Genomic DNA, 68,687 nt, shown 5'->3' on the forward strand with positions numbered 1-68,687 from the left:
ATCTGGTGGTGGCATTAGACTTTCAGTATAGGTCCAGCAATGTGCAAATTCTTCAGCCGGTAATAACTCCTCATATTTATCTTGATCCGTTTCTGTTGTTGATGACAAAACAGGTGGGAGATCTGTTTTTCTCATGGATCCTTCAGGACTCATTGGGACACACGGTCCTCTCTCCAGATCATCATGTTGAGAACTAGTATCGGACTCTTCGTGAAAAGCCTCATGTTTCTCATCACCATGCGCCATTATTTCCAGTGTTTTATCTTTTTCAAAGATGTGGCTTTGTGGTTGACCACCTTTTATCAAAAGCTCATCCACTCCTTCTTTGGAACCCTGGGCATCCATTTCTAAACACTTACTTTCTTCTAGTTTATCTAATATGATGAAAGAGTGATCGTCTTCCGTCAAGAGAACTGACTCCCTGGAAGATTCTGATTCTAAAGTAGACAGAATTGGTGATCTTGAACCAGAAGGAATCAGCTCCCCTTCCAATGACATATCCCCTAATGGCTCGTCTACTTCACTGAAGGCTTTTCCTACGTCAACTGGAGGGATATCTATTAGTCCCTCTTGGGGTCTGGTTGGATTCTCTTCCAAGCTTAATGACCATTCATTCTTCTCAATGTCTTCTTGAATTTGAGGAGATTGCACCACAGGGAGTATTTCGCACTGGTTAATGTCTTCCATTCTTTCTGGTTGACTGATGTGTTCCCTGTCTTCTGACTGACCTGCCAGATAATGGTCACCTTCATTCTGGGCTATACGCTTGTCCACTCTAGAAATGTTCATTAGATTCCAACCTTCCTCAACATCGTCATCGAGTATGATAACTTTTGATGCCAATTCTACTGCACCCAAATTAGTTACTTCCGGGTCGGGGTTATCTTCAGGTCGCAGTGTGACCGCTGTATAACTTTCTGAAAGGCTCATGTTCGCGCAACTTTCTGGTGCCAATACATTTTCCTGTAGTTGATTTTCCGATATCGTCTTCTTGGTAAGTTCATCATCAGTCGCAGTTCTCGACTGCACATCACTTGGATGCTGCACTCTCTCCTCTGTTGTTATACATTCCCAACTGAGGGTTTTGCCCTCACACACACTATGTTCATGCCCCTCGTAACCCAACCATGCTTCTTTTTCCTCTTTACTGTTGAACGGTTGATTACGAGATACGTTGCTCTTTTCGGTATCAGTCTGTTCTAGATCACCCATCGTTTCATATTGACATTTCTGAGTTGAGGTCTCGTCATCACCTGAATTTTCCTTTAGAATGCTACAATCTTCTATGCATACATGTTCTAGATCACCCATAAGACCTTCTTCACATGCTGAGTTATCTTGATGTCCTGATGTATCAGGATGTTCTAGAGCACCTATCATGCTATATTTGCATTCTTCAGTTCTGGTTTCTTGATCACCTGAGTTCATAAGACCTTCATGGGCTGAGTTCTCTTGATGGTTTGATTTATCAGGATGTTCTAGATCATCCATCATGCCATATGTGAATGTCTCGGTTGTGGACTCTTGATCACCTGATTTTTCTATTATAATATTTGACTCTTCTATGCATACATGTTCTAGGTCACCTATAAGACCTTCTTCACATGCCAAGAGATGTTTTGATGGATCAGGATGTTCTAGAGCCCCTGCCACTCTATCCTTTTCTGTTAGAATATTCAGGTCCCTCAGCAGCATTTCATCCTCGTTAATGACAGGATATTCTAGATCACTTCTAGTCCTGTCTTTGCTCTTTCTGTTTCTAAGATCTGTCTCTTGATTTTCGTGCTGTGGTTTTCCTCTAATACAAAATACCTGGTCTATTAAAAGAAAACAAAAAAACAAACAAAAAACATTACAAAGGGATGCTGACATTGCAAATTACCGTAAATCCTCTTTTGGACTTCCCTACCCAGCCCGTGTGAGATGTCGACATAAACACATTAGTCACCTAGTGGCAGATTAGTTAAAACGTGAGGTTTCTGCCTCCCCACGAAGTTCAATTACAATTTATCATATGCAAAAAAGTTTTTTTTTAAAATACATTATTATTATTATTATTATTATTATTATTTATTGGTTTATATAGCGCCATCAAATTCTGTAGCGCTGTACAATGGGCGGACAGGACATAACAAGTAGTATATAACATACCAATTTGACTTACAGAGACAGCAGGTGAGGAGGAGCCCTGCGCACAGGAGCTTACAATCTAGTATAGATTCTTTAGCACAGGTGGGTTTTAAAACCTGTGCACAATTATAACTAATAGTGACCTAACCTCAAACTAACTCTGAATTTAGGCTAAATAGTGACTCTATTGATCATTGATCAAAAACGTTACTCTTGGTAGAGGTCCCAGAAAGGAGACTCCTACTTACCCGTTGGTCCTCCGCATTTCATTGGGTGATCCCCAGCAGGTGACGGCTCGTTCGGCCCCAGACTCCCCTCTGTGGCCTCCACAGCCTCCTCGGATAGGATCCGGCGTCCATCTCCCTGGAACAGAAGACATGATTTGGAGATCTGCTCTGACACTAAATGTGATATTAATCCAGTACATTTTAATAATTGGGCAAAATAACTAATAATTAATAAATTATAATAATAATAATTAATACAAATAATACTAATATATACAGTTTTCATAAAGGCAAAGTATATACATTTATATTATTATTAATTTTTATTGATTTACATAGCACCATCATATGCCACAGCGCTGTACAATGGGTAAACCGGACATGACAAACCCAGAAGGGTAGAATTTGCCGGTAGATCAGCCCCATTTGGCGCGTCGTTTGTCCCCAAGGTGAGGCAGAACCACCTTCCTCGTTACTAATGCCGAGTGGAGGGCTGGCAAAGCCAAGTGTCAGCCCCTTGTGCCCCCCTCGGTAACATACACATTGGCACACATTTTATACACTCTGACACTAACACACATACATACACACTCATGCTACAAACACACATACACTAAAACACACCTGTGCACACTAACACACACATATTTACACATATACACCAACGCTAACACACACTCATGCTAATACACACACATACTAACATACACACACATATACACTCATGCTAACACACACATATACACTCATGCTAACACACACATATACACTCATGCTAGTATACACACTCTTATACATTAACACTCATGCTAACGCACACATATACACAATCATGCAAACACATGCACATTCACTGTAACATACATGCATACATACTCACTCCCTCTCTAACCCTCTTATCCTCTCTCTTATTCACTCTCTCCCTTCCGTCCTTACTCTCTTCCCTCACTCTCTCATCATCTCAGTGTCTCCCACCGCTAAACCCCTCACCTTTCTTCTCACCTTTGCGTGACCCTGTTGCCTTCCCGCTTCTGTGAGAGATTTGGAGTCTGCCCCTGCTAATGCCCCTTGCTATACACCAACCACCCTGCTGCTTTGTCTGCAGGCAATTTCATGCATTGTCTGCTTACCTTTAATAATAATTACCCCCATGCACCTCTCTTGTGCTGTCCCCAATGACATATTCCGCGGTTGGATTTTTACCTCCCAAGTGCGTTATTTTACATTTATCAACATTAAACTGCAGCTGCCGCACTCATAATCCATTTCTTTAATTTTCATAAAATACTTGCTACTTCTTATCTTCAGCAAAATATATATATAATTATTTTGATTCCATGCAGCAATTAACTCAATAATTGCCCCTTTCGTAGTTAGAATGTAACATTTTGTTGTCTGCATAGAGGGTCCCTTTAACTGGCGCTGGTTCTAAAGGTGACCATGAGAGATCTGTTGTGTTTTTGGTTTCCTGATCTGTAATTTCTTTTTAACCACGACTTCCGATGTTGCAAGAAGCAGCTTCGACTTATGTGACGAGCGGACCTGTGAAGCCTGCGAGATAACGCTGATAAAATGCATATAAAGATTCTGATCGATTGACGTTTATTTGCACTTTATCAGTTATTTTATGATGAAGAAGCTTTACTTTTTATTGGTAATTAACGTGTCGCCGTATCTTCCCAGATGCCTCTTTAATTCGGTTACTTTGTGGAACTTCCCTTTTTTCACTTTTATTACAGAATAAAGCCTGCGGCCGGGGGTGGTTATACATTTATATTTTATATTCTTATCAGAGAGTCCGGCTGGGTGATTAAGACCGAGCCATTCTATTGTTCCCCACAGGCAGTATGATAAGGAGTCGGGGGGGTTAGTAGATTGGGGATCAGATAACAGAGCGAGAATCATACAAACGGCTGATATGCAGCTGCCTGAAAACTTTATATTATGGGGGCAAAAACTGCAACTGGGGTAAAAAAAGAAAACAGCAATATTTTTGAAAAATAATTTTAGTAAAAGCTAAAAAGAAAGGCTCTGGGAAGGAAAAGGGGTAAGGGGAGTGAAGGAGCGAGAGAGAGAGGGTGGGGAGTGAGAAAGAGGGTAAGGTGGTTAGGATGGAGTGAGTATGTATGTGTGTTATAGAGTGTATGTGTTAGCATGAGCGTGTTAGCATGAATGAATATGTGTGAGCGTGTTAGCATGATTATGTGTTAGTATGAGTGTGTATGTGTGTTTCAGAGTGTATGTGTTAGCATGAGCGTGTTAGCATGAATATGTGTGATTATGTGTTAGTATGAGTGTGTATGTGTTAATGTGTGTATACCTGTGTGTAGCATGAATGTGTGTGTAAATATGTGCTCCAGTGCATATGTTAATTACCTGGGGAACAAGAGGCTGATGAGGCCACTTGGCCTTACCTGCCCCCCCTGGGCAAGAAGTTGCCAGCCCTCCCCTCTTTACAATGATGTGTCCAATACCTGAGTGCCGACGGTCACAGACCGGGAAGACTCCGAGATCTCTGGGCTCTCACTTGCTTCGACTCCAAGGGCAACATTACTACTGGGGTGCGAAGGATGAGGGGCATTCGGTGGGGGGCTGAAAATCTGTGCTGTGACGGTGCTCAGGTATTCCTGGGACACAGAGAGAACGGGGGTCAGCGGGCACCAGAGTATCAGAGTTTATATATTCAGACATCTCGCACGGCTGGGCAGCCAAACCCCGTATGGATGAGTATTATTTATTGTTTTATATAGCGCCATCATATTCCGTGGCGCTGTACAATGATCCTGCTGGAGCTCTATTTTCCCTCCATGCGTCGCCTCCTCTGCTCGCCCCAGGGCTCTCCGCTATTAACCCCCTCACATCCTGATCCCCACCCCCTCTATCCCCCCCGTCACCCACCCACCGACTCGGGTACACGGAGTTCTCACCAGAGCGTTCTGCACGGCCTGGTAGACTCGGGGGAGATGTCTCTGCAGGAACTCCATGCTGCTGTCCCGATGCGATCGTCTCAGCAGTCGTCCAGCGCTGTCTGTCTCGCCGCTTCTGCTTTTATTTCAGATCCTCTCAGTGGGAAGTGGCAATAAAAGCGCCATCGGTGAGAAGCGATAGATCAGTACCGAGTATCGTCCTGCGTGAAACCTCCCAGCTTCCTCTTCTCCTGTGTAACCCTCTCACTGCCGGAAGCCCACGCTAAATTCGGGGCGCTTTTCTATGCAAATCTGCATAAAATAAATTAATATTTTGCTAAATATTTTCTCGGCTCTCAGAAAACTGAACAGATGCGAGTATCCGACAGAATATAGCCTTCTGAGCCACGCCTGTAAGTGAAGCAGTAGGTGGTCTGAGAGGGTGGTAGATAAGTGGAACAGCCTCCTTGCAGAAGTGGTAGAGGCTCCAAACACGTTACGTGCTAAAGTACAGAGGGGAACTTTCTTTTAAAGAAGGAAAGAATTAGAGGATCAGAGGCTGAGATGGAATGGAAGGAAATTTTACTTTACTGAGAGGGTGGTAGAGAAGTGGAACAGTCTCCCAGCAGAAGTGGTAGAGGGTAATACAGTGAGGGAATTTAAATATGCATGGGATAGACATACGGTTCCTGAATCTAAGACGAGATTGGATCAGTGGAGGGTTTTATTTGGGCTTTATCTGCTTAGTTAGAAGGATTCTCAGGGGTCGCTCTTCCCCATTGGCCATCCATTCATTAAATCGAAGACGGGAGAATCTGGATTCAGAAAAGGCAACAAATAAGAATTTTGGTGAATTCACAGGATGCCCAGAGTGCCTCTGAGACACAACTACAGCGCTGCCCTCTAGTGGCTGCCAGGCTCAGTGCAACATCACACACATCGTGTAAATATACCGTATTTGCTCGATTATAAGACGACCCCCCAAAATCTGAATATTAATTTAGGAAAAAAAGAAAAAGCCTGAATATAAGACGACCCTAAAGGAAAAAAGTTTTACCAGTAAATGTTAATTCATGTAAACTATTACATTTTTTAATAAAAGCTATGATTGAGAAAAATATTTTTTTGTTTTTATTTCCTTGTATTTTCCAACCTGCCCCCCAGTTACGCACATCTGCCCCCAGGCTTGCCACACCAATATGGCACTGTGGCCCATGATATGCCTTTTAACCCTCTATATGCCACTGTGCCCCATGATATGCCTTTTAACCCCCTATGTGCCACTCTGCCTCCAGAAATGCCTTATACCCCTATATGCCACCCATATTATGGGGCAGAGTGGCATATAGGGAGGTATAAGGCATTTCAGGAGGCAGAGTGGCGTTCAGGGGGTTAAAAGGCATTTCATAGAGCACTCTGCCTCCAGAAATGCCCTATGCCCCCATTTAACACTCCCCCCCACACACACACTTACCGGGGCTTCCAATTTCCTGCTGTATGTCAGGGGGGGTACCGGTGCCGGGAACTCTGATCTCTGACAGTCGGGGAAGGTCTGCGCGATGGACGCAGACAACCCCCGCTGCTAGCCACACCTCCATCCGGCTGCAGCGTAAATTGTCTACGCGGATCGCGTGGACGTCAACCCGCTGCCCCGGTATACAGCAGGAAATTGGAAGCACCGGTAAGTGTGTGTGGGGGGGGAGTGTTAAATGGGGGGGGAGACAGAAGGATCCAGGTCTCCTGCAGCGGTGCGGGGGATCTGGATCTTAGTCTCATAGTCAGACCTCTATTGGAGGTCTGATTATAAGACGACCCCGATTAGAAGACGAGGGGTATTTGCTCTGAAAAAAACCTTGTCTTATAATCGAGCAAATACAGTATAATGTAACGCGGCAACGAGAGATTCTGGATCAACAAACATCACCGAGGATTAAACATTTATTGTTTAATAATCCAAATGCTTGATTCCGCAGATTAAAATACCCTCTTATGAATATTATTTTATCAGCCGTTTGTATGATTCTCGCTCTGTTATCTGATCCCCGATCTACTAAACACCCCGACTCCTTATCATACTGCCTGTGGGGAACAATAGAATGGCTCAGTCTTAATCACACAGCTGGAGACTCTGACTAATGAAAGTCTATGAAGGAATGGACTTCATTAGCATTGCCATAAAACAATATATATATACACTAGGGGGTTATATACAGCGCTGGGGGAGTTATATTACTGTATACAGCGCTGGGGGTTATATTTCTGTATACAGTGCTGGGGGGGTTATATTACTGTATACAGTGCTGGGGGGGTTATATTACTGTATACAGCGCTGGGGGGTTATATTACCGTATACAGCGCTGGGGGTTATATTACCGTATACAGCGCTGGGGGTTATATTACCGTATACAGCGCTGGGGGTTATATTACTGTATACAGCGCTGGGGGTTATATTACTGTATACAGCGCTGGGGGTTATATTACTGTATACAGCGCTGGGGGTTATATTACTGTATACAGTGCTGGGGGGTTATATTACTGTATACAGCGCTGGAGGGTTATATTACTGTATACAGTGCTGGGGGGTTATATTACTGTATACAGCGCTGGGGGTTATATTACTGTATACAGCGCTGGGGGGTTATATTACTGTATACAGCGCTGGGGGTTATATTACTGTATACAGCGCTGGGTGTTATATTACTGTATACAGCGCTGGGGGTTATATTACTGTATACAGCGCTGGGGGTTATATTACTGTATACAGCGCTGGGGGTTATATTACTGTATACAGGGCTGGGGGTTATATTACTGTATACAGCGCTGGGGGTTATATTACTGTATACAGCGCTGGGGGGTTATATTACTGTATACAGGGCTGGGGGTTATATTACTGTATACAGCGCTGGGGGTTAAATTACTGTATACGGCGCTGGGGGGTTATATTACTGTATACAGCGCTGGGGGTTAAATTACTGTATACAGTGCTGGGGGTTATATTACTGTATACAGTGCTGGGGGTTATATTACTGTATACAGCGCTGGGGGTTATATTACTGTATACAGCGCTGGGGGTTATATTACTGTATACAGCGCGGGGGGTTATATTACTGTATACAGCGCTGGGGGTTATATTACTGTATACAGTGCTGGGGGGGTTATATTACTGTATACAGCGCTGGGGGGTTATATTACTGTATACAGCGCTGGGGGTTATATTGTGTGTAATATCACGATGTATTTTTAATTAGCTTTATTATTTTATAAATGAACCGGCACAGCCAAGCGATTGGATGACGCGGCGAGGCACACCGCCACTTTAAGAGTTCACATCCTTGGTAACAGTAGCTATGGAGGGGGCGTAGTCTGGGAGAACCAGGAAGTTTATTCAGGAAGCTGCATGCCGTACCGCTGATCGGATACACCGAGTGATGATCGCAGATGGAGAATAGACCGAGCGACAACACCAGCTATGGCTCCGACTGGGAAGGTAACGCAGCTCCCTGCCTGATCTGGAGGCCGGAAGGCTGTATTTGGGGTAAATTATATTAGTTCCTGGGGTTGGACAGGAGAATCTGACTGACCCATATAGTAAATGAGTGCCACCTAGTGACGCGTTCAGCCGGACGATTTAGCCAATCCATTTATATCAGATTGTAAGTAATCCCGGTTACAGGGCATCTGATTATTGATGGATCAGGGAGAGCGTCCTGTTTGTGTAATTCCAGGTGTCTACCCCCCCCAGCCTCGCTCCATCCAACTCCCCCCCCCAGCCTCGCTCCATCCAACTCCCCCCCAGCCTCGCTCCATCCAACTCCCCCCCCAGCCTCGCTCCATCCAACTCCCCCCCAGCCTCGCTCCATCCAACTCCCCCCCCAGCCTCGCTCCATCCAACTCCCCCCCCCCAGCCTCGCTCCATCCAACTCCCCCCCCCAGCCTCGCTCCATCCAACTCCCCCCCCCAGCCTCACTCCATCCAACCCCCCCCCAGCCTCGCTCCATCCAACTCCCCCCCCCAGCCTCACTCCATCCAACCCCCCCCCCCCAGCCTCACTCCATCCAACCCCCCCCCAGCCTCGCGCCATCCAACTCTACCCCCCAGCTGTTCTCGGGGTGATATATTTTACTTTATTTAATAGATAACGCATTCTGCTCCCCTTTATTATAGATGAGGAGGAAGAAGTCCTCCCCGTCCCACCGCCTCGGAAGGACGAGCGCTCCCACTGGAGGAATTTATCAGCGTTTTGGTAATTTGTGATGTCACATAATGTGGCTGGGGAGACCCATCAAACTACCCCCCCCCATGGGTATGCGGAGGATGTGACTTGGTGTAAAGGGTATCTCTGTGTTCATCTCTCTCAGGTTACTGGGCCTGTGTAATAATTTTGCGTACGTCGTGATGCTCAGTGCAGCTCACGACATCCTCAGGACAGAGACTAATGAGACCTCCACGGTGAGTTCTTTTCACGGTATCAGTGAGTGACGCGCGTTCCGTGGCAGGGCTGAGTGGTCATGTCGTTGCGCACCATGTGAAGCGCGTTCCGTGGCAGGGCAGGGTACAGTCGTGTCGTTGCGCACCATGTGACGCGCGTTCCGTGGCAGGGCAGGGTACAGTCGTGTCGTTGCGCACCATGTGACGCGCGTTCCGTGGCAGGGCAGGGTACAGTCGTGTCGTTGCGCACCATGTGACGCGCGTTCCGTGGCAGGGCTGGGTGGTCGTGTCGTTGCGCACCATGTGACGCGCGTTCCGTGGCAGGGTACAGTCGTGTCGTTGCGCACCATGTGACGCGCGTTCCGTGGCAGGGTACAGTCGTGTCGTTGCGCACCATGTGACGCGCGTTCCGTGGCAGGGTACAGTCGTGTCGTTGCGCACCATGTGACGCGCGTTCCGTGGCAGGGTACAGTCGTGTCGTTGCGCGCCATGTGACGCGCGTTCCGTGGTTAATGAGTTTGGTGGCTGACGAGTTTCTTTCTCTCTTCTCTCAGCTCAACGTCTCCAGCCCCAATAACAGCCGCTATGATTGTAACCGGATCTCCACCGCGGTACGTGGCGCCGTCTCCCGCTGACTCTCGCTTCTCGCCTCTCTGGGTTGTTTTATACGTTTATTCCGGGGGGGGGGGTCTGACCCGGGCAAGAACCCTTTTTTTTCTGGACCTGCAAAAAATTGACAAGATGGGGTCTTCAGTGGAAGGCAATACATTTTACTGGGCCAGCATTCAAAAAGATGTCAAATCGGCTTCTGAGACCTCACTAGTCCCAAAAACACATGAACAAGAGACCTCTGAGGTTCTGAAAGCTTATGTGTTGGCCCAATAAGTGGTTTGATTCTTGACTAAAGACCCATATCTGATCTCTCCTCCATCTGTCTCTTAGTTTTAGGTTCCTGACCCGTCTCTTGTTCAGTCTCGCCCCTTTCTGGTGACGCCTCGGTGCCTCTCATCGCTCTTTGTGCTGTATTTCAGGCCGTGCTCCTCGCAGACATCCTCCCCACGCTGGTTATCAAGTTCACGGCTCCTTTCTACATCCACCTGATCCCCTACAAGTGAGAGACGACCGGCCGCCATCTGTAATTCCTCCCTGTCGGGGTATCTGTGTCAGTGACCAGGGCTCCTCGTGTTGTGTAGTAACGGGGCGTCTCTCGCTCTTTCGGTCACGGGCTGTCTTTTCTCTCTCTCAGTTACAGGGTGTCTCTCTGCATCCTCACGGCGGCCGCCAGCTTTTTGATCGTGTCGTATTCCGCCGAGGTGGCGGTGAGTCTGCTCGGTGAGTGTGATTGCCGGTTGGGTGGACATGCGCGGCGTGTCCGTCTGGTAACCTGTATCGTTAACAATCCCTGTTGATGCCCCCAGGTGTGGTGTTTGCCAGCATCTCGTCGGGACTTGGAGAAGTAACGTTCCTCAGTCTCACCGCTTTCTTCCAAAGGTACTTCTAGAATCTGACCATGCGTTGGGGGGGCTGTTCCGGGTAACCTTCATATAGAAGTTCTCATGATCTTCATGGGGAGAGGACACAGATCCACCATATCTTCCATCCGGTGCCGGTACTGCTCACTCCCCTATCGCCTTGATACGCGTCCTGTGCACACAGGAAACGAGCCAGGATGCAGGACTGTGCCAGACGGTTCTGGACTGTTGGCAACTATGAGGGTACCATTATATTTAGAAAGGTTCTGCCAATTAGACTCCACTCATTTTTTACCCTGTTGCCTTTGTTAGTAGCGCTGTAGGCGCTCGATGTCAGATAAGGCGATTAAAGGCTCCGGCTTAATTATTAAAATTCTAACGACCGGTTTCTATGTCTTTCTCACCCGGATCTTGTGTTTCCGTTGCATCTGCATCCCGCTCTTCAATGCCCTCTTTTCATACCCCTCTTCACCCAGCGACGTGGTTTCGTATTGGTCCTCTGGAACCGGAGGAGCCGGAATCCTGGGTTCCCTGTCGTATTTGGGGCTGACGGAGGTCGGACTCTCCCCGCGGAACTCCCTCCTTGTCATGCTGGTCATCCCAGTTCTTCTTCTCTTAAGGTGAGCGGGGGGGGGGGGGGGATTCAGTGGCGAAAGCTTGAAGGGAAAGGGGATTTATACCCCTGGTGCCCATAGACCCAAACACAACTACCAACCATCTGCACACCCATCTGGGCAAATGGAGAGGCTTCGACAAAGCCACACCCACAAGCCTCCCCCAAGCACCTATAAAAGTGTCAGGTGGTGAATGGGGAGGAAAAAAGTACAATTGTTTGTCTCGTGTTAGTAATGAAAGGCATTTCCTCTGCCCCCATCTTTCTTTTTTTCCCCCTCCCAGTTATTTTTTCCTGCTGAAGCCCCCCACGTCGCTCCCTCGATGGGTGTTTCCAAAAACCCTGGATACCTGTTTGAGTGACCAACAGCCCCTAATACAGGACTCCGGGTCCCGAGAGACAGGTAGGGCCCCTGTGCTGACCTCACCGACTGAGAACTTTTTAATTAAAAAAACAAATTTATTCAGAATTTTAGTATAGTGTTTGGATTATTTTTCCTTCCTTTTCTTCTGTCCCAGAATATAAACTATTAAAAAAAAAACTATATAGTTATAAAAAAAAAAATTCCCTCACGTGAACCAACGTCCTCATATTTTGATTCTCTCGCTCAGATACGAGATCTCATCTAACGCTCTCGCAGAAGTGGGAGATTATCCAGGTCAGACAGGGAACCTCTGTTGTTGTCTTATTGTCTGTCTGTATCGCCTTGTCTCGCTCGCCCCGTTCACTGCGGCTGTCTCATGCTGTCTCGCTTGCCCCCGTTCACTGCGGCTGTCTCGCTCGCCCCCGTTCACTGCGGCTGTCTCATGCTGTCTCGCTCGCCCCCGTTCACTGCGGCTGTCTCATGCTGTCTCGCTCGCCCCCGTTCACTGCGGCTGTCTCATGCTGTCTCGCTCGCCCCCGTCTCGCTGCTCTCTCACGAAGCTTTATTTTCATTACGTCTCCTCCACTTCTTCTCTCCAGGTTTATTGCCAGTATTTTTGACGATTGTTTCTCTCTCTCTTCGCCACAGACTCTGCTTAAATACATGATCCCGCTGTCCACGGTCTACTTTGCTGAGTATTTTATTAACCAGGGCCTGGTAAGAATCTAGTTGTGGTCGAACGGAGGGGGTTGGACGCGGTGGTAGAAATGGTGGTGCTTTGGGTGCTGGGATGGGTCTAATGGAGGTGGACATGGCGTTGGTGGTGCTATGAGTTTCGGGATGGGACTAATTCAGGTGAACACAGGAACGGCGGTGCGTGAGCACGGGAAGCGTGTAATTGTGGTACACGTGAGTATGGAAGTGACTGACACATGCTTGGGGTGCTGAGAGTCTTGGGGGTTGGTGACGATTGAGCTGTCGGCGCTATGCATCAATGCGGCCACTGAAGTCGTCTTTCAAAGGCACGATGACTCTGCGTTGGAGAGCTGGGGTCTTGTTACAGAGGCAGAGGGGTAGTTCTGCTACGTGAGGGGGTAATAATATTCTTTTTCTTTATTTTTCCAGTATGAATTAATCTATTTTCCAAACATCTCCATGGGCCACTCGGAGCAGTACCGATGGTAAAGATATTCCTTCGCCCCAACAGCTTCTGTGATTGCCCCATCTCCAGGTTAAACAGCCCACAATTAACACATTACTTGCCTCCATCCTGAAGTCCTAGCCCTTTAAGTCCTCTTTGCCCTTCCGTCTCCCCATCATTCCTGTTGTACGTTTTTCCCTCTCCCTTCTCAGGTACCAGATGCTGTACCAGGCGGGAGTATTCGTGTCCCGTTCCTCCCTTCGCTGTGTAAGAATCCGGAGGATTTGGGTCCTCTCTGTACTCCAGGTGCGGCCGCTCACACTCTTCCGTCTTTCTTTTTATCACATAAATCCAGGCTTTTCTCCCTCGTCACTTTTCTCCATCTGTACCCTAGTGTATTGTCGCCACGTTCCTTCTCGTCGGGATTTATCGCCTCTTCCTCCCTCATCTCGGAATTCCGGTTATTTTCCTGATAATCGTATTTGAGGGTTTGCTCGGCGGAGCGGCCTACGTGAACACGTTCAACAACATCGCCGAGGAGGTGAGCGGTCGTCGTCTTTGGCCTTGTTCGGCCATGTTGTGCGCAGCAATAACTCTCCTGCGGAACCTTCGCAAAGACGGAGGCGGAACGTTAGAACGTCGCGCTCCTTACCGAGAAAGTCTGTGATTAAATCTTTATATATATATAAAAAAAAATTCAGGCAAAGACAAAATTTATAATAAAAAAAAATGGTTACAAAAAAAAATATATATTTTAGGGGAAAATCTCCATCTTCTAAATAAATATGACTAATTTGGTGCTTTAACCCCTTTTTTGCCGCAGAGTAAGCCGGAGCACAAGGAGTTTGCCATGGGAGCCGCCTGCGTGTCGGACACCCTGGGGATTTCTATATCCGGGGCGATCGCAATTCCGGTCCACAACTACTTCTGCAGCCTGGGATGACCCTCCGGAGGCGAAACCGCGTGCAAAACTCCACCACGCACTTTCAGGTCCGAATAGACCGCTAGGCATTACCGCGTTCTGGAAAGTTTTGGACCGACCAAATTAGGCATTTTATTTTTTTTGCCTAAATCTGCCCTCCTCCTCCCATTTCTGGATTCGGATTGAGAAAATCATAAGGACGCCGTTTTTTATTTTTTTTTTAGTTTCCATGCTGAGACTGATAAATTATTCAAAATATTTTTATGCTTTAAAAATAGTTTTTTTTAATCAACGTATGACGCTTTTCCTCTTAGTTCTTAGGTTTTATTCATCGTTCCAACATAAAAATTGTCTGGTTGTAAAACTGGAGCCCAGGCGGCAGATGCCAGGGGTAGCTGAATAAAATACTGGTACAAAGCCATAGTTTCCATGATGAATCGTTGCTTTTTTTTTTTTTTTTCCTCCTCCCCGGTACTTGTTTTTGTTTATTTTTAACACCTTACACACTTTGGGGTTACTGTTGCTTTCAGTGCGCGTCTCACAGGACAAAAATACCGCAGTCTATGAGCGAGCAGAGGAGACGCAGTCCGATACAACGATGTTCAGGCCCCAAAACGTGATACTCGGGGCTATAACACCCGCGGCCTCCGTTCTGCAGCGAGAGAGTACGTCTGTACGCCGAGCAAGGGCCGTGAGGAGAAAATGATCAGGTAACCTCGCCGCAAAGGATACTGGGTAGCGTCACGTGCCCTGAAACCGCTGACTTGCCGCAGTAGCAATGAAAAGGGTTTGGTCGCGGTGCATTTCGGATAATGTAGTCCATTACCCCCGCAGTGAGTGCCTACACATCCCGTCTTGCCATGCGGATCAATAATCATGGTACGCGGGGCATTTTGGGTAATGTAGTCCTCACTGGATTAAATAGCGGAAGCGAGGCGAGCTTCCGGTTTGGGTGACTGTGCCGGCGCAGCGCATGCGCATTGACCCGGTGGCCATTCTTTTCTGCGCTTTTTCCAGCCGGGCCTGCCGCGTGTGTGTGTCGCCAGAGGTGAGACAGGGACTGCGGTTAGGAGGGGAGCTCCATTCCGGGGCGCTGGGCTCTGTGCGTAGCCGTACAGTGCCCGGGGGACCTGCGGGGCTGAAAGGAGAAGGCCTCGAATCTAACAGGGAGGAGAGGCGCTGTATGGCAGCATCATGGAGGGAAAGCAGGCAATATGGAGGAGCCAGATAGTGATCAGGGCTCGGGATAGATCTTCCCTGGAGCTTCTGTGTACCCGAGTGGCAGGAAGGGGGGTATCTGTCAGCATTAAACACACAGAGAATGGGCCCGAGAGCTGGCACTCTAGAGGCTGATGGGTCTGCCCGGCTGTGTCTGAGATCTCCCATACTGCCCCGCTAGTGGGGTATTTTTCATTTCTGTGTCTTTCCGGTCATGGTGATTGGTGGGTTCTGTGTAACAGCAATGAGAGGGGTTACCTGAAAGGGTTAACCCAAAATACCCCAACCAATATAAGCAAAGCCCTTTAGCGCACTGACCAGCAGAGCTTGCAGTCCGTGTCCTGTTACTGCAGCTCCCCAGTAGCCGGTTTCCAGAGGTGGTCACAAAAAATAGTAACTGGGTAGCATCCGGCCCCTGGCTGCCCGACCGCTGCGTATCTGCTCTGCCGGTGCCGGGGCCCCTTCTTTAATTTATTTTTTTATTTGTGAATATGGATAGAGCGCAGTGCATGTTTTATCCCGTCTGTGAGTGATGAGAGTTGCTGGAGAGCCAAGACTTTGTAAACTAAGGAAAGCAGAACCTGCCGGCAGATCGGCCCCATCCGGCCCCCGTCTAGTCGCCTGTTTCTCCTGCTGTAACGACGCAAACCTTAATCGGTCGTTGGTGTCGTCTTAGATTCAGGAGCCGTATGTCTATCCCATGCATGTTTAATCCCCTCGCTGTATTACCCTCTGCTGGGAGGCTGTTCCACTTATCCACCACCCTCTCTTGGTTATGCTTTTATTTTTATAAATGTGTTTTTTAGGATCTGGTGTTAAATTCTTTGTTTCTCTCCCTGTTGGACAGGATCGTGTGACACGCAAAAGACGCCAAGATGTCGCGTTTCTTCGCCACCGGCTCCGACAGCGAGTCGGAATCATCGGTCTCTGGAGATGAGATCCTCCCTAAGCCAGTCGGAGGCACCTACGGCAAGCAGTGAGTGACTCCTCCGGCTTTATGCCCCTTGGGGGGGGATGCTGTTGGGTGGGGGGTCCTCAATGGAAAAGTTAGATGCGTCCACCCACCAATAAAAGGCAGCTCCAGCGGCTGAGGGTTCCCCCTGATTATGTAGGAAAATGTGTTTTAATGATTAAAATGTATAAAGATGGCGGCTTTGTTAGGGGGGGCTGGTTGTGATGTCCGCACAGCGTCCCACTCTGGTTCCTTCTCTCCGCAGGCCGATGCTTCTCAGTGACGATGAGGAGGACACCAAGCGCGTGGTCCGCAGTGCCAAGGATAAAAGGTGAGACTTTGGGGGGCATTTACCAGGCTTTCTGCATTCTGATTGGCTGTTGGAGATCGCCGGTGCCTCTAATGATCCCAGTGTTTATTTTAACTCATTTTGTGTGTTTTTGCTGTTTTTTTTCTTTGCCCCCCCCCACCTCTTTTGATACCCGTGACCCGCCGTTCACAGATTCGAGGAGCTGACCAACTTCATTAAGACCATCCGGAACGCCATGAAGATCCGGGACGTCACCAAATGCCTGGAGGAGTTTGAGCAGCTGGGCAAAGCCTACATCAAGGCCAAGAACATCGTGGACAAGGAGGGGGTTCCCCGATTCTACATCCGCCTCCTGTCCGACCTGGAGGACTACTTGAATGAGGCGAGTCCCTGGTATTGGGGGAGGGGGTGGCGCAGCAGGTTGGCTGCAGAAGACTTCCTCGGTCTCGCGGTTCTTCTCCTGCCGTTTAAGGAGTTTTTGTTACCGTGGGTTACGGGGCAAGGAATGAGAATGTTGTTGTTTTTATTGTTCTGCAGCTCTGGGAGGACAAAGAGGGCAAGAAGAAGATGAACAAGAATAACGCCAAAGCGCTGAGTACCCTCCGGCAGAAGCTGCGAAAGTACAACCGCGACTTCGAAGGGGCGATCAGCGCGTACAAGCAGGTGGGAGCCTGGGTTACTCCGGGGCGGCGCTCGTTACGTTTTGGGTTTTATTACCTCGTTTTACTTATTTCCGTTCTGTGGGTGTTCGGAGCGGTGGCTTTACTCTGAAATGGGAATCGTTTGTGGCGTCCGCTCAGTAAAGAATCTGTTTTCCCCGCCAGAATCCGGAAGAGTCGGCCGATGAAGACCGAGAGAGGGATGACGACGACTCGGACGGTGAGAATCAGACTTTACCAGACGCAGTCGGCGGTTTCTCGCTTTGGGGGTCAGACGGGAACCGATGTCATTCAGTGCTTCGCATTATTAATTTTTTTTTTTTTTTTTAAATAAAGCCCTAATTTACCCAATTCCTGTTTCCAGCTTCGTCTTCCAGCGATGACGAAAAGGAGGAAGGCATGAGCGCCAGCAAGTTCCTGAAGAAGGTCGAGTCGGCCCCGGCGGACTCCCGGAACAAGTTCCTGAAGAAAGCAGAGGTGAGGAGGATTATGGGTGCCAGGCGGATGTTCTGATCCGTTTAAAATACTTGTGATTACTATTCTTTTGCCCCTGCGTGGAAGCGGCCCCCGGTGTGCCGAGAGGTTTAACCTGGTTCTGTTTCCCGCAGGAGTTGGATGATGATGACGAGGAATCCTCTGATGATGAAGATTGGGGCTCAGACTCTGAAGACTCCGACTCCGAGTCGGATGATAACGAGGGAAAGCACACCTCCCTGGCCTACAAGTTCCTTAAAAAGTAAGTAAAGGGGTACGAGGCGGGGGAATCGGGGGTTCCGGTCGCACCTTCTCAGGTTGCTGCCAACATCCGAGTAACTTACAGCTGGTGCCGTGAATCGGCCCCCAAGTGTCTGTGTGTTGCAGTCAGATGAGTGTTTTTACAGTAACATCTTATTCTGCTGTCAGGGCGGCCCCCGACGGAGTCCAGACCATGGAGAAGAAAAGCGACGAGAAATCCAAGAAGAAGCAGCATCGGAAAGAAAAGAAGAGAGATGACGAGGGAGAAGGAGAGGAAGATGAGAACGATGGCGCCGGAGAGTGGGAGAAGGTTAAGGGAGGCGCTCCCATGGTTAAGGTGAGTAAGGGGCTGGAGGGTCACTCAGACTCACCCCCTGCCTCGGCTCTGCTCGTTATCCTCACATCTTCCCCGTCCGACCTGTACAGGAAAAACCCAAGATGTTCGCTAAAGGCACGGAGATCACCCCGGCCATCGTCGTCAAGAAACTCAACGAAATCCTCCAGGCCAGAGGAAAGAAGGGCACAGACAGGTGAGTGCGGCCCGATACTCGCTTAGATCCGTGCGAATCACTGTGTCCCCCCCCCCCCCTACTTTCTGACCCTTCTCTCTTAGCCCTCTTATCTGACCCTTCTCTCTTCCTGCAGGGCGGCCCAAATCGATCTTCTTCACCTGTTGGTTGGAATCGCAGAGGAGCACAACCTCGGACAGGGCATCGGCGTCAAGATAAAGTTCAACATCGTGGCGTCTCTGTACGATTATAATCCCAACCTGGCCGCGTACATGAAGGTAATGGCGGTGCTGGCGTGGGGTCCGCGCGGGGGCTGTGTACCCGCCGACGTGCCCAGCCGTGTCTCGCCCCACGCGTCCCCCTCAATGATGTTATTTCTCGTTCTCAGGCGGATATGTGGAAGAAATGCTTGGATTGTATCCACGATCTCCTGGACATCCTGTTTGCCAATCCCAACATGTTCATCGGGGAGAATATTGCCGAGGACTCGGAAAACCTTGTGAACTCGGACCAGGTACCGATACCCATCCACTGCTCTGTCACCATGCGAAATGCGTTGGTTTATTACCTCTAGGACTGTATCTAGTGTACAGGTCATTGTTACCGTTGAAGCTGTTATAGATGGCAGCCGACGCATTTCGCTTGTAGATCGGGTTTCTGATGCAGTCAATGGCCGTTTCTCTGCATTGTGTTAATCGGGCCTTTCCCTGTTGCCCCCCCAGCCCATCCGTGTGCGCGGATGCATCCTCACGCTGGTCGAAAGAATGGACGAGGAGTTTACCAAAATCATGCAGAACACAGACCCGCACTCCCAAGGTGGGCACCGACCTGCTGCTTCTGTCTGCGTCTGTCGCGGGACCACCCGTCACAAACCCCCTCTAACCGTCTGTCTCCCGCAGAGTATGTGGATAACCTGAAGGACGAGGCTCGCGTGTGCGAGGTGATCGAGCGTCTGCAGAAGTACCTACAGGAGAAAGGCAGCACGGAGGAGATCTGCAGGGTGTACCTGCGCAGGATCATGCACACCTACTACAAGTTCGATTACAAAGCCCACCAACGGCAGCTCAGCACAGAGCAGGAGTCCAAGGTAATCTATCTCCCGTAGTGCTCCGGGTTCACAAATTAACTCGTAAATCTAGGGTTGATTTGTGTCCGTACGTTCTAAAGATGGCCGTCCAAAACGTCAATAGAAGGGAAATGGTTAAACGTTTTTCTCCATAATTTTGCGTTGCTGTTTTTTTATATTTTTATTTAATGTATTTATACTTTTATTTCAGTCGGAGCAGGACCAGGCGGAGAACGAAGCAGAAGACAGCGCTGTTTTGATGGACAGATTGTGCAAATATATCTACGCCAAGGACCGAACGGACCGCATTCGCACCTGCGCAATCCTCTGCCACATCTACCACCACGCTCTTCACAACCGCTGGTTCCAAGCCCGGGACCTCATGCTCATGTCCCACCTGCAGGACAACATCCAACACGCGGACCCCCCAGTACAGGTAAAGGAGGCAGGGGACACTCACTGGCTGCAGGGCATAGAGACGGGACAACCTCGGACGTCGATGACGTGATTCACGTGATTTCTAGGAATTATTTGACATTTTTATTCTTTTTTTTTTTTAGATTTTGTATAACAGAACCATGGTCCAGCTGGGCATCTGTGCTTTCCGCCAGGGCATGATCCGCGATGCCCACAACGCGCTGCTCGACATCCAGTCCAGTGGCCGAGCCAAGGAGCTTCTGGGCCAGGGGTTATTAATGAGGACCATGCAGGAGAGGAACCAGGAGCAGGAGAAGATAGAGAAGCGGCGACAGATCCCATTCCACATGCACATCAACCTGGAGCTGCTCGAATGCGTGTACCTCGTGTCCGCCATGCTGCTGGAGATCCCGTACATGGCTGCGCATGAATTCGATGCCCGCAGGAGGATGATCAGCAAGCAGTTCCACCACCAGCTCCGCGTAGGAGAAAGGCAGCCATTGCTAGGTGAGCGGAGGGTCGTGGAGCGGGGTTTAAAGCCAGGTTATTTTAAAGATAGATGCGAGTAAGTTTTACCAGGCTTAGAGGGTGGTAGGTACGTGGAGCAGCCTCCAAGCAAAAGCTATCGATACAACGTCAAGGACCGAGTACGGTTACGTACGATGCGACTTGGTCTCACCGTAAAGCTTGTGACCCACAGGTCCCCCGGAGAGCATGAGGGAGCACGTGGTGGCCGCCTCGAAGGCCATGAAGATGGGCGACTGGAAGACGTGCAAGAACTTCATCATCAATGAGAAGATGAACGGGAAAGTGTGGGACCTGTTCCCGGAGGCCGACCGAGTGCGAAACATGCTCATCAGGTGGGTGACGGCTACGCCGGCCGGGTGTGAGAATTACCCCTGCAGCGATCGCTGGGTCAGCAGCCCCGGACGTTCATGGTTTACTCGCTGTTGCCCCGTGGAGAGTCTCACATTATGCCTGTAATTCCCTCCGCAGGAAGATCCAGGAGGAGTCTCTGCGGACGTACCTGTTCACATACAGCAGCGTCTACGACTCCATCAGGTGAGACCTTTGTGCTGATCGTCTCTCCGCGTGAGGATGTTTTATGGACTCGGGTTACATTTTTTATTTGTTTTTCAGGATGGGTATTTTGGCCGACATGTTCCAGCTGGATATTCCCATGGTGCACAGCATCATCAGCAAGATGATTATTAGCGAGGAGCTCATGGTGAGTTGGACCCCGGTACACGGTTTTAGCTTCTGAAATCTGTCTCGAAAGCCCGGTATGACAGGCCACATCGGTCCCCGTCTCAGTTGACTTATCCGCACCGTTCCCTTTGCAGGCGTCCCTGGATCAGCCGACCCAGACGGTGGTGATGCACGGCACCGAGCCCAGCTCCCTTCAGAATACCGCGCTGCAGTTGGCCGAGAAGCTGGGAAATCTGGTGGAGAACAACGAGAGGATATTCGACCATAAGCAAGGCAGCTATGGCGGATACTTTAACCGAGGTGAGAAGGGCTGCAGGGGGGTCCTTTAACCTGCTGTGCGTATGGCGGCCAGCGTGAGACTCGGGTGTCCTGCTGTTGGCAGGGGCTCGAGCCGAAGCTTCCTGCGCCTGCCCATTGGGCTGTTGGTGTGGAAGAGCATCTGCCTCTCTGCCATGGTGGTAATGAGGTGATTAGTAAGCTCATGTTTTGTTCCCCAGATCAAAAAGACTCGTACCAGAGGAAAGAAGGTGGCGGCGGCGGCGGCGGGTACATGAGGCGAGGGTACCGACGCGACCAGCAGAACCAGAGCAACTACTGAGCGCCGCTCCTGGACTGTTACTTCTCAGACACAATTTGCAGCCGTTTGTTCCGCGCATCCGGAAAATCTCCTGATTAATAAACTTCTATCCCAGCGACTTCCAGAACTTTCTGTGCCTTTTCTTGGTTTTGTCCGTTTAAAGAATCTTTTTTGCCGCCTCTATAAACGATTCCTCTGCGTGCAGCAGCCGATGTGTGACTTTTCCGAGCCGGTGTGTATAGATCGTGTTATTTTTATGGCGTGGACGTACGTCTGTCTCTCCATTGGTAGAGAGCTGGGGCGTGGGCAGCGTTTCTGGACCCTCCTATCCGGTTTGAGGGTATAATGGACGTGATTGCGTTCGTATTGGTAGATGTGACTGGCTGAGGGTTGTAGGAGTTGAGTCAGGAGCGGCCGCCTCGGCGGGTGGACGGCGTTAAAGGCGTTCTCACGTGTGGCACGTCGGCTGCTATTTAGCTCTCTCTCCCGTTTTCTCTCCTTGTGGCTTCGCTCCCCACTCTCTATGATAACTGCTTTTTGTTTTCTCCACTTCTGCCTCCAAATAAAACGCCCTCCTGTGTGACCTTTGGCTGCGTTCCTTTTCTCCGCTGTGTCCTCTTCCCTTCTAGTTCCTCGCCTGCCTCTCCTCCTCTGTCCTAATACCCCCTACCCCCGGGCGGCTCTCCCTCCGCTTCCCTTTCCTATTTTTAACCCTGAATATCTGACTTTTGAGGCCGCAGATGATGGGAAACGTGCGATGTCTGCAGGCGCCAGAAACTGCTTTATTCGGTTACAATTCACATGACATTTAACTAATGAGGACCCCCTAATTGCCCTCTATAGCATACTTACCCCTTAAGTTTGCAAACTCTCCTGTGCTCCTGAACCCAGTCCTGTTACCACCCCTACCCCACATGATCGGGTCCTTAAATCCCAGGAAAGTCTTGCCACGTAGTAAAAGCTGCCTCCGTGCTGAGGAGTTCTATGGATGTTTCTGTACCTCGCTACAGCCAACGACGGCCACAGGGGAGCAGCGTAGTACCCTGGGGTGTGGAGTATTACTGCCTCTGGGGAACAGCTAGTTAACCCCTCTGTGATCTGATAACCGGGGGAAAGGTTTTGCTGACATCATGCACCGTATTGTGCAAAGAAAGATAAAACTCCGGAGCTCTTGGACTCTGTCCACTCGACAAACAGCAAAAGGGATCAAAATCTTCCACCGGTCGCACTTTAATAAAAACGTGAAATATCCCCGCCTGTAATGTCACCGGATACTTTTGTTGATGTTTATGGGAGGAGAGCCATTTATTCCTCCCCGTGATACGGCCCCTGGATTCTGGTGTGTGGTTAACCTCTGCCTCAGTCTCCCCGGGGGACCCCTCCTCTGACGTGCGTTATCAGGACGTATATATTTTATTTGGGCCAAAGGGTGGAGAGAGGCGACCAGAAAGCGCACCGTCCGAGAAGGTGAGTCGTGGGGAGAGGGGGGTCTTTATAATGCCTCTGGGTATCAGTGCTTGAACAGGAAGATCAGGGGTACTGGGGCACGGGGTATCAGTCAGTGGGTGCAAAGCTTATCAGTGCCGCAGAAGGTCAGACCTCGCCTAGAGTAGTGGGTACAGTTCTGGAGAACCCATCTACAGCAGGATATTGACACATTGGAGAGAGCTCATAGGAGACGACTAACATGGTGAGGAAAGACTGAGGGGTCTCGCTATGTCTGGCTTGGGGAAGAGAAGAGGGAGAGAGACATTTAAATACATAAAGGGATTTAATAAAGGATGGGAGAGAAGTTTATGTCATAGGAGGAGTTACAATAAGAGACCGAAAGGGAGTTTTACTTTACTGAGAGGGTGGTAGATAAGTGGAGCAGCCTCCCAGCAGAAGTGGTAGAGGGTAATACAGTGAGGGTATAAAACATGAGGGGATAGACATACGGCTCCTGAATCTAAGACGAGACCAACGACTGATTAAGGTTTGAGTCGTTACAGCAGGAGAAACGGGCGACTAGACGGGGGCCGGATGGGGCCAATCCGCCGGCGGGTTCTGGGTTTCTATGTTTGCTCTGGGAGTGACAGCACTTGCTATTCAGGGGAGCAGGAAAAGCCAGAAGTGCAGCCAAAAGGTCTGTTTGTATAACGAGGAGCAGATAATGTTCAATTGTTTGAATTCCTTGAATTATAATAATAAAACTTCGCTGACCTCACCGCCCCAGGCCGTTATATCAGAAGGGGGCGTCATTGGTTTGAAAGCCCCCTGGGAGGGGGGCTTCCAGGGGGTATGTTTAACGTGTGTCCCGTTCACAGATGGAAAAGGATTATAACGAGATGCTGCTGAACATCCCCGATGGGGTCTTCTACCGGTTCCCCTTACGCCTGGTCCACGGGGTCCCCCTCATGGAGCCCATTGCAAGTAGTTGGGAGAGGATTGAGAATTTCCAGGCCCTTCCAGATGACCTCCTAATATCAACGTATCCCAAAGCAGGTGAGAGGTCGGCTCCGGACCCCACGGAGACATCTTCACGGAGACATCTTCACTGAGGAGATCTGTGACCGGCCCAGGGATCTGCAAAATGAATGGAGGTCTCTACATGGCCACCCTGACACACTCTGTAACTTGACGTCTCTTTTCATGTATGGACTTGATGTGTGGACAGGTGGTCCCATCCCCAAATATGCCCCCCCAATGAAGCTAGCTATTCCTTCTTGGGCCCTCCACAGGTGTGCAGATCTGGACACCTTAGATGCAGTGCGTTTGCATTTGCATTCCTCAAGATATATCGATGACGTTTCCCCCCTTTAGTCGTTTTCTCTTCAGTTATTGGTATCGTTTTATTGACTAATTTCTGGTTTTATACCTGTCCCCCCCCCCATCTCGTAGGCACCACGTGGACACAGGAGATAGTGGACTTAATTGTGAACGAAGGAGATGTGGAAAAAGCTAAACGTGCCCCGACTCATGTCCGCTTCCCCTTCCTGGAGATCTGCTCCCCTCCTCCCATTCCATCGGGTGAGTGAGTGTCCGCACTCCAATGTCCCAGTACTCGATATTTAGAGTGTTAATGGGGCGGTATCTCTTATTCATCTGACAGGGGTGGATATATTGGAAGTGACACCTCCCCCGCGCATGATCAAAACCCATCTGCCGTACGAACTGGTCCCAAAATCCTTCTGGGATCAAAACTGCAAGGTAAGAGGCGTCGGCAGGAACCTTAATTGTGAAAGATGGCCTCGTCCCCACACGTTTTTGAAATTGGCCGGTCAATGGTTGACGGTGGGGGGGGGGGGGCTTGGTCATTGGAAGCTCAGGTCCAGATTGCTGCTTCCTCTAGGTGATCTACATCGCTCGGAATGCCAAAGACAACGCCGTATCCTACTATCACTTCGACCGAATGAACAAAACACAGCCCGATCCTGGCCTATGGGAGACGTACGCAGAGAAATTTCTGGAAGGAAACGGTGAGTGTCCGTCTCGTTGACCCACCGAGCTATACGGGAAAGGAGGCCTACACAGGAACGGGATGGTTCAAGAGTTCTATGTTCCTATATTCCCTGTGTCTGGAGGGTTTGGGTGAATTTCCAGATCCGTTCCTTGAGACTATAAACTATTCCTTGTTTTTGTTGGCGCCTTGGGGGGCGGCAGATTATATCACATGGAAAAGTGCTTTTTAGCTTTAGGCTCCGCTGACCCTTAATGGTCCTTTCCCTCCACAGTGGGCTGGGGCAACTGGTTTGACCATGTCATCGGCTGGTGGAAAGCTAAGGAGAAGCATCAGATCCTGTACTTGCTCTACGAGGATATGAAGGAGGTAAGACAAAGGAAGAAGTGGTGAGGGAGACGTCTCGCTCCGTGGCATTTCACAGCACATTCCTTTCTGGACAGGACCCAAAACGTGAGATCAGGAAAATCATGAAGTTCATTGGAAAGGATCTTCCGGAGGATGTTCTGGAGAAGATAGTTCAGCACACCTCGTTCCAGGCCATGAAAGACAACCCTATGGCCAACTACACCTCCTTGCCTGCTTCTGTGCTAGACCATTCCTGCTCACCTTTCATGAGAAAAGGTAAGAAAAGCAGACCTTCGAGTCCACGTCTGAATACGGCCCAGGTTGTCCTCCCCTTCCTGCCGGTAATTTTGCCCAACATTTTTTTTTTTGCCCAACATTTTTTTTTCTCTTGTAGGAGAAGTTGGCGATTGGATGAATCACTTTACGGTATCTCAGTCAGAGAAATTTGATGCTGAATATGAGAAGAAGATGACGGGGACGGACCTTAAATTCCGATTCAGTATTTAAAGTCTCTGTCCCACTGCTAGAGCATTGAGGGCCGTTCCATCATTTAGGCCGACAACGCGCCCAATGGCTGAGACAGACCTTGCATGGTCCAGACTGGTCTTTCTGGAATATGGCCTCTGTGATCATGGAGGTTTCCTTTCCCTTTCTCCCAAATAAACATAAAGCGATCTCTGAAAGACCTCTCGAGAAGATGCATCAAGTGACCCAATGAAGCCAAAGACAGCTAACCAAAGGACAAAGTGGTGTCCTACTGAGCAGAACAGATGGATGCAGCCAAACCAAATCCACCCATTAAACGAGCTCCGTAAAGCTCCACACCAGTAATGGTAGAATAGACTGGACCAAAGACGTTTCTGTTTGATACCTGACCATCTAAATAGACTTATGGGCGGGAGTCAGGAGGGGCAGCAGGTGAAAACTTAGTCCTCATGGCCACCAACATTGTGGGTTTCAGGATCTCCTTACTTCGAAGTTCAAGATATCAGTTTCTCAGTCTTCCCAAAAGAGCCTTCAGGGCTATTGACTGAGCTACCCTTGGCGAAGCAGGAGATCCCACAAAGCTTTGTTTTAGGGACACTAATGATTGGCTTTAAATGCGCAAAATTTCTCATTTGGTTCCAATAAACTCCCTTTTTCTGCAGACCCGAATGCGCCATTGTTGTCAGTCATGTGATATGTTGGGTTATTTTCCCAGCTCAAACACCACACTGAGCTGATGCTTTCTGACGATGCTAATGAAGTCCCTTCCTACATAGACTTCCATTATTCAGAGAGTCCGACTGGGATAATAAGACTAAGTCATTTTATTGTTCCCCACAGGCAGTATGATAAGGAGTCGGGGGGTTTAGTAGATCGGGGATCAGATAACAGAACGAGAATCATACAAACGGCTGATATGCAGCTGCCTGAAAACTTTATATTATGGGGCAAAAACTACAACTGGGGCAAAAAAGGAGAAAAATAATAAGTCCTGTTTAATATTCTTATTTATAACTTCAGAAGCCACTGTCTATAAAATGAAGAAAGGCCTCAAGTTCCCACAAGGGTTACCCTGTGGCAAAGTGTTGGGCGTCTGCCATCGATACTCCAGCAAAATGTTTACCTTTAGTTTTATTGGGCAGAACTCCCGGCATCCTGCGTGGCAAAGAGCTGCCGGTGCGAGCGTCATCCGATGTGACGCAATAAAAGGAGTTTAATCCCTGATTACACCTATCCAGCATATATATATATATATATCTACACACACAGCATATATACAGCATATATATACAGCCCATCCGGTGAATAATATACGTTACACGTATAGCGCCAGCTGAATCCATAGGGCTGTTATAATGGGGGGGCAGTGAAAGTATTTCACAATGACAGGAACATCGACAATAAGATAAGACAGACCAGTACAAGAGGGGGACCGAGTCTACGCCCCCGGGAGAGTCTGGGGAGGAATAAAATGGAAGGAGGACAGGATAACTCTAGAAGTGGAGTTCCTAAATTATTCAGTATCTGGAGGTGAAGGTTCATCATACCTGAGACTCACTCCATCTGCCTCAGGTTTGCCCTCAGCTGGGGCAATTCCCACGGACCGGGCTGTGACAGAAATACACCGCCAGGGGCCCAAATAGTGACTTATAATGTGAGGAGTGTAGGTGCGGAGAGCCACGTCTATATCCTGAAAGATGGACTTTTGATACTTCTTCTCTGTCTTAATCAGTCGTTGATCTCGTCTTAGATTCAGGAGCCGTATGTCTATCCCATGCATGTTTAATACCCTCACTGTATTACCCTCTACCACCTCTGCTGGGAGGCTGTTCCACTTATCTACCGCCCTCTAACATTCTGCCACCAATGTCCCGTGTCTCCCATCCCAGGACGAGTTAACAGATCCTGGTTAATAAAAGACCATCGTTGATGGGTCCACACAGAGCGCTCGTCCCGTAGACTATTAACTTTTGGCGAGCACCCTCTGTGTGTGGACTACAGATCAATGGTCCATTAACCCCTTCTCTGCAGGTTCTCCCTGCTTATCCCTTTGGCTTAACGGTTAGGGGGTTAGTGATCTAGATCGAGTCCAAACAGCTGGTCACTTCCCGCCGCTCCTATTGGCCCCCGGCTGCCCTCCTTCTCTACCTGTTGTTCGTGGAATGTTATCTGACATTGCTGTCAGGCGGCGGTGGCAGCGTGACATGTGGCTCCTGTACAGGTGCGCGCGTTTCGGATGTCCCCGTCCTCCCTCCAGAGCCTGGGCCCCGGGACTGTCCCATAGACGGGCCGCGACTCGGACGGCATCAGACCAGGAGCCGAAAGTCGCCCTCAGCTTTTCTGATGGGAAGGCGTTCAGGCTGAAGAGCGGATGGGAGGTGGTACGGGGTCTCCTCATATTTAGAATGTGTTCCGTGCCGAGTCTGGTGAGGAACTCCGAGAAGGTGAGTCCAGGGGGGCCGTGGGATTTTAACAAGCTTATCATTCTATCATTCCTTTATAAACCTCCAATGTATCCAAAAGGTCTTTTCGTCTGTTGATCCATTAGAATTAAAAAAATTCTAAATTCTAGAATTATTTTTTCCACTTAGACATCAAAAAGAGGAATAATTTTTTCCTGGTTGCCATGGTGAGAGTTGGTTTTGAAAGACTCAGATGGTTTTAAACGAACTCCTGTAGCCTCGTATCTCCTGCTTTGTTGATTTTGGTGTCCTGTCCGTATCTGAAGACGCTCCTTGGCCAGGTTCTTCTGAGAAATGCACCAACGGATGAAGCTAATCCACTAAGACTTTTTCACATTTCAACGTATGGCCCATTTTTGGGAGCCTCTTTGGTGATCGCTGGTGAACTTGCATGAGTTACGAGAATGCGCAAGTTTTGTTAATGGTCAATTTTTCGATCTTCACTGTGACCTTCATCAGAAGATCTGAGGCTTCTGAGCCTCTAATTTTCTTAGCTCTGTAATCTGGTCATCTCAGTTAGATCCGACTTCATTTTCATCACGTTTCATCACATTTTCATCAGATGTCCATCTTTTTGCTCTGTCCCCCCCTCCCCACCAGCTGATGTCTGTGTCTCGAAGACTGCTGGGCCGCCGTCTCTTTGAATGGGGGATGAGAGGCTCGGTTTACGGGCAGTTCGTTGCTGGAGAGACTCTTCCTGAGATCCAAGAGTGTGTCGGAAGACTCAGAAAGCTGGGCATCCGGCCCATGTTGGCAGTGCCCATCGAGGAGGATCTCGGAGAAAGCAAAAGCGGGTGAGACGTATATGTCCGCATCCATAGCCTGACTGCCCTCAGGTCGTTACATGTGGTATTTCACAGGTATCAAACACTTGACCGGTCATTCTGGATTCCTTAATAGCCTCCCCTGCTGTACCCCAGTGTCTGTTCGTTGACCCTTAAATTGTGACTCCTCTCTGTCTCTTCTTGCAGCGAACGCTGGTACAAGCAGAACGAGAAGATCATGATGGAATGCGTGGACCTGTCCTCTAGTGGCGGAGACTGGCCCATGATGCAGCTGAAGATCACAGCTCTGATGAGCGCTGACCTGTGTGTAAGTGAGACATGGCACGATCCTCTGACCACAAACAAATCAGGGGTTGTCCAAACAGGGGCATAATGGTATGGTCCATGACAGATATTATTTACCCTGCCCTACAACATCCACAGGTCCCATTACATCACAGCATGATTTTTATACCATCTGACTCCTCCCAATAAAATATGGCCCCGCCCATTGAAACCCCCATTGGGCACATTGTTCCCAACATATTCTAATTAAAGGGGCTGTTCCACTTGGACAAAACATTAATTGCACTCCATAGTATGTTAAGAAAATGAACCTTAGTAGATTTGTATAAAGGTTTTGAGTTTCTATGGCAACAACCTATCAGTGCCTGCTTTTGTGTCACATGGCAATTAAGTGTCCCTGACAAAAAAATGTATGAATGAGTCAAATTAGATTTTATACTTATAACTTATATGTGATTTGTCACCCATTCTCCTCGGTTGCGGCCGTTAGAAGCGTTTGTCTCTTTGCCTGGCCGACCCGTCGCTGGGAAAGCAGCTCAGCCTCCAAAGGCTTGTGGCGGTCATGGAAGGGGAGGTGAGTGCGGGAGACGGCAGCAATATTAACCTGGGGGCCGGGATTTATACTGATGGGTTCCTTCCCAGAAAGCATTTTCTGTACCCCTAAACCCCCCCAATACCCCCTGCCCCCCAGTCTTTACCTGTTTGCCCCCTCGGCCCGACTCGTGTGACATCCTTTGCAGGACTCTGCGTTCCCCTTCCTGACCGAGGAGCAGAACCTGCACTTGGAGAACTCAGTGCGGCGGCTGAGCCGGATCGGGAAGGTAAAGGCGGTTTGTGGAACATAAAATAACACTGGTAACGGGTTATATCTCGAGTTACACCCGGTTAATATTGTAGGCATATGGTTATCCCGGGAAGTCGATGCCCGTTGTACAGCGCTGCATAGTATGTTGGCTCTATATAAATATAAAAAAATAATAGAAATGGCCAGAGGGCCACTGGGTTACTGGGATATATTTACATTGTTACTGGTTTACCAGTATACATTTATCTCTCCGCCAGCATGCCTGCGCCAGCCGTGTGCGTGTTCTGGTGGATGCCGAATACACATACATGAACCCAGCACTTGGTTTGGTTACTATGGCGATGATGGCCCAGTGCAACCAATCAGAGCCCTGGATTTGGAATACTTACCAATGTTACCTAAAGGTAGGTTCTCCATTTCATCTGCTCAACGGTACCAACCATCTGTCCTAATGCTTCGGTCTCACAAAGGCCGCAAAGGCATTTTGAAAGCCGCTGGGTTTGGCCCCATCCAGGGCCCGAATGGCCATGTACGATACGTACGATGTGCCGGTCAAAATGGTGGCAGTTATTGCAGTCGGTCGGCCCTCGTTTCAGCCCCGATTACCCGTTTTGTTTCCACCCTTTCCATGATTGATTCAGGAGACCTTCTCAAATCTCACCCGGGATCTGGACACGGCGCAGGGTCTGGGTCTGTGTTTTGGGGTCAAGCTTGTGCGCGGCGCTTATATGGACAAAGAGCGCAAGCTGGCGAGAGAGAAGGGTTACGGCGACCCCGTACAACCTGACTGGGAGGCCACCAATAGAAGGTAGAGTCTGGCGTCAGTTGAGAACATCCTATTCCAGGCTGAGGGACCCCAAGGAGGTCCAAACAGCCCCCTTTACCAAAGTTCTTCTTATCTCTGATCATCCTAGTTACCAGCAATCTCTGGATAAAATGCTGGATCTGATTGGACAAGACGAGAAGCGGTATAACATCATCATAGCGAGTCACAACGAGGAATCTGTCCTCCACGCCGTAAGCCGGTGAGTTCTGCGTGGCTACGATGTTCTCGGTCATAAAATAGAACGTGATCAAAGGAAGCCGCGCTCCAGGGTTTGATACTCTGCTGAGTAGATACTCTGCTGAGTAGATACTCGGAGTCTTCGGAAGTCGTTGAGTATCGAGAGTTCTTCTCTTTGCAGGGTGGCAAAACTTGGCATCGACAAGCAGAGCGGGGCCGTGTGTTTTGGGCAGCTGCTTGGCATGTGCGATCACGTGTCCCTCACCCTCGGTATGTTCTCCAGAAGGTTCTCACTTGTTCCCCTCCTTCTGTGATTCACTTGGTAACATGGCCACCATGTTCTTCGCTTGTCTCTGTTCCAGGTCAGGCTGGGTACCTGGTTTATAAATCAATTCCTTACGGTTCTGTTGGCTCGGTTCTGCCCTATTTGGTCCGTAGGGCCCAGGAAAACCAAAGCGTCCTACAGGGGATCAGGAAAGAGAGGGATCTCCTACACCGAGAACTTTGGAGGAGATTACTTCGCGGGAATTAGGACAATCTCCAGTCTGCATAAAAAAAAAGCAGGGGAAGGCGGCAGGGAGACAGAAGACATTAGAAAGAGACTCATCATTTTTTATTCCTGGTATCGGATTAAAAATCATTTTTCAAAAATATCGCTCTGTTTTCCTTTTTACCCCAGTTGTAGTTTTTGCCCCCATAATATAATGTTTTCAGGCAGCTGCATATCAGCCGTTTGTATGATTCTCGCTCTGTTATCTGATGCCCGATCTACTAAACACCCCGACTCCTTATCATACTGCCTGTGGGGAACAATAGAATGGCTCAGTCTCAATCACCCAGCTAGACTCTGACTAATGAAAGTCGATGGAGGAATGGACTTCATTAGCATTGCCATAAAACAATATATATACACTGGAGGTTATATTAGTGTATATAGCACTGGGAGGTTATATTACTGTATACAGCGCTGGGGGGTTATATTCCTGTATACAGCGCTGGGGGGTTATATTACTGTATACAGCGCTGGGGGATTATATTACTGTATACAGCGCTGGGGGGTTATATTACTGTATACAGCGCAGGGGTTATATTACTGTATACAGCGCTGGGGGGTTACATTCCTGTATACAGCGCTGGGGGTTATATTACTGTATACAGCGCTGGGGGGTTATATTCCTGTATACAGCGCTGGGGGTTATATGATCAAGGCACTAGATACATTTGTGGGTCATGTTGAGAGTATATGTTCAATAAATAACGAAAGACACCAATTGGATTTTGAAAGGCCACAGTTTTATTTATGAAAGTACTGTGACACGTAAAACTTTATTCAAACTTTTAAAACATACATTTCCTTAAACTTGTGTAACCTCCAACCTTAATGTACGAACCGCCAGATTTTACCCTTTAGAATCAAGGAGGTTACAACCACCGACCGTGCGACAACTAAGTGACTTAACATCGATACCTCAACACAGGTAACTCACACTAACATGTTGCCGCGTACACCAACCACGAGCCGTAAAGCTGCACTAGCTCGTGGTGTAAACGAAGGCCCCCCCTTTCCCATGGGACCCTGCCCGTGGAAAAAAGGCCCACCATAACTCACAATAACCACGGATTTCATACCTCGGATGAAAACCGCGACAATTTCACCTCGTACCATGAATAAACCAACCATAAAACCTGACGGGAACCTCAGTTCCCCGCCACACCAAAGAACCATCATAAAAAACACAGGGAGGGTGGGAGGGAAACGCTTCTCACTGCCTCTCCTTCCTGTTGTAAAGAAAATGGTAGAGGATCAGAGAAAAAGCAGCCCCATTTAAAGACCCTTAACCCCACCCCACCATAAACCCTTGACCTATGGCAAACTAGCCATGAGGTGATCATGCCCCCCTAGCATGATCCAGGCCTGATCATGCGGCCCCTTCTTTGATGCTGTGTATCCGGGGCCCACTTTACTGTATACAGCGCTGGGGGGTTATATTACTGTATACAGCACTGGGGGTTATATTACTGTATACAGCGCTGGGGGGGAATATTACTGTATACAGCGTGGGGGTTATATTACTGTATACAGCGCTGGGGGTTATATTACTGTATACAGTGCTGGGGGGTTATATTACTGTATACAGCGCTGGGGGGTTATATTACTGTATACAGCGCTGGGGGTTATATTACTGTATACAGTGCTGGGGGGTTATATTACTGTATACAGCGCTGGGGGGTTATATTACTGTATACAGCGCTGGGGGTTATATTGCTGTATATAGTATACTGGTGCAGATGGAGAAGAGGATCCTGGCCTTAGGAGCTTGCGATCTATTACATTGTATTCTATCCTGATTGTGTTACTTTGGGTTGAAAAACGCTGGTATTGGGTTTGGATCGTTCCGGAGCCTGTAAAGTTATGAATCCGTGTTATTTGTGTTTTCAGGCTGCTGGACTGTAACTCCTGGTCCGTGTGGCGTGACGCCCGCTCTGTGTCCTGATATAGTAACAGAATGTGCTGACAGAGACTCCGAGGAGTGGAGGGCCGCTGCAGGGCCAGACAGGGAGGGCCGGGGATCCGGAGAGCTCCCAAGGAGAGGGGGGACAAGAGGGGCCATTCCCAGACAGGGGGGAAAGCTGACTGAAAACAAAGAGGAGGCTGAGGCGTGAGAGAGGAGGGCAGGCCGAGGTTGACACGGACCCTCGCACACTCGCTTGCACACTCGTTGCTTTACGCTTACAAAAACCAGAGTGAACGAACGTTGTCATGGACACCAAGTAAGGAACCCCATTCCAGGTCTGCCCTGTGACAGAGTAACTTGCGAGGTGCCTTCCCTATCTGCCCCCAGGGCTGCCTCTCCTACCAGTGTCTGTGGTAGTATAACTCCTGAGGTGCCTCCTAAACACGACGTCGTGCTGAAACCCACCATGTTACCCCCTCAGTGTTTCTACATCTTCTACTGCCCTCCTTATCCAGGAATCAGACGTCGTGATGGGGGGGGCACGGTGTTTTGGGTGGGATCTGGATGGATGGTGATTTGCCAGGGCAGGTTTTGGGGTAAATGCCCTTCCCTACGGTTCTTTCCCCATGAACAGGGTCGTCTCACAGGTTACGGTCCTGCTTTAGCAGAGGTGTGTCGCATGTTGATTGACAAGCAGCAAAATCCTTAACTCATACCCCGTACCCTGCCCCCCAATACATTAACCCTCTTACACCGGACATTGCAGCCCCCCACCCCGGGACCGCTACCTGTCTGCCATGTTGCTGAGCGCTGCCGGTGATGCCCTGGGGTACAGGAACCAGCGCTGGGAGTACTGCCCATCTGGACCCCAAATACACCGTGAGCTCCAGGAACTCGGGGGGCTGAAGAGCATCAGGGCGTCTCTCCCCGACTGGCCCGTGAGTGACGACACCGTGCTCCACCTGGCCACCGGCGAGGGTCTGGCCACAGGTGAGTGCTGTTTGGGGGTCTCGTCCATCTTTCGGGGGCAGTCTTTAATTGTGGGGGTCTCCCTGTGTTCTCCGGGGCAGGGAAGCTGCAGGACGAGCTGTACCACGAGCTGGCCAGGAGATACGTGGCTGCCATGTCCGATATGGAAGGGAGGAAGCCCGGACCCACCAGCATTCTGGGTAATGGTCACTTTATCTACCTTTTTGGGGGGTGAATTGGGATTTTTCACCAATTCCCTGACTACTTGCTACCCCCCCTGTCATAATACTCCAGCGCCATCTTTATTTAATACCGAGGGTTAACGTGTTGGTGCCCCCATTGTTTCACCCTAAATACCCCGAGAGGATACCTCCCCTGGGCAACAAGATCGGAAATAAGCGTGAATTAATATAACTCCAACGGGCTTTGTTGCCATCTCACTACTATTTCTGCCCCTCGTGCAGGGACTTCCCAGCTGCGCCCCAGGGAGCCCGGGGGCTACAGGATCCCATTTAACCCCTCAGGAACTGGCTGCGGGGCAGCAATGAGAGCCATGTGCATTGGGCTCAGGTAGGTTGTTTTGGGAAAAGGTTTTGGCAGGAGACGGGTCGAAACTCGGGGCAGGAGGGGGCTATTATTGCCCGGGGTACTTTCTCTCCGCAGGTTCCCTCGTCCCTCCGAGTTGCCACTCCTGGTGGCTGTCAGTGTGGAAAGTGGAAAGATGACCCACAATCATCCCACAGGTCAGTAGGGGCTCCTCGGAGCCCAGCACATGTGCTTATCGGCCCCCACCTGTCTATCTTGTGGATGTAGCGCTCTAACGGCCCATGTCTCTGCCGTCTCTCAGGGTACCTGGGCTCGCTCGCCTCAGCTCTCTTCACCTCCCTTTCTGTGCAGGGGGTCCCCCTGGAGCTCTGGGGGTCCCACTTGTTGGAGACTCTCCCGTTGGCTCTCCGATACGTGCGCGACACTGAGAGCGATGTACAGCCTCACCTGGACTCGTGGGGTTACCTCCAACAAAGCTGGGAGAGGTGAGAGGCGCTGCCCCCCAAAACATTTACCCCATTCGGGTTAGAGCTGCCCCATCAGCTGGGTAAAAAGAGTAGCGAGTGCTTCACATGCAGCGTTTTACCCCGCAGGTACCTGTCAGAGAGGGGTCTCCTCCGGGGGTCCGGTCCCCCGGTCTTCCCGTCGCGTTATGGGGCCGCGGAGAGGGACGCGGAGTACACCCGGTGGAGCCTGGACGGCTGGGCCGGGAGGAGCGGGCACGACGCGCCCATGATTGCCTACGATGCGCTCCTGTCTGCGGGAGACTCCTGGGAAGAGCTGTGTAACCGCGCCGTGTTCCACGGGGGTGAGGGGCGCTCCTCGCTCTTTGGGTCTCCCCGTTGCTGCCCCCGATGATCCTGTTTTCCCTCCCTGTACGTGGGGCTTTAGGTCGGGCTGAGGTGCCGACCCGTGGGATATCAGCGCCAGACTACTTTCTCTAGCTCGCTGGTCTGTATTTAGCGGTTCAGAGCCCTGCTTTAGGTCTCTGCTGATTAGCGCACTCATTAGACGCAGAGCAGCTGCGGGGACCCCCCAGCGCACCGTAACGTCACTAAAATACAGACATGCAGGAAAACATAAAATCAGGACAATTTCATAAATTTTGTTAAACTGACATTTTGTTGTCACTTATGATGTCACTTGTGATGTCACCTCTGGCGGCAGCGCCAGTATTTTTGGTAATTGTATCTTGTGTGCTCCTGCGTGGGCAAATAACAGGCATTAATATAATGGGGCGGGTATAATAACAGCATTGCGTTACCCTGATACCACCTCTGGGGGGTATCGCTATGCCAGGCCCCCGCCTGATGGACGCGTCTCTTATCTCCCGGTAAATGATGTTTTCCTGTCTGGCAGGTGACAGCGACTCCACAGGAGTGATTGCCGGTTGCTGCTGGGGGGCTCGTCACGGCCTCTCGGGGGTCCCTAAAGGGAACTACGCCGAGCTGGAGTACAGGCAGCGGCTGGAGAACGTGGCCAATTCCTTATATACGTTGGCCTGGGGGGCACCGTAACGTTCGCGGTTTCATCTTCCTCTCCGTGAAGCTTCTGCTAGCTGGCCGAGGAAGACGGGGACCGTCTCTGCCGCTCTCAGATGCTCTGCCTCCACTCTCCTTGTAGACGAAACCCTTTAAGAAGGGTGTTTGAAGCTCTTGTGCCTTTGGCTCTCTCAGACGTACTCTCTGGAGCCACCATTTAAACATCTTACATAGTAATTTGGACCCTTGTTATATAAACCCAGAACCTGTCAGGAGATCGGCCCCATCCGGCCCCCGTCTAGTCGCCCGTTTCTCCTGCTGTAAAGACTCAAACCTTAAGTCGTTGGTCTCGTCTTAGATTCAGGAGCTGTATGTCTATCCCATGCATGTCTAATCCCCTCACTGTATTACCTTCCACCACTTCTGCTGGGAGGCTGTTCCACTTATCTACTAACCTCTCAGTAAAGTAAAACTTCCTTACATTACATCTCAGCTTCCGACCCTCCAATTTTAGATTATGGCCTCGTTACCATGGAGATCCTCCTGGATTTGCCCCAGTTTGTTGTGACGTTTTCCGCAAATTGAAATCCTGCAATAATTTTTTTTTAAAAATGGCTGCTTTTTAGGAAATGAACAATTTTGGCCGGAAATTTCTTGAAGTGTCTTTTATTGGTTGCTGTGGAAACAAACATTGAATAATCTCTCTGTTTACTCTCTTTCATATCAAACAAATATTTGGGCAACAAATAAAAATTCAGAAGGGCAGGTAGACTTATTGCCCCCTCTGCCAATCTCCCCTTCGTTAATGAGATAAATGACACCGGTGGGCACCCGTCCGTGACATCCGTACCCCGATACCCCGACACAAAAGCCCTAAAATTGGGAACATAATATTTACAGAAATAAATGTGTTTTCAGGTCATACGAGGTCCTGGTGACAGACACCCCATGGCAGGGGGTATACAGCCTTTACACACCGCCTTGTTACCCCCCTACGGGTGAAAGACCCTCGGGGGTCTTCTCAGTGGAGCTCATTAGATTGCTGAAAGCGCAATAGGTAGAGGCTGTGGCCGGAGGTCACGGCGAGGAGAGCGGAGGAAGAGACGTCCGTGCTATAGACACCGGCGGGGAGGTCGATCAGACAGCCGCGGGTCTGGGGAACGGGAAACAAAAAGAGACAGTGAGGGGAGAAGGTTTGCGCATGTCGGGTGTAACACCGGCCAACCGCCACGTACCATCAGCGAGCCGCGGTCAATAACGCGACACATGTTCATATCACTTCCTGCCACCATCATGTGATCTGGGCCCAGCCAACGGCAGCTGTACACCTGAAAGACAGACAGAGCAATGGAGAGTGCCAAGGGTGCCCGAGGCAGAGGGCACACAGAGTGCAGCGGCAGCCGTATGCCCGTGGGGGTTTGCAGCGGTGCCGTAAAGCGAGGCATCGTTTAGAAGTCCCCAACGCATCTCCCACTCACCCTGGACTGGCCCCTGTAGTCATCGGGCACCGTCTGCCTTTTCTGTCCAGTCTGAGAATCCCAAATCTGGGGCAATACAGAAAGAAAGGGGTTAAAGTAAGAGATGCATGGCATACGTACACCTACCCCCCCCCCCCGGCCAGCTCCACCTGGAAAAATCTGGCGTCTCCACTACTACCCCGGCCAGGTCACCCAGGGACGCCCCCCCAGCATCCAGAAGAGCAGCCCCCCAAAAAGGGACCTCTGAGTCTTCTGCTGCCTCCTTGCCCTCCGCATGTTCTACTTCCACCTTCTCACCTCCAGGCTCTCCTGCTTCCTCCACGATCCTACGAGGATCTCGTTGGTCTCTGGGTCGATGTCCAGCGAGTCCCCGCAGACGTGAGGCCCCGAAATCCTCCTGGAAGATCAGTTTGGTATTAATGATTGGCCGGGTGGTTCTGATCCCCCCCCCGATGTAAAGCGAGGTCGGTACCGTAACGAATGCTTCTGCCGGATGTTCCAGAACTGAAAGGGGAGAGAAAGTTCCGTGAGGATTAGAGACCGGTTTGCGGAAAACGCTCTTTAACGTCACTTGGAAAAGACTTCGGGAATCACCTGCACCGTGTCGTCCCAACCCCCGGACACAAAGTCCTCCTCGCCCGACGGGTGGAAAGCCAGGCCGAAGATACGCGAGCGATGGCCGTCCATCACGGACACGGAAGGGCTGAAGGAGATGAGAGACATCATTACCGGGAGGATGATAAATGAGAGCGTTCTGGGGAAAGAAGGTTTAGGAGAGACAGACCTGGGCTGGCAGACGGTCACGCGCGCTGCGGTCTCCGTGTCGTACACGTTAATATCGTCGCTGGAACCTGCGGTTAGGAAATGACTCCCCGACGGGCTGAAGCTCACGGCGAGGGTCTGTCTGTCCTCCTGGAGAGACCGCACGCAGCTCTGGGTGGAGACGTGCCAGAACTTCACCTGCCCGCCGGCGTCTGAGAGCGTGGAGAGAAGCCGAGCGAGGGTTAGAGTGACGGGGCGGGAGAGTCACGGCACCGCCGGACGAGAGAGAGAGAGACAGAGAGAGCGCACGCTGAGATGAGAGACAGAGAGACAGTCATACAACCAGGGGAAACGCGCAGAGATCTCACATGTGGCCAGGAGCAGATCTCCCTGAGACGCCCGTCTGCCGGGGACAAATCTGACAGCGGTGACAGGGAGATGATGTGCGGCTGTCTGATCGTCCTTCAGTGTGTGAACGCAGCTCCGGTCTGACACTGAGTATACCTGCAGACAGATTTTATGTTTATATATATATATATATATATAAAATATACACAGCCGAGGTCTGGCACTGAGTATACCTGCAGGTCACTGAGATTATCTGTATTATTACTCCTGCCGGGGCCCGTAGGCAGCTACCTAGTGTTACCTTTATGGTGCCATCAACAAGTCCCGCAGCCAGCAGGGTCCCTGAAGGGTTAAAGCGACAGCTCATCACCTCCTTACCGCAGTCACTGAGAACGGGGAGACGGGAGAGGTGAATCAGGAGAGCGGGGAGAGGTGAATCAGGAGGGGAGAGCAGGGAGAGAGGTGAATCAGGAGAGCAGGGAGAGAAGTCTGGGAGAGACAGAGTGTTAGGCATCAGTCGGAGACAGAACTCAAACTCACATCACCCCGTCGATCTGGAGCTCGCCGTCGGCGCTCGGCAGTGAGGGGGGCTCCTGGGAGTCTGCCCCGCCATCTGAGAATGAGAGGTGGGTAGAGCTGCGGCGGGGAAACCCTTTCCACCGCGGAGTCACCAGCAGACCGGACATACCGAGAGATACCGCGAGACACCCTGAAAAACAACCAGACTTACACAGCGCACAACGTACACCGACAGCTACGCAAACCGAGCGAGACGGGGAGAGACGGGGACAGAGAGAGATGGGGGGAAGAAGAGAGAGAGACGGGGGGGAAGAAGAGAGAGAGACGGGGGGGAAGAAGAGAGAGAGAGACGGGGGGGAGAAGAGAGAGAGAGAGACGGGGGGGAGAGAGAGAGACGGGGGGAGAGAAGAGAGAGAGACAGGGGGGGAAGCGAGAGACAGGGGGGAGAAGCGAGAGACAGGGGGGAGAGAGAGAGACGGGGGGGAGAGAGAGAGACATTTAAACACATAAATGGAGTACAGGAGGGAATTTATTTGGAAGGAGATGAAAGAGACCGGAATCTAACACTAGAGATCAGAGACTGAGACGGAACGGATTCACAAAATGCATCAGATTTGGGTTTTGACAGGCAGCGGCCCCACGCATTTCACTTTAACTCCTAAATACATTCTGGGGGCTCTTATGTGTTACACGTCTACCCCATAGGGGCTCCTCTGTGTAATACCCCTAACCCCTGGGGCTCCTCTGTGTAATACCCCTAACCCCTGGGGCTCCTCTGTGTAATACCCCTAACCCCTGGGGCTCCTCTGTGTAATACCCCTAACCCCTGGGGCTCCTCTGTGTAATACCCCTAACCCCTGGGGCTTCTCTGTGTAATACCCCTAACCCCTGGGGCTTCTCTGTTAGAGGCAGATAGTCCGAGCAGGGCAGGTGTGGGGTAATTCGTTGGTTCCGATAGCCCTCTCTTGCCCCCGATATAAACTGTTATCGTACCCGGATCCGCTCCGACCTCTCCGTTACAGCGTCCAGACGTCTCCTAGCAACAAGGACGGAAGTTACGCCTCCGGGCTCTCCACCTCTTCACTAGAGCGCTCATCGCCCAAAGCATGGAGGTGCAGTTCACGCCATCGCCAGCAGGGAGCAGCAGAGGGACAGCAAACTGGCACATGGAGGGGGGGTCGCAGACTAGGATTTAACATTTTTAACGCTATATTAAAAAACATTTTTAAGAGTTTGTTAGCTTTCCAATATATTTAATGCCTTCGAGGCATGTAAACACCAACTAGAGGGTCAGAGGCTGAGATGAGTTTACTGAGGGAGTGGTAGATAAGTGGAACAGCCTCCCAGCAGAAGTGGTAGAGGGTAATACAGTGAGGGGATTTAAACATGCATGGGATAGACACACGGCTCCTGATTAATAATAATAATGGAATAATCCAAATGTATGGTTTTTTTTATGGTGAATTTGCTGATTTAATAATGTGGGATTTTTCATTTTCTCCCCTAATTAGTTATGGCGCTGATTCGGGCGAACGTCAGGATCAGTCAATTGGTTGCTATGGTGATTGCAGCGGGATTGCTCACTATATGAAACTGTATGCGATGTATGTGAGTGGCCCCTGCGGCCCCCGCGTGATAAAGGGGGTTTTAGGTAGAAGGAGTGACGGGGGGACCTGACGTTCCATCTTGTGAGTCGCCGGCGGTCTCTTAAGCCGGAGATCATCCTTTGCTTAATGTGGTTAGACATCCCTCAAGCCGCTTAGAACTTATCATCACTTAGTGCTCCCCGGGCAGGGATCACATTAACCAGGGCGGCGGCGGCGGCGGGGAGTCAGCGCCGGAGCCAATTAAATGGCGGTCTTTGGCCGTGTCAGGTGATTATCTGTTTATTATCCGGAGTTTCTGTGTCCGTCCGGCTTCCCCATCTGTCACTTTCACTCTCGTCCCTCGGCTGTCTCTTTCTGCCCCGGGCGACCTACTCGCTCTGTAGCCCAGAAGCCGTCACCCTCGGACTCTTTGCCCCGGAGTCGATTTGCCCCGTCTACCTCCACCTGGGTTACCCTCCATGCCCCGAGAAGGGCGCCCCGTCCCTGCTGTGCGGCAGACATTCACCCAGCTCGCTGTTTCTTGTACGTCTCCGCAGACACTTTCCATGGAGCAGACACCCAGCATCGCCATGCCATACTTCACCGCAAACGGCCCACGGGGCCCCTAGTGAACTTGGCAGGATGGGCAACCTAGGGGCCCACAATCTATCCGGCCATGCGCAGGATCCTCAGAGGGTAAGTTCTGTGACCCTGAGATTGTCCTCCTGGACGTGGTGGATTCTTCTCCTTCATCCTGGCTTTCCATCCCTGGTTGGAGAACCTGCTAACTTTTACTTTACTGAGAGGGTGGTAAATACGTGGAACAGTCTCCCAGCAGAAGTGGTAGAGGGTAATACAGTGAGGGTATTAAACATGCATGGGATAGACATACGGCTCCTGAATCTAAGACGAGACCAACGACTGATTGAAGCCCACAGAAGACATCCCTGCTGCCTTTTTTTATGGGGTCAACTTGTAGATATCATTCCATCTGAGGAAGAGACCTCTGAGGTCCAGAAAGCACGGCAACAAAGGGGGCAGAATCCTCCCGGGAGGTCCGTGTTTTGGTATTTAAGGGTTATTCAAGCCTCAGTAGTCTCTTACTCAGACGTATGAGCTCTGACACTTTGAGCTCCCGAGGACACGGTCTTCTCAGCGAGAGATTCGAGGGACAGCTGGCACCTCCGCTGATGAGTTGGCTTCAGCAGATGTTTTGGGGGGCGGACGGGGGGGGGGTCGTTAATTTGGCAGATGTCTGGAGATGAGCTGAGGCATGTGATATAATCTGCTTCATCCCCCGGTCCTCCGATACCAGCACATAGTCCTCCCCTTCAGTCAGCCGCCCGGTTGGCTGTTTGGTTCTCCCGTCTGGCTGACTTTCTCCTTGCGGGATTTTTCATGCTCTTTTTTTTAATTATTATTATTTCTCCTTCTTGCCCCCAAAACCCCCGCTCCCCGCAGCATTCTCTTCTTCATGTTGCTGACACTTTAAATTGCCCCAGGATCCCGTTGGAATCTCCTCCTTGGTGGCGTCTCTCTCTCTCTCTCTCTCTCTCTCTCTTTCTCTCTCTCTCTCTCTCTCTCGGCCTGACCATCTCTTTACTAATTTCCCTTTCCAAGTCTACTTGGTGGTCTCGTTCAGGGAAGAATTGTCACGTTTCTACAGAAAGGTGGGTGCCCACCAGTTTAACCCTTGAGGTTGGCCTTCGTCATCCACATAGGACCCATCGATGGGGCCACATTGATGACCTTGAGATGACCACTAATGAGCTTTCCGGCCTCCATGTCTGTTTTCCAGTACAGTATGTCAGGTAAAGCGTGTTCCCCATGAGTGACCACCTTTCTCTGTCCGTTAACCCAGGCGGTGGGAGCGGTGTCAAGGTTCCGCCGTAGGCTGGCAGTTACCGACTCGGAAGTGGCCTTACCGGTTCTCAACCTCGGCCAAAGTATGCAGGGCGTGGGACCGGCCTGTATTTTCCTACGAAAGGGCATTGCCGAAAAGCAAGGGGTAAGTTTGGGTGCGTTGGGGTCACCAGATCCAAAAAAAGGTATGATTTTGCTGCATGCTGTGTGCGAATGAGAGCAGGGCACGTGCGCATGGAAGTCCACCTTGCTGTGAAGGAGAAGACTTGTCGGGGGTGTGAAGAGATCACGGTTTGAGTATAGATGGGAAGGGGGGACGCTGGAGATCTGAGAACGCATGTAGATCGGGGTAAGACGAGTGAGTGGGGCGTGAAGGTGTATACACGAAAAGCAATGGGTTTTGTAGGCAGTCGCTCAGCTCGACAAATATTGTGGATCGACCCCTCTCGAAAATTTTGTGAACATCAACGGTCAAAATGACGATGGAGTGTGTTGGGCACCGTAGACAAACGTCCATTGGACAGACTATTGCCGAGACAGCTGCCTACTGAGACTGACCCTTCTCTCTCTGTCGCTTTCTGCCCCTCAGTACCGGGAGCTGGGGACCGATGAGATTGAAGGTGAATATTCTCGGTTTATTGAATGTCTGTGGAGCTGGGGTTGTGGCAAATACGTACCTAGTACCTCCCGCCACCTAATTATTCCTTCTCCTGGCCGTTGTCGTATATTCACACATCCGGTCTCTCCCTGAATACCCCACGTGTTGGTTGTTGGGACCTTTTTTGCAGAACCTACAACCCCTTTGAGTCTGCCATGTGCATCGTTGATGTCCGACAACCAGCCTATAGGTCATGATCCTTCCTAAAAAACTACACTGGTTCTATGACATCCTTCATGACCTAGAATACGTCTAGAACCTGGTCCTCTACATGTCAACATCGGTTCTAGATTGTAAGCATAGAGGGAGAGCTTTCTCCGTATAATATCTTATTCTTCCTCCGCCGGTTTCTGCAGAGCTCCGTGATGCCTTCGTGGAGTTTGACAAGGACAAGGATGGGTTTATAACCTGCAAGGATTTGGGGAACCTGATGCGGATCATGGGATACATGCCCACGGAGATGGAACTCATCGAGTTGTCTCAGCAGATCAACATGAACCGTACGTTCTCAACGGTGGTAATTTACTAAACGCCGGGTAAGGTCCTCTTAGTCACGGCTGGCGTAGTGGTCGCTTCTGTCCCCCCGGCTGATGTGTTCTCCTACAAGGTGTATGATGTCACCAATATCCCGCGGACACAGAGGTATGATGCACGTCGATGGGTCCTCTTCAGTCTCTGGACAGCTTGTATCAGCCGAAGATCATGGCAATGGACATGGAGAGATAGTGGGTCCCTCAAACAACGCCTTCGTTAGAATATATCAAATAACTGTAATTCTCGTTCACAAGGGATTAGCCAGATTTAACCCTCAAAATAATCTCTGCGTTCTCTGGTAGATTGAGTTGGACCTCCTAATGGTCACATCTGAATTCTAATCAATATCAGCTTCCCTGCTCCATCTAATCATCTAATCACATGGTGGCTTATCTCCTCTCTCCTTCTTCTACTAATGCAGATTCCATCCTACTCTATCCTCTAATCCTCACCCTCGCTTATTTTGGCTCCTCTATTGCTCCGTTGCACCTTCTCTCCACCTCTTTGCTCTTCTGACTCTTCATCCAGTGTCTCTTGTCCTCCAGTTGGGGGTCGAGTGGACTTCCAGGATTTTGTTGACCTGATGACCCCGAAGCTGTTGGAGGAGACGGCCGGAATGATCGGAGTGAAGGAACTGAGAGATGCTTTTAAGGAGGTGAGAGAGTTTGAAAGAAATACTCGTGGAATGAAGGGTGGAAGATTCATGGGTAATGCTTTCTCCTGGCCCCGCAGTTCGATGCCAACGGAGATGGGGAGATAACGTTGGATGAGCTTCAGCAAGCCATGCAAAGGCTTCTCGGAGAAAAGTTAACAAACAGCGAGATTGCCGATGTGGTGAGGGAGGCAGATTTAAATGGTGACGGGACAGTGGATTTTGAAGGTACGTGACTGCGGGTTACATCTTGGAGCCTTCATCTGATCTCAGCTCCACCAGCTTTCTTGGTTGGTCACATCGTTTCCCTACGCAGCTCACTATTAACTTGAGTTTCGTGTTTCATACGGCAGAGTTTGTCCGGATGATGTCCCGCTGACCTCTCCAAGTCCTCCTTGGTGAAACGAGAAGAGGTCCTGTCTGCTTTTCACCCACGAGACCACCCTATCGTCTCCTTTCAGACCACACCAAGCCCTCTGAAGGACCAGCACTAACTAGAACCCTGAGGTCTTATATATATATAATCCCAACATCAGCCGGGCTCTCCTCGTTCATATAGAATATCAAGGAATAAACCAAACTCCTTTTTATAATTCTCTCTTGTGGTGGAACCGTCTCGGAGAGCGTTGTGTGCGTGAGACAGCCGTGAGTAAGGTGTGAGGTGCGCTGGTGCAGGAGGCTGGGGTCATTGCATGCGTTGCAGTCGTCTTACACTTTGTCGAGTTGTAATTTTGTATCGGTTTTTGCGGGGTGGGATCGGTACGCGTTGGAGAATTCCGGGGGTCCAGACACATTCTCACCACGAAAACCTATTAATCTCCTCCGTATGGTTAATAATTGGGAAGACGATGGATAGGGAAAGGGTTATTTTCTTGCTCTGTACCCCTCACCCCCCCCCCCCTGCGCGCGGCAGACGTCTGCCGGTAAATCCGGACGCCTGCCGTGTAATTGCTGCCTCTGTTCCTGAAGAATTAACCTATATTCCCATCGAGAGACATCATTAAACTCAAACCACGTTCCTGCTCCCCCCCCGCCTTTTATCATTCCTGCAAACTGGGTCACCTAGGAAATGCCAGATATTATCAAGAAATGATCAAATGGTAACGGCCCCCAATAAAATATATCTCTGAGGGGACGTCTCCTGAAGATCATGAAGGTATGATCAACATTCTGATGGGTAAACTTTTCCAAACAAGACACATTGTAACCAAATAATAGCTCGGAAGAAGGGGATATTTCCAAGGATGGATGGCCACACTTTGTGGTCCATCAGAAGACCTCTTTCTTGGCCAACCAATGCCAACCACTTGCCATTCGCTGGGTGGAAAACATTGACCGCTGGGGTCTTGTTTGCTGCCCCCGATGGAGTAGGGTTTGTCTGCTTGGTGAGTCCGGGTCTTGGTGAGAACACTCAACTCCCTGTAGAACGAGGAACATCTCAGGCTGTATTGGAAGCCACCTGTGAAACGGCTCCAGTTCCTTCTTCCATAAATACCAGAATATTAGTCAATGTTTCTAAAAATAAAGTATTTCTAAAAACGCTACGGTCTTAGCGATCGATTCCCCGTCCATCCTGTCTGATTCCAGTTCCCTTACCGTCTGGGTATTACTTCCCAGTTATACTGGTGCCCAACAAAAGCCCCTCTGCCCCTGATCGTGTCCATTATCCAAGACTAGTTTTCAATACCGGTTGGACGCGGCTCCCGTCAGACAAACCCAGAAACATGCAATTTTACGGCGGATCGGCCCCCGTTGGCCCCGTCTAGTCACCCGTTTCTACTGCTGTAACGACTCAAACCTTAATCAGTCGTTGGTCTCGTCTTAGATTCAGGAGCCGTATGTCTATCCCGCGCATGTTTAATCCCCTCACTGTATTACCCTCTACCACCTCTACTGGGAGGCTGTTCCACTTATCTACCACCCTCTCAGTAAAGACAATAACAGACTGTAAGGGTCTGGGCTCACTTAAAAAGGTTCACTTTGGGTTTATATTTGTGTTAATTATCACTTTGTGCTGTGAAATGTTTAACAAACTGCAGGTAAAGGGTGGTTGATGATTACAGTTACCAGAGAAACGTTATATTAATCCTATACCATATACAGGGTACAGGGCGAGCGGCCGTCATACTGAATAACATCTGTCTGACCAGTCCTGATAACGCAGTCACATCCCCTACATTACATACAGACCCGCCGCTGTCTGACCAGTCCTGATAACGCAGTCACATCCCCTACATTACATACAGACCCGCCGCTGTCTGACCAGTCCCGATAACGCAGTCACATCCCCTACATTACATACAGACCCGCCGCTGTCTTACCAGTCCTGATAACACAGTCACAGCCCCTACATTACATACAGACCCGCCGCTGTCTGACCAGTCCTGATAACGCAGTTGCATCCCCTACATTACATACAGACCCGCTGCTGTCTGACCAGTCCCGATAACGCAGTCACATCCCCTACATTACATACAGACCCGCCGCTGTCTGACCAGTCCTGATAACGCAGTCACATCCCCTACATTACATACAGACCCGCTGCTGTCTGACCAGTCCCGATAACGCAGTCACATCCCCTACATTACATACAGACCCGCCGCTGTCTGACCAGTCCTGATAACCCAGTCACAGCCCCTACATTACATACAGACCCGCCGCTGTCTGACCAGTCCTGATAACCCAGTCACATCCCCTACATTACATACAGACCCGCCGCTGTCTGACCAGTCCTGATAACGCAGTCACATCCCCTACATTACATGCAGACCCGCCGCTGTCTGACCAGTCCTGATAACCCAGTCACATCCCCTACATTACATACAGACCCGCCGCTGTCTGACCAGTCCCGATAACGCAGTCACATCCCCTACATTACATACAGACCCGCCGCTGTCTGACCAGTCCTGATAACGTGACTTTTGGATAATTTATAGTCTTTGTATGAAAGGGTTAATTTGCTTTGCTGGTCACATGACTCCCTTTCGGAGGGTTTTATTAGTGGCGGGGGGGGGGGGGGGGGATGAACCATTCTGTATAATTATTTACACAGTGCTGGCGTACAGGGTGCGCATGATGAGACGTGTGATCCGCTGGATGCCGCAGGGTGAGTTCTGGGTATCGGGGCGAAGAAAACAGTTTTCAAACCTAAAACTCTCACTCAGCGTGGGAGTGGGGTGGGTTCAGTGGCCTCTGGACTTTTAAATGCATGTTACGGGGCATTGGGTAGACTTGGAGGTGAGTTTTAGTGAATGAGTGGTGATCCAGGGTAGGTGGCCATGGGGTATGACAACCCAGCCACACCTGAGAGCTGCTGAGCGCTGGATCCCGCCAACTACTCCCAGACATTTTTCCAGGGTATCTGTGAAGTCCAAACCTGTCCTGTTTCTTATAACCTGCAATCTGCCTGCAACTAAACCGTTAACCCTTAAAGTGCTTTGGCACCCGGGATCCACCAAACACACTAATAGAAAGCGGCGGGCGGACGTTACCGTCACTTTAAATGGCATTTAAATTAAAGGGACCGGCTGAGTCGGGTTCCGTATTCAGAGCCCTTTAAACGTCATCGCTTCCTCTATCGCAGCCGCCGTCTCCTGGATGCTCCGAGCTCTTTTACCTTTTCTCTTCTCTTCTCTTGGAAAAATGTTTTTACTGGTTAGAGCCGGACGCCGGATCGGAGCTGCCGGTAAGGAGGACAACGGCTCGCTATTCATATATAGTTATGTACAACGCTATGGATTATGTGTCCGCTCTCTATGTATAAAATGTAACAGCGCTATATACAGTAATATAACCCCCAGCGCTGTATACAGTAATATAACCCCCAGCGCTGTATACAGTAATATAACCCCCAGTGCTGTATACAGTAATATAACCCCCAGTGCTGTATACAGTAATATAACCCCCAGCGCTGTATACAGTAATATAACCTCCAGCGCTGTATACAGTAATATAACCCCCAGCGCTGTATACAGTAATATAACCCCCCAGCGCTGTATACAGTAATATAACCCCCAGCGCTGTATACAGTAATATAACCCCCCCAGCGCTGTATACAGTAATAACCCCCAGCGCTGTATACAGTAATATAACCCCCAGCACTGTATACAGTAATATAACCCCCCAGCGCTGTATACAGTAATATAACCCCCCAGCGCTGTATACAGTAATAACCCCCAGCGCTGTATACAGTAATATAACCCCCCAGCGCTGTATACAGTAATAACCCCCAGCACTGTATACAGTAATATAACCCCCAGCACTGTATACAGTAATATAACCCCCCAGCGCTGTATACAGTAATAACCCCCAGCGCTGTATACAGTAATATAACCCCCAGCGCTGTATACAGTAATAACCCCCACCATGAAATTAGATTTAAAATATAGAAAATACATTTCGAAATTCTATCCAATTACCAAAAACGACATTTTTTTTTTGCAATTGACGTTTTTCGTTTATTTAAAAAAATACGAGGGGAAAGATGACCAAAAATGTGCCCTCTGTTAACCCCTTTTACGTGGGGTTTGTCCAAATATGAATTTGCAGTAATTGTGATTTAAAATATTATTCCAAGAATCCTGAGACGAGGTCTTATCTCAGCCCTCTTTTTTTTAAGACGTCTAACGGAAAAAAACCCATCTAGAACCCCCAAAATGTCTTTGAAGGCCAGGCTCTACATAACAAAAGAGGTTTAAAAGATGTCAACTGGAGGTTCTCAGAGGGCTTCTAAAAGGTCTACTTAAATCCTCACCTAGAACCTCCAGATGTTTCCAATTGAAGGCTCAGATTCTACAAGACAAAAGGGGGTCCTCTGGGGGTCCTTAGAGGTCTTAAGGGCATTTGGGGTAAATAACGGACGTGAAATGTATGCGTTGATGCTGCCTTTTATCATCTTCCAGAATCCAAGGAGAATATGGCCTTCGACGTGGTGACCATCACCTCTGCCCTGGCCTTCTGCCTTTCTCTCCTCCTGGTTTTCTATATCGTGAAGTTCATCAATGGACTGAGGTCCTCTCCCCGCGAGAAGGAAAGGGGAGGAGGAGAAGAGATAACGGAACGGCCTCCGAGAAACTGCTGCTTTTACCTTTTGGAAAGTTGCGGGAACGGCGTGCCCCTCGGATCGCTGTATGTACCCCGTCCCGCTGAGCCGGTCTAAATACCCCCCACCCACTGGCAAACAGGGATGGATTAATGTACCAGACACACGTGGATACCGGCGCCAACTTCCCGCATGAACAAAATGTCTAATAAATGGTTGGCGGGCAATGTGGGAAGGAACGGAGAGCAATGATTGGTTACCTGTCCACCCATAGATGAGCGCACTCAGGTGGCCAAGGGGACGCCCGGCCGCTCGATGATGCGTTTTGAGGTTAACGGGGTGGGGGAAAAAAATTTGAATGTGATTTCTTAAAATTTCTATCATTTTTTTTTTCCGCTTATACTTTTTATACAGTGAAAAATACTGTTATTGTAAGAAAAATATTTACCGATAATTATCTGCATGAATTGCCGGATACGGATACTCAACTTTACCATAAAATGTTACGCGACTGTTAATAATAAAAATATCTCGTACGGGGGAAAAAATTTGACCTCGGAATTATGTTTTTAAAATTTTGTAAGAATTCTATGAAATTAAAAAGAAAAATAAATAAAAAAGTCGTTGAGATTGTGTGACGGTTGATTCCAAGATTCTGTTTCCAGGGTTATCTCTCTTTGATGAGGACCTGGTGAGAAAGTGACGGGCGGCTCTCGTCATACAAACACTTCCCTATTTCCGTGACAGACGGAGCCGAGATAAAGCGCAAATTAATGACTTCTAACGAGAATTCCACCGACTTCCAAAAGGGCGGAAAGAAGTTCCGGAGACGTTACGGTTATTAGAGGAGACATCGCAGCTTTGAACCCCATAGCTACGTCTCTCTCTATATATCTCTATATATATATATAAGCGTTGGATAAAATGTGATGACAGCTGCTGGGGGCTCTTCAATGATACATGTTTAGGGGCCACTTTAAAAAAAAAAAAAGAACCTAGATAAATAAACAAAACATAAAGGCCCCTTCACAACCTATACTCCTCCCGCTGCCCTGTCTCAGGCTTGCAATTGGGGCCACAGTCTGGAAAAAGGGCCAATTAAGTGTGCAAGGGCCCGGACCCAAGGGCCCAGTTCTGAGTAGCAGGCCGCGAGGGCCATACCTGGGAACTTCTCAGCTCAAGCTATCTTGAGGGGAGTGGCTTAGCGAGGACTAGGGACTAGGCGCATACGTGGTTGGGGCTGGCGGCATGAGAGGCGGGTCTTGCCATCTATAAGGGCGGATGCCAGAACCCTATATGTGAGACCCAGCTCTCTCTCCTCCAAGCTGTAAATTTGAGGCAAAATCCTAAGGTTTTAGTTAAAGAAACCTCTCCTGCCTGACCCCAAGACGACCCCGCAGCGCTGTGGTTACGTTTCCAAAACCTTTTGCAAAACCTTTAAAATAAGAGAAATTCTGTCTGCAAGTCGGTTGTATTTTGTCGCGCTTCCGATTTACATCCGTTAGGGGAGCATTTTTTTCCCCACCCCTGTTACAAAGTAACATCTGCATTACTCTATATCTACAAACTGTAGGGTCTCGCAACATCCCCCGAACGGTGGGAGAAGAAAAGGTTTCCTGTGCTTTTACAATGTGGTTTAATTAAAATTTCTATTTCATTTTAAATCAAGTTTTTATTTTATTTTAAATTTCTATTTCATTTTAAATCAAGTTTTTATTTTATTTTTAATTTCTATTTCATTTTAAATCAAGTTTTTATTTAAATTTTATTTTATTTCTTTTTACATTTTAATTTATATTTCATTTTGATTAATTTTTTTATTTTATTTTAATTTCATTTTTATTTTATTTCTTTTTTCATTTTACTTACTATGGGGGCAAATAGCAACCCCTTCAAAAACAATTCAGGGGAGGGGGGGCACAGGCAGAGGAAGCCCATTTTAACCCATTATCTTCCACAGTCTCACATGTAATGTAATTTTTTCCTGTTATGTATGTTATTTTTTTTTTGCGGGGGGGGGGGTGATCTTTTTTTTTTTTAGAAAATAAATATTGTTCTTCGGTAGCCGCACCCAGCGATATCGGGGAAATTGCAGACGGTCTGCGTTTAATCTCCGCTCACATATGTGCGTGTAAAAGGCTTAGTGCGACATCAGGGTGGGTTTAACCCCTTCTTGACCATGCACGCAGCCTGGGAGCCTAGCACACGCCCTTTATCTGTGATCCAGCGCATCGGGGTTATTTAACCAACGCGCTTCACAGGGGTCTTTGGCTGACTGTAATGTGATGCGCGGGTGACTGCTGGATGTGATTTTTTTTTTTTATCAAACACTGAAGCAGAAAACACTGTATTAGCCTCTACCGCTTCTGCTGGGAGGCTGTTCGACTTATCTACCACCCTCCCAGCAAAGTAAAACTTTACGTTACATCCAAACATAGGGAAAGAACTGTTAATATAATACAGCCCGGTAGGCTCTTACATTTTTTTTTTGTATTTTTGTCAATAGGGCAGTGAGGTCCCTTTTTGGCATCACCGGGCCGTTACTGTTACCAGTAAAAATTTAGGGTGATGCAACCAAAGTCCCAGATCAATACAGGGGTCCTTTCTCGCCCCTCTGGTTCTGTAGGGGTTAAACCGCATGACAGACACGGCACCCTGGGCACCCCCGTCCCCAACACCCTCGCTGGGCAGGAGTAATTGATTGAAGGGAGATCTGGGATTAACCCTGGATTAGATCTCTGATCCGATTTGATCTGGGATTTAACGCAGTTAACAGGGAGGCAGAACGGAGAGAATGACTTCTGGGGGTGAAAAGGGTAAATGTAGCTATCAGGTCATAAATTAACAGGCAGGCATTTAAAGAGTTAATCCTTCTCTAGCCCTGAGATCACGTTACATCCTAGCATGAGGCATCAGTAGATTGCAAGCTCTTCTGGCACACTTCACTCCTGTAGCTCATAGTCTTATGCCGTTCAGTATTTGTATTCTAAGCGCAGGGTCATTATAGTGTTAATTTACTGAACAGGGATCTGTATGCATGGAACTACCGCCCGGCGAAGGGAAAATACTAATAACCAGCATGTGATGTCACTGAGCCCAGATATGACATCATATTTATATATGGAAGGGAAGGGAGGATATATATTATATATATATTTATATATAAATTACAAATATATTCATTAATATTATTTCTGCCAGGTTAACAGATTCCATAACATATAAAGGTGTTATTATTTGTAATATTAATATTAGAGATAAATATTAATATTTAATATTAATATATACTTTATTTATGTTATTTATTTATACCGTATTAACAGATTCCATAACATGTACATGTTTAGTATTATTTTTATTTATTAAATATTAATATTATTTATTAATATTAATTCTATATAATGTAATATTAAATATTTGTTCATGTTATTCATTTATTTATACCGTCTTAACAGATTCCATAACATATTCATGTTTAGTATTATTTTTATTTAATATTAATATTATATATGAATATTAATTAGATATCATTTCATATTAAATATCTATTTTTTAAAGTTATTTATACCGTCTTAACAGATTCCATAACATGTACATGTTTAGTATTATTTTTATTTATTAAATATTAATATGATTTATGAAGATTAATTCTATATAATTTAATATTAAATATTTGTTAAAGTTATTTATTTATACCGTCTTAACAGATTCCATAACATATTCATGTTAATTATGACTTTTATTTATTTAATATTAATATTATATCTGAATATTAATTCTATATAATTTCATATCTAATATTTATGGACAAAATGTTTTTCCTCCCCAGAGGTCCAGATGCATGAACCAGTAAACATGGCTTATCTGACGAGCGCAGACCGCAGCCCCCCCGCACTGGGGCAGATAAGGTCCTCATGTGATTCTTCGGAGGTAATATCTACGGGCGCGAGCCGTCTGGAGCCCGCACTCCAAAACAAGGACTTTCGGGGAAGAAACCCCAGCAGAGAAACCATGGCTCATCAAGTCTTTATCTTCCTGTCCCTCTTCCTGGCCTACGAGCTATCGCGTAAGTTTCAGATACAAAAACGCTTCGACCGAAAAGGAATTCGGGAAATTAAATGGAAATTGAGGATTTTTGGCACAAATTCATGAATTAAGGAGTTTTTTTTTAAGGTTTTTGCTGTAAAGACTCAAACCTTAATCAGTTGTTGATCTCGTCTTAGATTCAGGAGCCGTATGTCTATCCCATGCATGTTTAATACCCTCACTGTATTACCCTCTACCACCTCTGCTGGGAGACTGTTCCACTAATCTACCACCCTCTTAGTAAAATAGGTTAGGACTTATTTTTTTGACCTTAGATTTCTTTCTGTCTTTCATCCAGAGGCCAAACTCGATGTCCTCACGGACGTCTCTCCGGTGACTGCTAAACCCGGGGACACCATCCACCTGAAATGTATCCTGAATCTGGGGAGAGAGACGCTGGACATAAAGGAATATATGATTCAGTGGTTCACCCGCGGGACGCAAATCGCAGAGTTTGACAACAAGATCACCATCGATAAGCCGGGCGTGACGCTGTCTGAGGAGGCTCTGAAGAAAGGGGACGCCACCTTGACCATCACGTCTGCCAAGGAAGACGACTCGGGGAACTACCGGTGCTACGTGTCCTACAAGTCAGACGTTCGCATGAAGCAGATCGTTCTGAAGGTTGAGGGTAAGTGGGATCTTTGGGGCATTTCATCTAAAAAAAATAACCCATCATGGGTGACCCGTCCTGGTAATAAGAGTAATGGACAGTTTTCTGTCCTTCTCATCTCCCATTGGCTGAACACAGATCTTCATGGATCACCGATATACAAATATGGAACCTTCTAAGTTCATAAATATAAAGGTAGAAATGAGAACATTCCATCTCCATCTTAGAGTGACATGTAGAGGTCGTCCATCCTAGAGTCCTCCACCAAAATATATCGGGATGTTAGATTTCTCCCCAAGGATGCTACGCGGCCCTCCAATCTTTAAACCAAAGAGGAGTTCCCTTGAGTTCTAAGGGTGGAAGAAGCCCAATACCCATTCCATACGGTTTTACCCCCAGGATAGGAAGGTAATTGTAGCTCCAAGAGGTGGGGTGGTGAGGAGCTCTGGCCAGGTCTCCCTCTATCCCAACTTTGGGTTTTGAGTAGAAGACATACCAAAGATAATAATGATGTCATAACCGCGTGTGTCTCTCTGTGATCTTCTCCAGACCCCAACAAGCCGAAGAAAGAAGAAGAGGAACCCCTCCTTATGTCCGACGTCTTACTCTCCCGGAAGATGGACAAGGTCATCGAGTGGTTTGGCAAATTCGATGCAAAGATGGAGGAATTGCTCGGCGAGACCAAGAAATGCGCCCCTCAGACCAAGCCGGCTCGCGCTCATTAGGGGTGCGCTGTTTACTGCCCTTCTTAAAAAAGTATTCCCGCGCTTAATATCTAATAATCAGCTTCCGCCTCATCAAAATAATCCCAAAGCCTGAGCGTTAACCCTTCAATACCAACGGGGGAACCGCAGCACCTCCAAAAAGTGTCTGCAAGAGAAAAACGCTCCCAAAGCTCCATAAATACAATTTATTTGCACTATTTTTCTCTTTTTTTAATTTAATTTTTAGGGGGGGTTTTTTTGAATTTTTGCTGTTGTGCTGTTTATGTTTTCATGAAATTTTTTTTTTTTTTATCAGAATCTTCCTAAAAATAATAATGGATTTTTTTTCTCAGATTCAAAGTATTCCTAGTTAAAAAAAGTAAATTTTGGGGGGTTTGGTTGGTTATTAAGGAAATAGAACCTTTCTATATATAAAAATGATGCAATTATTTCTAATGCTAAGATATCTGACCAATCAGAATGCAGATCTCCATTGGTTTCAGCAAATCAGAATGCAGTTTATACTCTTATGTATTTAACCGTTTTCTGCATTTCCGTTGCAATTATTTGCCATCAGAAATATAAAAAAAATGTTGATTTATTTACAATTAAAATATCTGTACCCGACGCTGCCGATCTGATTTATTTTCTGTTATTTCTGAGGGGCATCAGGGGAGGAAAGAGGGGCATCAGGGGAGGAGAGAGGGACATCGGGGAGGGGAGAGGGGCTTCAGCGGAGGATAAAGGGGCATCAGGGGAGGCGAGGGGGGCACCAGGGGAGGAAAGAGGGGCATCAGGGGAGGAGAGAGGGGGCATCAGGGGAGAAGAGAGGGGCATCTGGGGAGGAAAGACTTAACGCTGTCCAATAAAACATAAATGCTCCATGCGGCGCTGTTATGGATAAAAGCCAATCTGCTGGAAAGTGGTGCAGTTACCATAGCAACCAATGGATTGTTCCTGCTCCAGAATCGCTCTGAATAGACCCCCCTTGCTAAAATATTAGGGGTCCCCCTGGTGTGGGAATTACCATGTAAGTGTGTTATCCATATATTTGGGGTCGTGGTGTATGTTTGAGGGGCAATCAGCCGGCGTGGATTATTTGCCCGATAACCCATGTGTTATTGGCCGTTCAGCCCCGGTTGGAGGCGGAGATTACTTTGTAGCCCTACCCAGAATCTGCCCTCCCCGGGGTTATTATCAGGCATTGCACTGCGCTGCCGCTGTTAGCCAGGGACTAGCAGGCCACGACTCGGGAGAGTGGACACTCGGCACATGGCCCTGAGCGTGAGATCATGCGCCCTCCTTCTGTGTACCCTGTGTGAGTATAGACGCACGCTCACTCATTGCCATTGCATATAGACACTCAGACATTCACGTGCTGTCACTCCGAGACCCCCAACCAACCCGCGGTACGGTCTCTTTCCGAGTATTATTCATTGATTTATATAGCACCATCATATTCCGTAGCGCTGTACAATGGGTAAACAGGACTTAACAAGCAGTGCATCGCATGATAATTGGGGCAGAGACGTAGAACCAGCCCTCACTCTATATACGCTGTGGAGGCATCTGCACTCACACCCTATATAATCTATACGTCCCGATGCGCCCCGAGCCCCCGCATCCAAATCTTATTATTCCGAGGACCCTGCAGATTCAGGATAACGCGAGACAAGATCAAGACTTTGCTCAATTCCTTGAATTTTGACAATATCATTGTTTTTTTTCCCCCCTTCTAGATCTCATTCTCCCATTAACCCTTTCATGTGTGTGTGTGGGGGGGGGGCTGTTCCAAAATGAATAAAAAGTTACTTTAAAGCACTGAAAGGACCAAGACGACATTTAATAAGAACATTTACGTGGTTTTTCATTGGTATTTTTGGTTAATTTTCTGTTGTGAATGAGATATAGAGAGACCTCCAGGTCTGACCTTTCCTAATTATTATTTCTTCTTCTTTTATAATTATTATTGTTATTATTTAAATTATTATTATTTTTATTATTATTATTTTTATTATTAATATTACTTATATTTTTTTCATTATTATTATTATTTATATTATTTTTTTATTATTAATATTAGTTTTTTACAATTATTGTTAAAACATTTTTTGGGGTGAGGGTTAAAGATAAGGGGCTACAGGGAGAAAGTCATGGGGGGAATGGAGGCCGATGTCCTAAAAGGTAGAGAGAAATCCACAATGTCAATATTTATCTCATTTCTGTGTCATGGTGATCACTAAGAAGTAATGAATTCAGTGAAATTCTGGCTAAAATATCATTTAGTAAAATTCGGTATTAGGGACATTACGTTAAAAAAAAACAAAAACAAAAACAAAAAACGAGACAAAATACAACCACAAACCAAGTTTTTAAAAATTTATGCCACTTTTTAATGTCGTTTTTTTGTTTTGTTTTGTTTTTTTTGCATGTAATCTCTCAGAACCAGCGGTGAAAATGTTATCATGATTCTCAAGGAAAAGTGATGACATCACTAAAATATTTTACCATTGGTTAAAAGTTTTTTTTTTTTGGCACAATACCGGTGGTGAATTTCTTAAAATAAATTTATTAAAATAAGTAATAAATTCTGTTCTGCAAAATTAATTACATTTTAATAAATTAATAATTTTTTTCTTTTTCTGAAAAAATAAAATGAAAATCAAATAAAAAAAATATTTTTTTTTTAATTAAAAAAATAAATAATAATAATAAAAAATAAATAATAATAATTTTAATAAATTTAATTTGAGTTGTCCTCAAATTGGCCGGTGATGAGGAGTCTGAGCTCATTCATAACATTAAAAATGAGCCAAAAATACTAAAGAAAAACCTTAAAAAAAATATATAAAAATGAATGAAGACTTCCTTGGTGTTTGTTTGCAGGGTCCGGCTCTTACGTTCCGGGGGGATGCTCCGTCCCGGGGAGAGTCTTCCCTGACGTGGTCTTGCGTTGCCCGTTCGAGGAGAAGGAGTTGTCGGTGGACGTCGGGAACGTCAGGGTGCGGTGGGACCGCGAGAACCGGACGCTGGTCGAGGTGTCTGACGGGAGGATCGTCGTTTCTGATCCTCGGGTCTCGATGTCGATGGATGAACTGGGAAAGGGAAAGGCGCCGGTAACCCTGAGCAACCTCACCGTGACGGACAGCGGCACCTACAACTGCACAGTGCAGTACGCCGGCCTCAGGGTGCTCTTTCAGTACATGGTGGAGGTTAAAGGTACGGAATGATGTCCATGGCCGTCCGCCGCGCATGTTCAGGTAGTCATCCGGCCAAGACAACCCCATAGCCTCCTGTGAGGAGACCTTAATAATAAACCCTACGAAGCCAAATGCGTGTCTGGTAAACCCTGAGCCATGTGTTCAACGCACCTGTGTTCATGCAGGGATCCGTACTTGCGATCCTAAGAGTTTTTTTTTTTTTGCTACAACGATGACTTCTGTCTTTCTTTTTCCGTCTAGAAAATAAAATCAAGGTCCATCACATAAAGTCTCGCAGCCGGAAGCAGTTTGGTAAGAGGCCGCGTTTCTTATTTACTAACAGAAGCCGGGGGGAGGTATTACCCAGCAAACGCCCCCCCCCCGGCGGTGCGGAAAGGCTGTTCGGGGCACCAAGAACATGTCGGCTATAAAGCCAAGTATCTTAACAAGGATGGGGACTGAAGGAGCTCAGAGGTGGGGCTTGGTCAGTCCCAAGTGGCCTGGGGGCTCTGGACCTCCTGATTGGCCATCCCAGGTGGTCTTTAACTGCAACCCCCCCCACAACAGGGGGTTCAGGACCACCCAGCCCCTCAGAAACTCCATGACTCAGAGACCCGGCATTGAGCTGCGGTGCTGGAGATGTGGGGGGGGGGGGGTCCGGGGACGCTCCCCGTCGGGGTAAAACGTTTTTAATCTTGGCATATGAAGTGATATGTCACCCAGTCACATGTTACATGTGATAAGACTCCGTTATAAACCGGCCCGCCTCGGACCGGCTCCGCATTAAAACTCACGGGAAGGAGAAACACTGACATGCCGCTGATATCTCTGTTCCACACCCTGCTGTCGGTGGCTGCCGGTAAGCTGACCCCATGTGATAGCGTAGCCTATTCTACCGCGTGTTATGATGCATGTTTATTAACAACAGTGTGCATGCGTGTAACCCATGTGTATCAGTGTGTGTGTGTGTGTACATGCGTGTGGTCCACGTGTATGAGTGTGTGTACATGAGTGTGATCAATGCGTATCAGTGTGTGTGTACATGCGTGCGATATATGCATATCAGTGTGTGTGTACATGCGTGTGATATATGCATATCAGTGTGTGTGTACATGCGTGTGATATATGCATATCAGTGTGTGTGTACATGCGTGTGATATATGCATATCAGTGTGTGTGTACATGCGTGTGATATATGCATATCAGTGTGTGTGTACATGCGTGTGATATATGCATATCAGTGTGTGTACATGCGTGTGATATATGCATATCAGTGTGTGTGAACATGCGTGTGATATATGCATATCAGTGTGTGTGTACATGCGTGTGATATATGCATATCAGTGTGTGTGTACATGCGTGTGATATATGCATATCAGTGTGTGTGTACATGCGTGTGATGTTTGTGTGTCAGTCAGCTGACGTCGATACTTTGTATCCAGTTGCATCTATATGCGCATCGTAATTTTGCTTCCCCTGCCTGTTTCTGGGTCACATGACAATTAAGCTTTCCCTGAAAAATCATGAATTAAAGAATGATTTCCGGGTGAATAATGGAGTTTATAATCCTGTTAACTTTTGCAGAGTAAGTGGAACGGCCGCTTTAAGTGAATTTCTTTCTCTTTTTTTCCCCCATGTTTCAGTCCTAAGCCCGGCTTTCTCTGAAGAGCGTCCTGGGGGGGGACAGGCTCCATGGGTGGCACCCGGCCCCCGGTCATTGCCGCCAGGCTGGGAAGTAACGTGACGCTGCCGTGTCACGTGAACCTGGCACCCTCCGTGCACCTGGGAGGGGTGACCATCAGGTGGACCAAAGACGGCCATGCGCTGAAAGCCTTCCTGAATGCCACGTGCTGCGGGAATCAGTACTCACAGATCGACGAATCGGATCTCCGGCGGCAAATGGCACCGTTACGATTGGTCAACGTCACCCCAGAGGATTCTGGGACGTATAACTGTTATATAAAGCACGAGTCCGAGGAAACCAGCAGCAACGTTACTCTAGAGGTAAAAGGTACGTGGTGCGGTGTCTGGTGCCATAGCCATGAGGTGCTCTGACCTCAGAGGTCTCTTCTTCAGATGGAATGATAGGATTTAGCCAAGGAACCAGATTTTCCATTTCTAATTATTTATAATCACTTTTTTCTTTGGAAAAAAAATAACAATTTCATAATTAATGGCTCTAATACCGGTCGTCATGGAAACCTTGACTTGTCATTATTTAAAGATACACTTAATTGAGTCACCTGCATTCAAGCAGGGATATCATACTGGGAGCAAAAGCACCAACTGGGAGTCAGACTATGTGACCCTGAGAATCCGCCCCTGAGACCCTGAGATTGGGGCAAAGACCCAGAGACTCAGGGGCCAATGAGAAGAAAGATGGGCCAGGGCCACCAGAGGTCATGTGGCAGGGGTCGTTTGACACGAATAAACATGGTGGTCTCCAACGCTCACTATTGGGATTTGTAGCCCAAGAACACCAAGAGCCCCTTGGGTTACCCGGAACCCACTAGAACCCGAGTTTAATTGTTTAAGAATCCAGGGTCCAGGTCATTAACCCTTTTGTTGTTTTCCGCCCTCTAGCACCGACCCGCACTGGCTTTCTAAGGTCTAGAACATGGACTGAAGAACACAGAGTCCTAAAGATTGTCATGGTGGCCGGCGTGACGGTTTCGGGTGCCTGCCTGGCTGCGTTCCTATACTTCTGCTACGCGGCATAATGTCTCTTCCCGCCATGCTTGGCAGCCGTGGGCATCTCGCCAACGCAAGACTCCAGGGGACCAATGGCTCTTGGAGTTATAGAAACCGATATTTTATCACGGTGACCCTGCCGGAGACGTGAACGGAAGCTCCAATCCCAGGGCTTGGTGGGTGGTCCGGTCTATCCATCCCTCCCTCCCTCTATCTCTCCCTCCATCTCTCCCTCCCTCCATCCCTCCCTTCCTCCATCTCTCCCTCCCTCCATCTCTCCCTCCATCCATCCCTCCCTCAATCCATCCCTCCATCCATCCATCTCATCCATTCATTTTTGCCCCCATTTATTGCCCCGCGAACCGCGTGACGCCTGCCACACGTTGGTGAGAATATGGGGCATAAATCGAGACTTGTTAAAAATGCATTGCTTTTGGAGAAAGTGTTTAGAAATATAATTAAATATTTGGCATTCTGACTTTAATCTTTGCCCTTTTTTTTAAGTCTGTGACGAGCTTTACAGGTGCTCGTCGTGGAAGCACTAAGCGTGACGCCCAAAAACGTGTCTCGCTACATGTGTGTCGCTCGGCGGTGTGCGTGACGTTGCGTGTCTGGCAGCGTGCGTGACGTTGCGTGTCCGGCAGCGTGTGTAACAGTACGTGTGTCGCTCGGCAGTGTGCGTGACGTTGCGTGTCCGGCAGCGTGTGTAACAGTACGTGTGTCGCTCGGCAGTGTGCGTGACGTTGCGTGTCTGGCAGCGTGCGTGACGTTGCGTGTCCGGCAGCGTGTGTAACAGTACGCGTGTCGCTCGGCAGTGTGCGTGACGTTGCGTGTCCGGCAGAGTGCGTGACGTTGCGTGTCCGGCAGTGTGCGTGATTGTTATTTTTGAGCCCGTAAAATGTTGCCATTTTTCAAACATTGGAATTCTGGCCTGAACGTGTCCGCGTGTGCCGTCCTGTCCGCGTGCCGCAGAGCTCACGCTCCTCCTGTGTGATAGCGCGCGGCGGCTCATGTGATAACGTTCACGTAGTCGGGATTCGAGTCGCCGACTGGAAGAAGCAGAGACGGGGATTAGTGAGACGAAACTCCACAAAACTGTCACAACGGCCATTTTTTATCCTAAAATTTAGGAAAATCAGGCAAGATGGCTGCTCCCGGTAATTCTGTTGGCCGTTGATGTTTTCCGGGGGGGGGGGGCTAAACCGCTCAGGTCGTTCGTTACAAAAAGAGGACACTGAAGAGACCCCCTCGTCCCTAAGTGTGGGGCAACCAGCGGTCAGACCCCAAATGTAGGTGTGAATAATATGAGGCGTTGCCATGGTGTTGGGGGTAAAGGGTCCCACATATTAACCCCTTTCAGTACACAGGAGAGGCACTCACACGGAGGGGATCTGCACGTGGTGATATTCTCGTATGACGAGCAGTGGCTGGCCGGCAGAGATTTCTCCGCACAGCTATCCAGGCTTCCCCGCGGCGCTGCGAAGGAAAACAACGACGGTAACAAGCGGCTCGGAGCCGACACTGTGATTAAACTACAGAACTTAGAACGAGCGAAGTAATCAGCAACGATGACTGTTCTAGAGCGCGTGCTAGAGCGTCTAGATCCCAGCTGCATGTTCCTAGTGGCCACATGGTGGCGCCACATACATACCCATCACCCACGGCAACTGTAACCACACAGACAGAAATAACCCCCCCAGCGCTGTATACAGTAATATAACCCCCCCAGCGCTGTATACAGTAATATAACCCCCAGCGCTGTATACAGTAATATAACCCCCCAGCTCTGTTTACAGTAATATAACCCCCCAGCGCTGTATACAGTAATATAACCCCCAGCGCTGTATACAGTGATATAACCCCCCAGCGCTGTATACAGTAATATAACCCCCAGCGCTGTATACAGTAATATAACCCCCAGCGCTGTATACAGTAATAACCCCCAGCGCTGTATACAGTAATATAACCCCCAGCGCTGTAATATAACCCCCCAGCGCTGTATACAGTAATATAACCCCCAGCGCTGTATACAGTAATATAACCCCCAGCTCTGTATACAGTAATATAACCCCCAGTGCTGTATACAGTAATATAACCCCCAGCGCTGTAATATAACCCCCCAGCGCTGTATACAGTAATATAACCCCCAGCGCTGTATACAGTAATATAACCCCCAGCGCTGTATACAGTAATATAACCCCCAGCTCTGTATACAGTAATATAACCCCCCAGCACTGTATACAGTAATATAACCCCCAGCGCTGTATACAGTAATATAACCCCCCTGGTTTTATCTCATTTTGTTCCAATGAACCCCCTTTACCTGCAGTCCTGGAGCCGCCGTTGCTGTCAGTCATGTGATATTTTGGGTTATTTTCCCGGCTCAAACACCGCACTGAGCTGATGCTTTATGGCGATGCTAATGAAGCCAACAACTTACCCTCCCCTGGAGCATCGCCCACCGTGGTCACCTCAGTCTCATTCACATCCCCTTCCGATGGAATAACTTCTCTGCAGCAACATGTGAAATAGAGGAGATCTCATTAAATCCCAGCGGTTAACACCGTGAGATCTGAAAGTAAAAGCAGTTTACAGAATAATTTCACAAATTTTAATAATAATTTAAGAATGTAATTTTTTATCCCATTCAAAGCTACCTGTTAACAAAGGTAAAGCTACAAAAGCTCACGCAGGTAGAGTATATATATATAATATACAATATATAATGCGTCTCTCACAGGTATGTGTGCTCCTTTCTTGCCGGGGCTGCAAAAACAACAAAACATTGTGAATTCAATCAAATGTCACAATATAATATTCCATTGGTATATCAGTGTATGAAATAATACGGTTATGCAAATTAGTTCGATCTGGAAGGACCCACCCGTTGAGTCGTTATGGATTCCCTGTAGCCGTAACAATGCCGCTTACCGTTTGTAGAGACGTTGACGTTCACGTAGTCCTGGCCTTGAAAAAGAAAGAACTGATTGCATCAGAGGCATGTTAAGGGTATGATATTTACTAATATCCCATTATATGTTCAGTATATGAGCTGGTGCCGAGAGCCGAGGACTGAGAGGAGATGAAGGATATAGTGGACGTGTTTAATTAAGGAGGCAGGGAAGAGTTTGGGTGCAGGCAGCAAATCAAACAGGATTCAGGATCCCCAAGGATCATCAACATCTCTATTATCTATCCATCTTTCCCTCCCCCAAGGATCAACACCTCTATTATTTATCCATCTGTCCCTCCCCCAAGGATCAACATCTCTATTATTTATCCATCTCTCCCTCCCCCAAGGATCATCAACATCTCTATTATTTATCCATCTGTCCCTCCCCCAAGGATCAACGCCTCTATTATTTATCCATCTGTCCCTCCCCCAAGGATCAACACCTCTATTATTTATCCATCTCTCCCTCCCCCAAGGATCATCAACACCTCTATTATTTATCCATCTGTCCCTGCCCCAAGGATCAACATCTCTATTATTTATCCATTTGTCCCTTCCCCAAGGATCATCAACATCTCTATTATTTATCCATCTGTCCCTCCCCCAAGGATCATCACTTTTCCAGTATTCATCCATACCCCCTCCCCCAAGGATCATTAACATCTCCATTATTTACCCATTTGCCCCTTACCCAAGTATCATCAACAACCACCATATTTATCCATCTGCCCCCTCTCCCAAGACTTTTGTCTTTGTTGGACTCCATGGCAAAAAAGAACGTGCTTCATTCTTATATTTTTGTTTCATTGATATTCTCACACAAATCAAATTTTAATAAAAGTAATAATAATAATAATAATAATAATAATACTTACTTAAATTAATGTACGTGTCTTGGCTATTGGTATCTACAAAAAATATAATAATTATAATAATAATTTTATTAATTTAATGTCCTCCCCATGTTTTTAACATCATTTCTTTAATTACCCGGCATGGATATGTCTTGTTTTGTAGAATTTCGCCCGCACCTGGAAGGAAATTGTGGAAAAGGCCCCATTATTTTTTATTCAATGTAGATTTTTATCCTATACCCGCCCCTAATTGCAATCCCAAAAATAAAGAAATTGTAACTCACGCAGACGAGGGGTTTTGTGTTCTTGCGGCCGACGCGGCTCCGTGAAATTGGGGAAAAACTATAAGAAAAATAATTTTGTTAAATGGGAAGATTAATAAATACCCAGAAAAGAGAATTTCCTCTAAAAACTCCCAACAATAAACTGACCGTCTTCGAAATCTTCGTCGGACTCTTCATCATGTCCTGCTACTCAAGGAAAAGTGAAATTAGTTAGAATGAGTTTATACGTTTTATGAGTAATAGGAGGGGTTATTGGGAGGAGTTATAGAGAGGGTTATAGGCTGCAATAGAAGGTATTAATGGATGGGTTATAGGAGGGGTTATAGAGTGTAATAAGAGGGGTTACAGGGAAGGTTTCGTGTATAATAGTAGTTATAGGGGGAGTTTTAGGGTGTAATATGAGGGGTTATAGGAAAGGTAATATGGAGGATTTCATGGGTATTATTGTATGGGTTACAGAGTGTAATAGGAGGGTTATAGGGTGTAATAGGAGGGGTTACGGGGAGGGTTTTAGGATAAAATAGGAGGAGTCATAGGTGTAATAGGAGTGGTTATAGGAGATGTTATAGGGTGTCATAGGAGGGGTTATAGGTGTAATAGGAGTGGTTATAGGAGATGTTATAGGGTGTCATAGGAGGGGTTATAGGATATAATAGGAGTGGTTACAGGGAGGGTTTTAGGGTAAAATAGGTGGAGTTATAGGAGTAATAGGAGTGGTTATAGGAAGGGGAATATGGAGTTATAGGAGGGGTTATAGGGTGTAATAGGTGGAGTTATCGGGAGGGTTTTAGGGTATAGGAGGAGTTATAGGGGTATTATATGAGTAAAAGGAGATGTTCTAAGAAAAAAATATAATACAATAAATAGTTAAATGAAGGGGCCGCGCACACATTAGGCAGCTTTGGCGTCACAGATATACCGGATATTAAATAATTTCCTACTTTCTGGTATCTGCTGGTTGGCGGTGGATGGAAACGGACCTGCAACAAAATAAGAACCGGGTTCGTGTCTGTCTCCGTCTGCCTTGCTCTGTTTGTCCGTCTGTCTGTCTGTCTGACGGTTACACACCGGAACGTCAGGCGTTTAGAGAAACCAGATACTCACTACTCTCATAGCGCGGGGAGGTCTCTGGACTCCTGCATCCGAACGAAAGGCAAAAAATTACCAAACGCTGAGAATAAATATTCCAGTTTCCAATAAAAACAAGTTTCTAAGGAAAATGTGCTACTCACCGAGGAGCGGGACGGTGGGTTACGGAGAGCGCTGCCTTTCCTGGAAAATGAGGATTTAGAAAGACATTCAGGTCATGGGGAGGGATGTTACCCTCCAAACTACCTGAGAAATGGGGCCTGGCGTGACCCTCCAGAGATCTCCAGAGAAATCTATCATAATGGCTATGGGTAGACTCTCATGGTGAAGGGACAGCTCCTTGGGGCCACACGCCCTGGATCTGCCTCCAGATGACCTCAGTAAAAGAACCTTCTTCACCCAGCCTGACAGTCGTCCCCTGAAGTCCATTTGGTCAACCCAGGAGGATCAAGCAGGTTCTGGGTTACGGAGCCCCCTGAATGCCAATGTTTTCGTGGGGTATTAATGTCAATCTGTAATGCCCCATGTGGTAGAAGCGGGGGGGGGTACTCACGGTGACAGCAGCTGACGCAGTAAAGAAGGAACGCGACAAAGGAAAGTCCACCTAAGGCCAGGATCGTATAACCAACTCCACTGAGAGCCATCTTCTGCTCCAGAGACATTTTAGACATTCTCGCCGTCTTTCCTCCACTTCTCATCCCAGCCTCATGAGCCTTGTTGTCTTCTCCTCTCCGTTCCTCTTCTCTCCCTGTTTATTCCTCCCCGTGCTTCTGGGCCAATTCCCTTAATCTTTTTTCTTGCTGTCCTTTCCTAACCTTACCTTTCGTCTTTGATTTTCGTTATACCCTCCTTACCCCTCTCTCCGTCTCATCTTCTTGCCCTCACTCTCTACCCCCAGCTCTAATTTCTTTATCACTTTTCTCGCACTCCACCCTCTCTTCTTCCCTCTAACCTTACACTCTTCTCACGTTCTCTGCTGTCGTCTCTTACTGATCGCCGTCTGTCTCTGATTTTTTTTTTATCAAAGTCGTTGTATCCTCTCCAAACCGCACAGGATGTTAGCTGACCACCGAGATGAGTCCTAATTTCACTTCCTGCCCCATTTTAGGGTTCTTTATAGCATTCAGTAAAACGCGTTTCTTCTCGACAGATCCTAACTGCAAATACGTTCACATCTTTTTTTGCTAAAATGTGGCTCCGCATGGCACTAAAAGGGCAACTATAATCCCAGGTGCCCCATGTAACAGGTAACCCATCGGATAGCACATTGTATATCGGTAACCATATATTATTGTAGACTTGGCCAATGAGTCCTTTCGGGGAGCTCAGACATTTCTAAATTATTTCTAAAAGTAATTGGATTTTTAATACACTCCCAAATACCCCTTATTGCTGCCTATAACGGTCAGGCTAATAATAACTAAGCGGTTCTGGCACTTTAAGGCCAACGGCCTCTCAATGACATAGGTGCGGCCGCTGGCTGGATAGGCGTGGCCACAAGATACGTTTTTATACTCTCTCTTACAGGCTTTGGCTACCCGGAGCTCTCCTATTGGTGGGATGTGGCTGGGCGGTCCCACTGATGTTGCATGCGGGGCTAGCCCACCCGGAGCCCTACTATTGGCGGGATACGGGTGGGCAGTCCCACATGCAGGAAAATGTTGTTGGAGGGGAAGTGGGTGGTGGAGTGGGGTGTGTGCGTCACAACGCCGCTCCCACGACCCGGAATTAATCAATGGTGACCCGGAGACCCAGAGAAACGGCGCTTCACCCGGAGCCTCGGGGCGAAACCCGGAGAGGTTCCAGAGTATGAGTGAGGTTCCAGGTCTGAGTATGAGTGAGTGGCGTTTCT

General features: G+C 48.2%; 7 protein-coding genes across 8 annotated transcripts; 6 read left to right on the top strand and 1 right to left on the bottom strand.

Moving 5' to 3' along the window:
- The first annotated feature begins 8,701 nt into the window (after positions 1-8,701).
- LOC149285684 (battenin-like) lies at positions 8,702-14,224 on the top strand. Its single transcript, XM_089494787.1, has 15 exons — positions 8,702-8,750; positions 9,428-9,506; positions 9,622-9,712; positions 10,246-10,302; positions 10,723-10,802; positions 10,938-11,023; positions 11,110-11,182; positions 11,640-11,783; positions 12,061-12,179; positions 12,388-12,434; positions 12,789-12,857; positions 13,266-13,321; positions 13,494-13,587; positions 13,676-13,822; positions 14,105-14,224. The coding sequence occupies exons 1-15, from the start codon at positions 8,702-8,704 to the stop codon at positions 14,222-14,224; spliced, it is 1,311 nt and encodes a 436-aa protein (XP_089350913.1).
- A 991-nt stretch (positions 14,225-15,215) lies between these two features.
- On the top strand, positions 15,216-21,876 carry LOC149285685 (eukaryotic translation initiation factor 3 subunit C). The gene is made up of 21 exons (XM_089495003.1): positions 15,216-15,251; positions 16,269-16,397; positions 16,639-16,704; positions 16,876-17,065; positions 17,221-17,346; positions 17,508-17,562; positions 17,707-17,819; positions 17,951-18,078; positions 18,246-18,414; positions 18,504-18,607; positions 18,723-18,864; positions 18,975-19,100; positions 19,309-19,402; positions 19,486-19,673; positions 19,864-20,088; positions 20,213-20,576; positions 20,770-20,929; positions 21,066-21,131; positions 21,210-21,297; positions 21,413-21,578; positions 21,776-21,876. The coding sequence occupies exons 2-21, from the start codon at positions 16,297-16,299 to the stop codon at positions 21,874-21,876; spliced, it is 2,772 nt and encodes a 923-aa protein (XP_089351129.1). The 5' UTR covers positions 15,216-15,251; positions 16,269-16,296.
- A 2,285-nt stretch (positions 21,877-24,161) lies between these two features.
- LOC149285686 (sulfotransferase 1B1-like) lies at positions 24,162-26,149 on the top strand. 2 transcript variants are annotated; one of them, XM_089494880.1, is made up of 7 exons: positions 24,162-24,339; positions 24,736-24,864; positions 24,947-25,044; positions 25,187-25,313; positions 25,569-25,663; positions 25,738-25,918; positions 26,037-26,149. In XM_089494880.1, exons 1-7 carry the CDS (start codon positions 24,162-24,164, stop codon positions 26,147-26,149), a joined length of 921 nt encoding a protein of 306 aa, XP_089351006.1. The 2 variants fall into 2 exon arrangements, with proteins under 2 accessions (XP_089351006.1, XP_089351007.1); XM_089494881.1 differs by having other exon boundaries at positions 24,276-24,339; positions 24,736-24,888.
- A 2,141-nt stretch (positions 26,150-28,290) lies between these two features.
- LOC149285687 (hydroxyproline dehydrogenase-like) lies at positions 28,291-32,000 on the top strand. The gene is made up of 10 exons (XM_089494789.1): positions 28,291-28,572; positions 29,191-29,384; positions 29,562-29,682; positions 30,151-30,234; positions 30,401-30,481; positions 30,723-30,869; positions 31,107-31,273; positions 31,380-31,490; positions 31,650-31,738; positions 31,831-32,000. Exons 1-10 carry the CDS (start codon positions 28,291-28,293, stop codon positions 31,998-32,000), a joined length of 1,446 nt encoding a protein of 481 aa, XP_089350915.1.
- Positions 32,001-34,229: 2,229 nt separating this feature from the next.
- On the top strand, positions 34,230-36,956 carry LOC149285688 (ADP-ribosylhydrolase ARH1-like). Its single transcript, XM_089494790.1, has 8 exons — positions 34,230-34,240; positions 34,691-34,914; positions 34,995-35,093; positions 35,358-35,463; positions 35,557-35,636; positions 35,741-35,924; positions 36,033-36,247; positions 36,799-36,956. Exons 1-8 carry the CDS (start codon positions 34,230-34,232, stop codon positions 36,954-36,956), a joined length of 1,077 nt encoding a protein of 358 aa, XP_089350916.1.
- A 985-nt stretch (positions 36,957-37,941) lies between these two features.
- On the bottom strand, positions 37,942-40,194 carry LOC149285689 (uncharacterized). Its single transcript, XM_089494791.1, has 10 exons — positions 40,049-40,194; positions 39,810-39,894; positions 39,529-39,664; positions 39,183-39,372; positions 38,993-39,101; positions 38,871-38,902; positions 38,696-38,795; positions 38,399-38,464; positions 38,156-38,248; positions 37,942-38,073 (listed from the first exon to the last, which is right to left on the bottom strand). Exons 1-10 carry the CDS (start codon positions 40,192-40,194, stop codon positions 37,942-37,944), a joined length of 1,089 nt encoding a protein of 362 aa, XP_089350917.1.
- A 3,367-nt stretch (positions 40,195-43,561) lies between these two features.
- LOC149285690 (calcium-binding protein 5-like) lies at positions 43,562-45,699 on the top strand. The gene is made up of 6 exons (XM_089494977.1): positions 43,562-43,621; positions 44,066-44,096; positions 44,491-44,634; positions 45,214-45,323; positions 45,401-45,548; positions 45,674-45,699. The coding sequence occupies exons 1-6, from the start codon at positions 43,562-43,564 to the stop codon at positions 45,697-45,699; spliced, it is 519 nt and encodes a 172-aa protein (XP_089351103.1).
- Positions 45,700-68,687: the final 22,988 nt, after the last annotated feature.

Source organism: Sceloporus occidentalis, unplaced genomic scaffold, assembly GCF_023333645.1.
Source record: "Sceloporus occidentalis isolate IW3139 unplaced genomic scaffold, rSceOcc1.0.p SCAF_76, whole genome shotgun sequence".
In the NCBI taxonomy this organism is placed as follows: Eukaryota; Metazoa; Chordata; class Lepidosauria; order Squamata; family Phrynosomatidae; genus Sceloporus; species Sceloporus occidentalis.

Coding starts and splice junctions, on each gene's coding strand:
- LOC149285689 (XM_089494791.1), bottom strand. CDS start 40,194: ATGTCCGGTCTGCTGGTGACTCCGCGGTGGAAAGGGTTTCCCCGCCGC. Junction 39,373..39,528: donor AGATCTGCTCCTGGCCACAT/GTGAGATCTCTG, acceptor CCACGCTCTCAG/ACGCCGGCGGGCAGGTGAAG. Junction 38,074..38,155: donor TTGACCGCGGCTCGCTGATG/GTACGTGGCGGT, acceptor CCCGTTCCCCAG/ACCCGCGGCTGTCTGATCGA.
- LOC149285684 (XM_089494787.1), top strand. CDS start 8,702: ATGGAGAATAGACCGAGCGACAACACCAGCTATGGCTCCGACTGGGAA. Junction 10,803..10,937: donor ATCCACCTGATCCCCTACAA/GTGAGAGACGAC, acceptor TCTCTCTCTCAG/TTACAGGGTGTCTCTCTGCA. Junction 11,183..11,639: donor CTCACCGCTTTCTTCCAAAG/GTACTTCTAGAA, acceptor CTCTTCACCCAG/CGACGTGGTTTCGTATTGGT.
- LOC149285685 (XM_089495003.1), top strand. CDS start 16,297: ATGTCGCGTTTCTTCGCCACCGGCTCCGACAGCGAGTCGGAATCATCG. Junction 17,563..17,706: donor GGATGACGACGACTCGGACG/GTGAGAATCAGA, acceptor TCCTGTTTCCAG/CTTCGTCTTCCAGCGATGAC. Junction 18,608..18,722: donor GGAAAGAAGGGCACAGACAG/GTGAGTGCGGCC, acceptor CTCTTCCTGCAG/GGCGGCCCAAATCGATCTTC.
- LOC149285686 (XM_089494880.1), top strand. CDS start 24,162: ATGGAAAAGGATTATAACGAGATGCTGCTGAACATCCCCGATGGGGTC. Junction 24,340..24,735: donor ATCAACGTATCCCAAAGCAG/GTGAGAGGTCGG, acceptor CCCATCTCGTAG/GCACCACGTGGACACAGGAG. Junction 25,919..26,036: donor CTCACCTTTCATGAGAAAAG/GTAAGAAAAGCA, acceptor TTTCTCTTGTAG/GAGAAGTTGGCGATTGGATG.
- LOC149285690 (XM_089494977.1), top strand. CDS start 43,562: ATGCAGGGCGTGGGACCGGCCTGTATTTTCCTACGAAAGGGCATTGCC. Junction 44,097..44,490: donor GGGGACCGATGAGATTGAAG/GTGAATATTCTC, acceptor CGGTTTCTGCAG/AGCTCCGTGATGCCTTCGTG. Junction 45,549..45,673: donor CGGGACAGTGGATTTTGAAG/GTACGTGACTGC, acceptor TTCATACGGCAG/AGTTTGTCCGGATGATGTCC.
- LOC149285688 (XM_089494790.1), top strand. Junction 35,637..35,740: donor GACCCACAATCATCCCACAG/GTCAGTAGGGGC, acceptor GCCGTCTCTCAG/GGTACCTGGGCTCGCTCGCC. Junction 35,925..36,032: donor CTCCAACAAAGCTGGGAGAG/GTGAGAGGCGCT, acceptor TTTACCCCGCAG/GTACCTGTCAGAGAGGGGTC.
- LOC149285687 (XM_089494789.1), top strand. CDS start 28,291: ATGTTATCTGACATTGCTGTCAGGCGGCGGTGGCAGCGTGACATGTGG. Junction 30,482..30,722: donor GGCTGAGCCGGATCGGGAAG/GTAAAGGCGGTT, acceptor TCTCTCCGCCAG/CATGCCTGCGCCAGCCGTGT. Junction 31,491..31,649: donor GTCCTCCACGCCGTAAGCCG/GTGAGTTCTGCG, acceptor TTCTCTTTGCAG/GGTGGCAAAACTTGGCATCG.